This window comes from Callospermophilus lateralis, chromosome 13 (genome assembly GCF_048772815.1).
Source record: "Callospermophilus lateralis isolate mCalLat2 chromosome 13, mCalLat2.hap1, whole genome shotgun sequence".
NCBI classification, from domain to species: Eukaryota; Metazoa; Chordata; class Mammalia; order Rodentia; family Sciuridae; genus Callospermophilus; species Callospermophilus lateralis.
The window spans coordinates 50335859-50407947 of record NC_135317.1 but is presented as its reverse complement, the minus strand read 5'-3'; the positions used below and the strand labels follow the sequence as shown (position 1 = coordinate 50407947).

The 72089-nt window shown below is 39.8% G+C and overlaps 2 protein-coding genes across 5 annotated transcripts in view; both read right to left on the bottom strand.

The window, feature by feature from the left end:
* LOC143379310 (phytanoyl-CoA dioxygenase, peroxisomal-like) overlaps positions 1-12712 on the bottom strand; it is a 16588-nt gene extending 3876 nt beyond the window's left edge. For both annotated transcript variants that reach the window (XM_076831836.1, XM_076831837.1), the window contains exons 1-7: positions 12616-12712; positions 9469-9527; positions 7935-8045; positions 6238-6406; positions 4600-4681; positions 3207-3388; positions 499-648 (exon numbers count right to left, since the gene is read on the bottom strand). In XM_076831836.1, the coding sequence (XP_076687951.1) occupies positions 499-648; positions 3207-3388; positions 4600-4681; positions 6238-6406; positions 7935-8045; positions 9469-9527; positions 12616-12690 (828 nt within the window). In that variant the 5' untranslated portion in view covers positions 12691-12712. The remainder of the gene's footprint in view (positions 1-498; positions 649-3206; positions 3389-4599; positions 4682-6237; positions 6407-7934; positions 8046-9468; positions 9528-12615) is intronic.
* A 27192-nt stretch (positions 12713-39904) lies between these two features.
* Sephs1 (selenophosphate synthetase 1) lies at positions 39905-67332 on the bottom strand. 3 transcript variants are annotated; one of them, XM_076831637.2, is made up of 9 exons: positions 67081-67332; positions 63996-64270; positions 58665-58768; positions 56416-56523; positions 55122-55276; positions 51320-51410; positions 48921-49020; positions 43696-43908; positions 39905-41804 (listed from the first exon to the last, which is right to left on the bottom strand). In XM_076831637.2, the coding sequence occupies exons 2-9, from the start codon at positions 64186-64188 to the stop codon at positions 41590-41592; spliced, it is 1179 nt and encodes a 392-aa protein (XP_076687752.1). In that variant the 5' UTR covers positions 64189-64270; positions 67081-67332; the 3' UTR covers positions 39905-41589. The 3 variants fall into 3 exon arrangements, with proteins under 3 accessions (XP_076687752.1, XP_076687753.1, XP_076687754.1); XM_076831638.1 differs by lacking the exon at positions 67081-67332 and adding an exon at positions 66287-66566; XM_076831639.1 differs by lacking the exons at positions 58665-58768; positions 67081-67332 and having other exon boundaries at positions 63996-64173.
* Between the last annotated feature and the right edge of the window lie 4757 nt (positions 67333-72089).

Sequence of the window (72089 nt, the reverse complement as noted above, 5' to 3'; positions counted from 1 at the left end):
GACAAAATTATTTAATTTAAAACACTGAGAATGGAGGGGGATAAATATGTGTAGACTATTCAGAACCTTTGCTTAGGATCAATATTGTTTTCCTTAGTTAGTAAGGGTATTCTATAATAATAAGTATATTCTAAATTTGCTTCTTGTTCTAGATACCCTGAGCAATATAAATCCCAAATGTGATTATTTGAGTATTTTAGTTATTGTTTTAGCTTTAGAAAGCAGAAACTGTGCACTGCAAGGTGAGCTACTGCTCTGAAGCAATTCCACAAATAACCAAGATTAAATAGTAACAGGTTTAGGATCCTGAGGGTACCTGGCTTCTGACTGAGTAGAGAAAAAAAAGTACAAGGAAGGCAAACATACTTCCTGGCTAACAAACTGGAAAAAACAGTCCAGTTTAGTGAAAAGTCATAAATATTTTATGTGTTAATATACTAATGATTTTCTGTTTTGAACCCATTCATCTTTCAAAACTGAAGCAACATGGATGCATACTTTCCGGAATCCTTGAGTTTGATTCCGACCAGATCCATGGATGAGCAATGGGTGGAAGAAAACGGTGTCTCCCTTCTCCATCACAAGGTGCACTCGGGCATGGTCCTGGTCATAGTCCTGGATCCCATAGTAGAAAATGTTAACTCCACCCTGAAACACATGAGATAGGCAAAGTCTGGAGGAAGCACCAAAATGAACACTTTGTGTACGACTTGGCAGGTACAGGAAGGGTTCTCTGACTTCTTTTAAGAGAAAGACTTATCTAAATTAAATTATTAAATATAAAAAATGCAAAAGTCTTTCATATTTCTGGGTTTTTAAACATCATCTGCTGCAGGTACAGCGGTACACACCTGTGATCCCAGCTACTTGGGAGGCTGAGGCCAGGCATCATAAGTTCAGGGCAGACTAGCAAACTTAGCCAGACTCTGTCTCAAATTAAGATTTGTACAAAGGACTAGAGATGTAGCTCAGTGGTGGAGGGCTTGCCTAGCATATGCAAGGCCCTGGGTTTGAACCCCAGCAATGCAACAAATTAAAGTCACATATATTAAATTCATTGTTTTTTATATTAAAATCATTTTTTAAACAAAAGAACCAAATTGGAACTTCACCTACCCTTCCTAATTGAATTATAAACAATCTAGATCAGTTCTGCCTCTTGTGGTGAATGCAGGTGAACACCTTTCTCTTAGGCATTTACAGCCTCAATGTTCACATCCTTGCCCCAGCCTGATATTCTCCTCACCTAGAATTTTGTTCACATCATTCTTGTATTACTCAGGGTATCTTGAATAGGCTAATTATTCTCCCCAAACCAAGTACAGAACATGCTCAGTTTTTCTAAGTTCAAAGGACTTATGTCATATTCAGAATAAAAAGAGAGCAGTAAGTTTAAACACTGTATTTTTGATAACTATTTCCAAAAGTAGTCTTAACTCCAGGAAATGTGTATGTATGTCCTTATTATACAAATTAAAGTGAGAAGGGACTACAGTTGATGAGCCTTTATGCATCTGGGCAGAAGTGTCCCATTCCAATGGAGAATAATCATTGTCCTACTGCACAATATTGTGACTTTGACCCCGTGTCCTTCTTTCCTGGCCAAGGTGCATACTGGCCCCTGCTAAGCTAAGCAGACCTTCCACTGCCACTGCTGTGAATCTCAGCAGCATCTCAGACACCAGTCTGCTCCCATAGCCCTGGACACCATTCCCTTCTGCCCAATAAGCCTCCTTAGGATTGCACCAACCCTTGCCTGTCCCTGAACTTAACTGATGAATTTCACCATTTCCACTTTTATATCAGGATTCAGACTCAAATATTTCCACAGAACACAGTCAGTAGTGCAAGAATTGGGAGAGAAAAGCCCTTGAAGCCACAGCCTTCATTTCCTACAGAAGCACGACTCAGTCTCCTTGCCCACCACAGCTGCCCTTTCCATTCTGACCATCATCAGGGATTTCAGGATCTTCTGGTCTGGCATCAAAAAGGCTGAGATCTTCTCTCTGGTTTTGTTGCCTCTGAGCTCCTACACCTCCTGGGAATCAATTGTGCCCCAGACCTGAGATCATATTCTTGAAGAATGGATAGGACCTTGACATTCATGGGTGCAGAAGCACATAGTAGCTCCCCAGCACCAACATTTGAATGGATAAACCAACCATTGTTCAGCCATGCCACTGAACGGAAAGGAACAAGCTATTGAGACTGTCAGCTTTGTTGAACCTCAAAGTAAATATGCGGAGCAGCAGCAACCACTCCAAAAAAAAAAAAAAAATTGTATGCCACTTCATTATATCTATATGACATATTATGAAATGCAAACTAAACTATAGGAACAGAAATCAGCTGAGTGGTTGCCTGGGGAGGAGGTGGAAAATATTCTCTTCATTGTGGTGCCACGTGTGTGTATATGTGTGTGTGTGTGTGTGTGTGTGTGTGTGTGTGTGTGTGTTAATGATCAAATTATACATTGAAAATATGTACTATTTATGATACTTATACCTCAAAAACACTTTCATTACAAATAAAAACTCTTCCAGCTTCCTAAAAAAGAATGGACCCCATTCTCTCCATGTAACCTACAGGTGTGAAAGTCATTTTGAATCAGGTCCTGAAAGACCTTCTCAGGTTCTCTTCCCCTTCTACTCTCCAAAATGTGCCTCAGCCCCCAGCCCATCTGATCTGAGAATGCCTTCCATATTTCATGTTCATTAGCCAGGTTCCACTTGCCTTGACCCTGATGCCTCCAAGGAGATTTTTTGTGATAGGAAATTCTACCTTGTCCTTTAAGGCTCAGCTCAATCTCCCACCACCCCTGAGCCTCTGCTGGTCCTCACAGGGACAAGGAGACAATCCCTCCCTCCCTTCCCCTACTCTGAGAGCCTCAGTCAGCGGGCACTTCACACACACCAGAGTTGAAGGGTTGATGCCTGACCTCTGCCATCAGGCCTCGCCATCTCAGGTCCTAGGCAGCTCCTACCCAAGTCTCCACACTGGCCGGCTTTCAAGCCCATGTTGAAAGAACAAATCAAATGAATACTTTATGTGATGTCCTTGAACTCCCCCGGATCCTAATTGCAAATTTCAGGACAGTGCTTTGCTGAGAAAGGAAAGCAGTCTCATTTCTAAGCTTTTTGCACCTGATGTGAAATAACAACAGGGAAAGAGATTCTGATCCAGACTCAGTGGTCAGACAGACCTACCTCCCACTGGGGGTAGTCATGTGGCTTCAGGGGAAGTTTGTGGGTGCCTGGGAGGACAGCCAGACAGCCATTGTTCCGGTCAATGTGCTCCATGGCGGTCCAAGCACAAACAATGTGACTGCTGGGCCTGAAGGGGAAAAAGTGCAGATCCTGGTGCATGGGGTGCCGGGAAGTCTTCCTGCCTGAAATGAGACTGCTGTCAAATGGGGCTTAAACCTCACAATTCTTATCCTATGCCAGAATAAACAACACATTACCTTCCCCTGCAAAAATAATAATAATAATAATATTGTGGAAAATTATTCTCAATAGACCAGCACTAAAGTGAAATATTGAGTCAACATGGAGCCTTTTCTTCTGAGTTACTGGCCGCTGGGTGCTTAGACTCTTTTCTAGAAGTTGCATATACCCATCATCTCTGCTGTGCTTTATTTCTTCGTCACTCTGGATTTGGCACAGAGCTAGCATATGAAAGGATTTTTAAAAAATTTAAAAACCAAATGAATTAAATTAAAGAGAATGTTACTGATTCAAATTTGAGGTTCCCTTCTAAGTGGCTAATGCCACAAACAGTTTTCTTAGAGGTCTTAATTCACAGACATTAGGCATCCTCTGTATAGTTATTGACTAGTCAGAACCACTGACCATACAAACATGTTCCCCATCTTTGATTTTAGATTTTGGTTCCCCAAAAATCTCATCACACCAAGCAGGTCATCCATGGAGGGATACACTGTGCTTCAGTCCTATCAAATAAACCTCTCCCAGCTGTCAAAAGGAAGAAAAAGTAGAAAAGGATACAACCCTCTTGACTGATTTCTGCTGATTGGTACAGAAAAATCTCTGAGTGTGGTCAAAGAGTCACCTGCAGTGGAATCTCTGGGCACGGGTATTAAAATGCAGACATCTGAGATCTACTTCAGAATCAGTGTCTCCGTGAGGACTTAGAATCTAGGTTTGGCAAGCACAAGGCACCACGAGCACTTGAGTGTGACTTGTAGTAACAGCTTTCATCCTGTTAGTAAAAATGATGTCTTCAGATCAGGAGTGCAGAATCCATGTGATCCTGGCTAAGAATGATTGGTGAAGATCACAGATGTTGAATAGAGGGAGTCTATGACATAATAATAGTCATGTTTCTCAACCTACTTTTCCAGGGAGCCAGTCATCTGAAAATTTAGCAAAACCCTATAATCAACATCTGAAATCAGTATTACACTTCAAAGTTGATATAATATGAGATATTTTAAGTCTTAAACAAAAGCACCCACATTCACTCACCCAGAGTTTGACAGTTACACACATAACCAGATCTAAAACAACAACTCTACATGTTTTAATTAAAGAATCTTTTTTTTTTTCTTGATTCTCTTTAACAATAAGAGCCCTTTACCTGTATCTGGAGGTTTGTTTATCAGCATTGTGTGCATGGCCATGACATTGGGTCCAGTGAAGCACTCCACATACTTCAGAATCTGAGAAAAGGGAGAAGAAAGAAAAACAACCTCATTGGAAATCAGAAGTATAGGCAAGAGGCATAATGTGTTCACACAAGAACCAAAATGACAACAATTTAAATACCAATTGGTATTTCACAATCATGAAATATAGTGTTGAATTTCCAACACTACAAATTAAATGAAACTTTTCTGAGAAAGCATGGAGTATAATCCAATAAGTCTGGCCATTCCCTGAATCTCTTTCCTGAGGTTAATGAACAAGGCAGAATAATGGCCAGTACAGGGACCAAGATTGGCAAAAAAAAAAAAAGCAGCCCCCTATACCCATAGAGCCCTAGTCTCATGAGAAGAAAGGAAAATAGAAAATCTGAACATCATGGATGGTAGTGCTTCATCCAACACAAGTTGCCTGTGGCTTCATCTGTGACCACCTGCAGACTTCCATTCCCATCACAGCACCAGAGGTGGGAAGCACAGATGGTCCTAGGTCATTTCCCCTGGGCCTTCTCTCTTGAGTGCTAGGCAGGATATCACAGGTGATTTACCTGTGCAGTCTGTTTCAGGAGTCAAACACTCTGACAGCATCTGCTATATGGAAAGTCTCTTTCAAAACCATTTTAAACAAGTGGTTAGGAAACCACGGTACTAAAAGGTGGGAGTGAACAAACACATTTGAGGATGCAGGACCTAATTCCAGAAGAATGCACCAAGAGCAAGAGGGGCAGAGTAGAGAGACACTATTTCTTATGTTGTGCCCCTCTGATTTGCTTGAATACTTTTAGATATATCAATTACTATTAAAGAAGAATAAATTTTAAAAAATAACTAACTTAAGGCTTAGTGACTCATGGCTATTATCCCAGCAGATTGGGAGGCTGAAGCAGAAGAATCATAGATTCAAGGCCAGCCTCAGCCACAGCATGACCCTTTCTCAAAACAAAGAGTAAAAAGAGTTGAGAGTGTAGTTGAAAGAAATAGTGCCCCAGAGATCAATTCTTAGTACCACAAATAAATCAAATTAAATAAAAACTAAATTAAGTTTAAAAGCAATTCATTCAACTGACCCAATTTATGAAATATATTAAAAAGTCAATACATTTACAAATTACAGCCTCACAATTTCATTTCGATGATATTGAGTCTTAGAAGCGCTCTTTCTATTTAACGCAGAATTTCTGACTCCCCCCCCCCCCGCCGCAAAAAAAAAAAAAAAGATAATTAGCACACTTCACAGAAGTGTTTCTTAATCTTGATGCTATTGGTATCTTGGATGGGATAATTCTTGGGGAGAGAGCTCCTCTGTGCATCATGGGATCTCAGGCCCCATTATCAGCATCCTTGGTCCCTACTCACTAGAAGCCACTAGTGCACCCACTATGCGGTTACAATCACCAGGAAAGTCTTGAGACATTGTCAATATCCACTGGGAGGCAAAATCACCTCCAGCTGAGACCTACCACTCTAGTGTTCCATATGTAGGAAGGGGTTATATTCAGCACAACCAGGGGATCTTGGGGCAGACTTGCAAGCTGTCTATGAAGGAGAAACCAAATCAAGAGCAAGTCTCTAACCTCTGGGAGAGTGCAGTATCTAAAGAGCTCCTTATCTTCCTGGTAATCTTGAATCCTTGCAATTGTTTTCTCACTTGATATATCCTCTGATTCCACAGAGGACACATCTCTTATTATTATGAGTCCTGCTGGTTTTGACTCCTCGCTGCAGATGTTTTCAAATGCAACCCTAGAAAATTAAATTTACAAATAACATCATGACCTCTGCTCCACACCTCTGGTTGGCCCTGACCTGTGCAAAGATTTACAGATTCAGGAACAGTTTCTCTCTGCTAAGTCAGTCCTCAGGCCTAGTAGAGGGAGGAGAAAATGGCCAACTCGGAAGTCCTGGCCTCCTGGCCTCCTGCAAGAATTAAAAAAGCAAAGGGGGCTGGGAATATAGCTCAGTTGGTAAAGTGCTTGCCTCACATGCACAAGCCCCTAGGTTCAATCCTCAGCACCACCAAAAAAAAAAAAAAACAAAAAACGAGAATATTGCTTTGCTTAACATACAAGTGGTGACATAGTTTTCTGATACCATTGTAATAATACAGGCTGAATATCCCTTATCTCAAATACTTAGAACTAACATCAGGTATTTTTGGATCTTAGAATATTGACATATGCAAAATGAGCTGATTGTGGTGGAGCATGCTGTAATCCCAGAGACTCAGGAGGTGAGGCTAAAAAAGGATAGTAAATTTAAAGCCAGCCTATTCAATTTAGCAAGACTCTGTCTCAAAATAAAATGAACAAAGGGATGGGGATGGAACTTCCTGGATTCAAGTCCAAGCACTAAAAATAATAATAATCTTAATAACAAAATTTAATAATGAGATATCTGGAAGATGACACCTATGTGTCATCACAAAATGACTCTGTGTCTCCTCTATACCTCATACACACAGTTTGAAGATAATTTTATACAATATTTTTAGTGTGTCTGTGTTGTGACCTTGACCATCATATGAGCCAGGTGTGGAATTTTACCCCTTGTGACATCATCTCGGTGCTCAATGGTTTGGATACTGATTTTCTGATAAGTGATGCTTGGCCTTTAATAGCAAATACTCTACTCCTGTAGCACCTACCTGATACCACATATTATTCCTTTTCTCTCCTAACAACAATGCTAAGAGACCAGTGTTATTACTATGACCATTTTACAGAGGAGTACACACATGTATAGAAAACTATCGTGACGATGTGGGACACGCCATGTTAAGCTGAGATTAAGGCCAGAAAGTCTGCCTCCAGATCCCATGCTCCTAAACATATCCCAACAAACCACATCACTCAAAAGTATCTGAACATGCAGAGGCTAATCTAACTTGTAATCCCATTGCATACATATAATACATAATTTATAAATTTGTATGTATGAATTACAATGATACATAATGTTGGGATTTCATGTGATATATTCACACCTGCACAGAGCATCAGTTGGTCAGTTTCATTCCCCAGCACCTCTCCTCTCCCTCCCTTCCTCCATCCCATGGACATCTTTCTTGTATCTACTGATCTCCCTTCTGTTTCCTTGAGACCTCTTTTTACTTGTGTCTCTCTAGTTTCCACACAGTAGAGAAAACAATGACCCCTCTGTGTCGGCCTTACTGTGCTTAACATGATGTTCTACAATTCTATGCATTTTCCTGAAAATGACACAATTACCATAACGCATATTTTTTGTAAAATAAGCAAGAGTATTGCTGCACCTAAAGCGTTGAATATCAGCATCAGACACTAGATTTTTAATAACAAGAAATCCATTTTCTTCATAAAATTTTCTCTGATCCAGGCTCAGCACATTATTATCCCAAGTATACCTACAGGAGAAAAAGGCACCAAATCAGTCCAAATTTTAAATTACAACCCAACATTATGTACCAAAAACCCCCCAAAAATGTTCATATTCTTTGATCCAATACTTCTAATTGTAGAACTTTAACAAAATAATCTTAAAATATTTGAAAAACTTCAGGTCCAAAACATTAAAAATGCTCACAAAATGTACATTAATTGAAGAAAAATTAACTAATGATATTATATCCACTTGATGCATTAAAATTAAAGGACAAAAGAGTATTGACAATACACGCACAGCACATTATAATAAAATATGATTACAATGATATAAACACAACACTATTTGTGAAAAGGAGACTATTGAGAAATACATCAAAAAAAGATTTTGCCAGTAATTGCATTTCAATAATGGAATTATAAATGATTGTTTAAAAATTCCCTCTATTTCTCTAATTTTGAATTTTTCCTAGAATGTATATGATTTTTTCAGTTGGGGAACTAATTCAATAAATTTTATGCTTCAATTTAATCAATATATTCTCAGAAGTCATTAAAGTAACAAAAACCAAATGAGAGTACAACAAACAAGCAAACACAAATCACTCCTCTCTTAAGATGAAATTTGGCTATAACAATATTTATAAAAGTCAAGGTCTTCCCCTTAGAGACGATTTAAGATGATGAACCTGGATGGACACAGTGGTTCAGGCCTGTTATCTCAGTGATTCAGGAGACTGAGGGAGGAGGATGACAAGTTCTAAACCAGCCGCAGCAACTTAGCGCTGTCGAGGCTCTAAGCGTCTTACACAGACCCTGTCCCAAAATAAAAAATAAAAAGGACTGGGGATATAGCTCAGTACTAAACCACCATGGGTTTAATCTACAGTGTTATAACAACAACAACAACAATAATAATAAACCTGGCAGGTGTAGCAGTACATACTTATAATTCCAGCTAGTCAAGAAGCTGAGGCAGAAAGATCGCCTGAACTCTGGAGTGCAAAACAACATAGGCAACATAGCAAGATCCAAAACTCAAAATAAATAAATAAATAAATAAATAAATTATAAAGGAAAAGAAGAGGAAGAAGCTGAAGAAAAAAGAGAAAATGTAATATATATATATATATATATACCAAAAAATTAGCTAATATTTCAGTTTAATCAAACTACAAACCAATTTAGTTGTGATAACTTATGGTTGCATTTTCAAAACTCAGATTATACATTTTCTGGTATTTTTCCTTCTTTTTAAGAATAAATATTGAAAATTAAAGTCAAAGTCTTCAAAAATATCCACAATTCTACTAACTAGAACAAATCCTGGAAATAGAGAATGTGTATAATAAATTTTAACCAGGCAACATGTTATATTGTATATTGTATCCAAGTTACCAGTGGATACATATAGTAGAGTTACCAGTTAAAAATATTTCTACTTACTGGAATTGCTGAGGATGAAAATTTGCAGGGGTAATCTTCCCTGATGTGCTGTGAGCTACCTAGGGTGTGAATTAAGGCAAAAAAATAAAAAATAAAAAAATAAAATTTGGGAGTCAAACTTGTCTAGAAACAACCATTTTCTCTGGGGAGGTTCTCACAGGAAAGGAGTTCCCTAAACAGGCAGCAGGTGCTCAGGTTTCCCACATCACCCTGACAGGTACACACTGCTGCTTTAAGTCCTTTCATTTATATCACTTTGTCTCATTGTCACAATAATCTCAGGAGGTGGCAGATATATCAGGGGCTTTATAGTCATTCCTGCTGTTGCACTAGGAAACCTGGGCTTGGAGAGCTCAGTAACTGGCCAAGGTCACCCAGAGGGGAATGGCTGAGCCAGGACAGAACTCACACTCTGCTTCAAGGCTTCAGTCTGTCTTAATCCATGTGATTTGCATCACCTAACCACTAAACAAATACAAACCCAAAGGTTCAAACCTGGAAGTAAAGACAAAACATGGTTATTCACAAAAAGTATTTAATTGAGTTGGGCTTCAGTTCAAAATATTAGAAAGTTTGGGTGGTCATTCATTGCGGGGACAGGAGTCCATAAAATAAACAATGACTCCAATTTGAGTGTGAACCCCATAGTATAATTTTAAAATATCTGTAAGGACTAGAAGTTATTTTTATAAATTATTTTTTATAAATTATTTTTTATAATTTTTTCCATTCTATAACTACAGATTATTGACACAGCATCTCATGGTTTCTATTATTTTCTCATTGTTTCTTTAGCTAAAACAGTTCCTTTCAAAGTGTCACTTTTCATAAACAGGTTATCATTTCTTAAATGAAGTCGCTAAGGAATGTGGAGACAGTATCATAGTCCAGGAGGGATGCAAGCCAAGAGTCAGAATGATGAGTTCCTGTCTGTTCTATCAGAGGCAGAAGGATTAACGCCCGGGGACAACCACCCTCAGCAATTTGTCATTGCCAAGATATTCAGTTTTCAGACTCTAGCCAATGTTCTTGGTGCCTCTCCACTATTCCTCCAGCATGTTGTTTTGTTATTATTGTTCTTGGGGAAATTTTAATAAAGTGGAAATGTTTATAATCTAAAGTTAGGTGAAAACAATGGATGCAAAAACCTCATACAGTATATTCCTGGTTTTGTAATACATATGCAAATGATGGAAAACACTAAAAAGTTTACCAATGAATTGTCACTGGTAGAATAATGAGTTATATGTCTTTAATTTCCCACTTTCTTCATATCTTCTTTAAAAAATAAATATGACATTTTATACATCAAAAATGATGAGTGCTTATTCCAAAATTCACCTTCCTAAGAAACAATGAAGGCTGGAGAAAAACTGTCACAAAACTTCCAGAAGTCTAAGACTAAAGGAAATTCACTGCAAATCTTAGCCAGTGCTATCCAAGATTATAGCCATCAGGCTCCTCTGCCTATTTAAGTTGAAATTAATTCAATGTCAAATGCTGTCCCTGATTTGCGCTGGTCCCATTTCAATGGCTCAATAGCCACATGTCCAGTCATAGAATATTCCATCATTGCAGAAAGCCATGTTAAACAGTGCTCCTATAGAAAACAGCCATGAAAAAAGAATCTCTAAATTCAGGGAGGGAAAACAAAGCATTGAGAAACTGAACAAAGAAACCCTAATTAAACTTCTAAATATCCCAGTGTATTGGTGACTCTCAAAATCTAGGCTGCATCACAAATGTCAAGATAAAGGACACCTAAGGGCATCATCCTAGATTCTGACTCAGCAACTTTGGAGTTGAGTTGAGCCATAGAATTTGCATTCCCCACCCTCCTGGGATGAAACCCAGGGCCCTGCAGTACTAGGCAAGCCCTCTGCCACTGAGCTAAACAAACTGACCTACACCTGCCCAGCAGAAGTCCTTTTCTAACCACTTCTTCTGACAAGTTCCCAGGGGATGCAGATGACACTGTTCCATGGACCACACTAGGACAAACACTGGTTTAGTTAAATGATCTTGGTCCAGATTTTTAATCTCTCCTAGACTCTGTTACTCACTTGTAAAATGAGCTGACATCCTCACCTGGGGTCTCTTTATCATTCTATGGACAAAGTTTAAGCATTTCAGTGTTCTCCCACATGGCTGCTTGGAAACCCAGTGGGAAGAGCAACACTGAAAATCCAAGAAACAGCTGTGATAATCAACCTTAGGAGAGATGTCAGGATGTTAACATAAAGCAGAAGAGAGGCTACTGGCCTAAGGAAAAACTCCATGCAGTTCCAACAGAGCTTCCAAAAGTGCGCCCTGAATGGGCAGGCAAAAGCAGTCCAAGAAGCCGATTTGATGGGCAGGTCTATTCATAGTACCCTATTTCTGGGTCTGCTCCTCCCCTCCAAGCCTGGCACACACATTCCTTCTGGGATTCACTTCTGAAGACAAGGAGTAGGCAGGCACAGGGTTCTAAATCCTTTCCTTAGATACCAGCATAGGACTCTTCCAGGGTCCTCAAGCCACCTGAGGCTGCCACAGAGCACAGAGCTCCCCTAGGAAGCTCCCAAGCAGAGGCTGGGACAAGGATCCACCTCCGCGCTGCTGTGTCCACCCCTTCAGAGGACTGGCATCCCCTCTTGAGAGGAGGACAGATGCCTGGCCCCTAGGCCCCTCCCAAGCAGCTCTGTGCTCCTGTTTAATGTGACTGCCCTCGGGCAGTTCTTGGTCTCCAGGCATTCCTAGAGCTCTTGCACACCGCGTCCAAAAAAAATAACAAGGCAGATGACTATGGCAAGACCTCCCAACCTCCCCTCTTCACGAAGCAACAAACAGTAGGCCCTAAGAAGTACCAGAAAGGTGGAGCCACACGCGATAGCAGCCACTGAGACCAGGACAGTCACGTACCCAATACCCGGGAAAGATGCCTTTGGGGTCGTGGGGGGCTACCAGCGCCTAGAGATCCAACCCCGCTCCCAGGTCTCCTTTTGAGATGTAACTTTTCGGGGGATAGTAGCGCGGAGGGGCGCGCAGGGCAAGAGAAGGGGCAGTCCTGAGACCGGGAGGCCACCACAGCAGCCCGCATCAACCTCCAAGGCCGAGGCTGCTGTGCCCCAACTGGGTGGCGCGAGTCCACCTCACCCCAAAGGATACCACGGCCCGGACCGAGGAACCGCCGAGGTGCTCCAGAATCCTCCGCAGGCGAGCAGCAGCGCGCGGCTGCTCCATGGCGGCGGCTAGTAAGGCCACTGTCACACTTCATTCCCGGGCAGCCCCTCCTCCCGGAGATAAAGGAACAAGTTGGCGCCCCCCCCCCCCACCGCGCCGCCCAGAGCTCCGCCTCCCGGGCCGGGCCCGACAGCTGGGGGTGACGGAGACGCCCTAGGCCACCTGTTCAGCGCGGGGCGGGGTGGGGACCCTGCCACCCGCGCACCTTCTTCTCACCTGGCCAGTTTCTGATCCGCTGGGGACCCTCCCTGCTTCACCTGAGCAACACTCTTAACTTCAGAGCTTCAGTCTATCTACAGCCAACCTCGTGATTGTTCTTGCCACTGCTAAACCAGTAAAATTCAAATGTTTATCCCTAAATAGTCCTTAGTGCTGTTCAAAAGAGACTTAATTTAGTGCAAGTCCAGCCCAAAATACTAGTTTGGCTTGTTCTTTTTACTTTTACGTGTATGAAATGAACGTCTCCCAGAAAAGTCTGATACTGTCTAGCAGAATTTAAATTTTCTTACAGGATTAAAAATAAGATCTTTTAAAGTAGAATCTCTCTGTAAGATCTCTTTGTCATGTCTTGTTGTAAGATCTACAGATGATTGACATTGCATCTGCCCTCTTTGTTCTCCACATTTTTTCATTGTTTCTTTACCATGGAGTTACTTAAAGAATGTTGTTCCTGTTTTCTGTTTGTTTGTTTGTTTGTTTTTGTGGTGCTGGGGATTGAACCCAGGGTCTTGTGCATGGAGGCAAGCACTCTACCAACTGAGCTCTATCCCCAGCCCCAGAATGTTGTTCTTTGTAAACTTGTTATCATTTCTTTAATGGAATCTTTATATAATTTGGTACAGTGCCTTTGTGCACTATGACCATCAGCCCATCAGATACTTCCTGTCTATCCAGAGGGTGTTCAGATGGTTCCCAAAGGGACAGTGGCATGCATATTCTGTGTGGTGACCTACAGCATCCTGGATGGTCCAAAGTTATCAAACTCAGTCTGTTGGGGGAAGGGGCATTCCTGTACTATCATTGTCTCAAGCAAATAAAATAAGAATAGCTTCTTGGATTAGAGGATAAAATGTGTGAATTCTACAAAATGAAGAATTGCCTTGATTGATAATTTGTCTATTGCTCATCAGCCTCCCGGTCCTGGAGTCCACTACTTAAAAACAAATACTCGGCTGGGCACAGTGGTGCAAGCCTGTAACCCCAGCGGCTTCTCTGCTTCTCAGGAGGCTGAGGCAGGAGGATCGGGGGTTCAAAGCCAGCCTCAGCAAAAGTGAGGTGCTGAGCAACTCAGTGAGACCCTGTCTCCAAATAAAATACAAAATAGGGTTGAGAATGTGGCTCAGTGGTCAAGTGCTCCTGAGTTCAGGCTTTAGTACCCAAAATAAATAAATAAATATATACATATATTTTATAACAGATGTGTATCAATTAGGAAAGCACATGAAACATTGGCTAAAGCCCCTCATCAATAAGCATTACTGGGCTGGAGTTGTGGCTCAACAGTAGAGCATTGGTCTAGCACATGTGAGGCCCTGGGTTTGATCCACAGCACCACATAAAAATAAATAAATAAAATAAAGGTATTGTGTCCATCTACAACTAAAAATAAAAAATAAAAACAATAAGCATTACTGGCCTTTCATCTGTGCTCCTTGTACATTATGCCTCCCATAAAATTCCAGATGCAAATTTACCAAAAGCAACTCTGGCTCCAGAATTGTTCTCTGGAGTCTGACTGAATTGCCTAATGGAAATATTCTTTATCAAGAAAAAAGGTCTATTGAAGTCTCAGACCTTCATATTTGCTCCTATGCCTTCAAAAAAATCCATGACCTTCGTTTCAAATTAAATCAGGAGTTAATTAAACATGTGAAGACAAGAAACTTCAGAAATCTTTGCTTGGTTATCTCATGCAAGTGTACCTTCAGTTAAGCACTGGAGAATTTAATCAGCTCTTTCTATAATTTCTTCTTCAATATTTTCTTGACTGGTGCCATTCATGTCAATGTAGTGGCAATTGGCATTGGAGATATGGCAGGGGATTATCTGTGCAGAGTGAACAACTGATATTTTTATGTGGTGCTGAGGATCGGACCCAGTGCCCTGCGCATGCCAGGTGAGTGCACTACCATGCTTTATTTTAAAAATAAAATAAAGATGTTGTGTCCACCGAAAACTAAAAAATAAATATTAAAAAAAATTCTCTCTCTCTAAAAAAAAAAAAAAAGACATAGACTGTCAGATTGGATTTTAAAAAGAGATCCAACAATATGCTGCCTTCAAGAGATTCATCCCATAGAAAAAGACATCCACAGACTGAAGGTGAAAGGATGGGAAAAAAACATATCACTCACTCACCTGGGCCATGTAAACAAGAAGGGGTTTCCCTCTTAACATCAGATAAAGGGAGCTTCAAACCAAAGTTAGTCAGAAGAGATAAATAAGGACATTTCATACTGCTTTAGGGAACCATACATCAACAAGACATAACAATCATAAATATCTATGGCCCAAACAATGGAGCATCTATGTATATCAAACAAACCCTTCTCAATTTCAAGAAGCAAATAGATCACAAAACAATAATACTGGGTGACTTTAATTCACACTCTCACCACTGGATATATCTTCCAAACAAAAAATAAACAAAGAAACTATAGAACTCAATAATACAATCAATGATTTAGACTTAACAGACATATATGGAATATTTCATCCATCATTGAGCAAACACACTTTCTTCTCAGCAGCACAGGGATCCTTCTCTAAAATAGATCATATATTATGCCACAAAGCAACTCTCAGCAACATAAAAAAATAGAGATACTACCCTGTATTCTATCATATCATAATGGAATAAACTAGAAATCAATGATAAAATACAAAGTAGAAGCTACTCCAACACCTGGAGACTAAATAATATGATATTGAGTGAACAATGGATAGCAGAAGATGTCAGAGAGAAGATAAGAAAAATTCTTATTAGAGGTAAATGAGAACACTGATACAACCCCTCAAAATATCTGGAAAACTATGAAGGCAGTGCTAAGAGGAAAGTTCATTGCATTGAGCTCATTCATTAAAAGAATAAAAAATTAACAAATAAATGACCTAACATTACATCCCAAAGCCCTCAAAAAAAGAAGAATAAACCAACACTAAAAGTAGTAGAAACAGGAAATAATTAAAATCAGAGCTGAAATCAATGAAATTAAAACAAAATGAACAATTCAAAAACTTGACAAAATGAAAACTTGGCTCTTTAAAAAAATAAATAAAATTGATAAACCCTTAGCCATGCTAATGAAGAGAAAGAAAAAAATCCAATTACTAAAATTCATGATGAAAAAGGAAATATCAGGATGGACACTATTGAAATACAGAAGATAATTAGAAACTATTTTGAAAATTTATACTCCAATAAAACAGAAAATATCGATGATACCAACAAATTTCTAGAAACATATGATCTATCCAAACTGAATCAGGAGGACATACACAATTTAAACAGATCAATTTCAGCAAAGAAATAGAAGACACCATCAAAAGCCTACCAACCAAAAAAAGCCCAGGACCAGATGGATTCTCAGCTGAGTTCTACAACACCTTCAAAGAAGAACTAATACCTATCCTCCTCAATTTAATCCATGAAATAGAAAAGGAGAGAACCCTTCCAAACTCAATTCTATGAGGCTAGCATCACTCTGATACCAACCAGAAAAAGACACATCAAGGAAAGAAAACTTCAGACCAATATCCCTGATGAACATAGACGCAAAATTCTCAATAAAATCTTGGCCAATCACATACAAAAATCTATCAAAAAGATAGTGCACCACGATCAAGTGGGGTTCATCCCAGGGATGCAAGTTTGGTTCAACATATGGAAAGTAATAAATATAATGCATCACATCACTAGATTTAAAGTCAAAAATCATGATTATCTCAATAGGTGCTGAAAAAGCATTAGATAAAATACAGCAATTCTTCATGTTCAAAACATTAGAAAAACTGGGAATAGCAGGATCATACCTCAACACTACAAAAGCTATCTATGCTAAGCTTAAGACCAACATCAATCTAAATGGAGAAAAATTGGAAACCTTCCCTCTAAAAACCAGAACAAGATAGGGATGCCCCCTTTAACCACTTCTATTAATATAGTTCTTAAAATTCAAGCCAGAGCAATCAAACAAAAGAAATTAAAGGGAAGGCTGGGGATGTGGCTCAAATGGTAGCGCACTCACTTAACATGCGTCAGGCACTGGGTTCGATTCTCAGCACCACATAAATGTGAAATAAAGATATTGTGTCCACCTAAAACTAAAGAAATAAACATTAAAAAAAAGAAATTAAAGGGATATGCTTAGGAAAAGAAGAACTCAAACTATCACTGTTTGTTGACGACATGATTTTATATTTAGAAGATTCAGAAAATTCCAACAGAAAACTTCTAGAATAAATGAATTCAGCAAAGTAGCAGGATATAAAATCAATACCAATAAATCAATTGCATTTCTATACTGAAGTGATTAATCCACTGAAAGAGAAATTAAGAAAACTACCCCATTCAAAATAGCCTCAAAAATATAAAATACTTGGGAATCAACTTAACAAAAGAGGTGAAAGACCTCCACAATGAAAACTACAGAACACTAAAGAAGGTAATTGAAGGAGACCATAGAAAATAAAAAGATCTCCTATGCTCTTGGATAGGCAGAATTAATATTGTCAAAATACTACCAAAATTCTTATACAGATTTAATGCAATTCCTATTAAAATTCCAATTACATTCTTCATAGAACTAGAAAAGGGGCGTTTTTTTCTCATGCTGCCTGTTACTAATCCCAAGGAACTTCCCTGCCACACCCAGGATCCTGGGCTCAGGGACTTGGTTGGGACACTCTATGACCAAAGGTTGAGCCTGGACCTGAGCCACATGCTTAACTTCATAACCTCAATCTATTAATAGCCACCCAGTGACTATTCTTTCCACAACTAAGCCAGTAAAATTCAAATGTTTATCCATAAAGGTTGTTTGTGTGTTGTTCAAAAGAGTTTTAGTGAGTCCAGCACAAAATATTACATTTTGACTGCTCTATGTTTTTTTAAGTGTATGAAAAAATTGACCATGAAAAGTCTAATGAAGTCTAGGATAATTTAAAATTTCTTACAGAACTAAGCTGGACTCAGTGGCTCACACCTGTATCCCAGCAACTGGGGGGCTAAGACAGGGTTCAAATCCAGCCTCAACAAATGTGAGGCCCTAAACAACTCAGTAAAACCCTGTCTCTAAATAAAATACAAAATAGGGCTGAGGATGTGGCTCAATGGTTGAGTGCTCCTGAGTTCAATCCCCAGCACCCGCACCCCCCCAAAAAAAATTCTTATAGAACTAAAAGTTATTTTGTAAGATCTCTTTGTAACACCTCTTGTAAGATCTATAGATGATCAACATTTAATGTGCTTTCTTTTTTCCCCTCATTTTTTCATTATTTCTTAAGCAAGGAGTTACTTCCAGAATGTTTCTTCTTATAATCATGTTATCATCTGTGCTATTAATGAAATTTCCCTTAGAAATACATTCTTAGATGGTGTTGGGTTTTTTTGGCTCATAATAGTTATATATACATTCAGATTCATCTTGACATAATTATAAATGCATAAAATAATCTGCTTTAATTAAGTAACCAGTACTTACCTTTATCCTTCCTCTCCTCCCTCCCCCTATTTCCTTTCCACTCCTCTACTGATTTTTCTATTTATTTACCTTTTTTTTTTTTTTTTGGTAAGATTTAAGTCTTGTGGTTATACAGAAAGGTGAGATTCACTGTAATATTTTCTTTTATTTTGATGGAATTTTCCCCTTCTTCCCCATCCCCTTTATCTCTCCCCCTCTCTTTCATTTGAGACTACCTTTTAGGTATTTCATAAAACATTCCACCTTTGACTTTCTGAGTCATTTAGCATTATAGTGTCCAGTACCGACTCAAATAGAGACTCTGTGTAATTTGGAGAGAGTGCCATAGTGCAGGAGACAAGCCCTCAGAGGGAACATCAGTCACTAGATCATGGTCTGCCCTTTGGCCTTCACCTTTGGGTTCTTTATGCCTTTCCCATGACATTCTTCACCTGTTGTCCCAGAATCCAGAGTCACAGAAGGACCCAGTGTCACAGGAGAGTAGGGAGCTCAAGCTCCAAACCTCAGGAGCTGGTCCACATGGAGGATAATCTAAAGTCAGACAGGAAAAGCCAAGCAAGAGAATTTTCTTGTAGGACTGAGAGCACAGTAGGGCTCTGCAGAGAGCTGAGAGAGAGAGTGGGTGGACTCCAGCAGAGAAGGGCAAAGGAACCAGTGCTGCTCCCAACTTGAATGCTCTTTGCTGTTGACCAGGAGAAGTGGGTTCCTCCTCCTGCAGTCTTTACCAGTCAGATGCTGGTCTGCCCCTTCCCACCTGCTGGAGGAGTTTTTGACCCTAGTGGGTCCTCTCTGGAACTGTCATGGTGACCATCCTATTCAGGGGGCTGCATCCACAAGTCAATCCTATCTTAATGCAGGTGCTGGGGTCAGTGAGGGCAGACTTCATCTTAGTGCATCTGTGCTTTTAATGAAATTTCCCTTCTGAAATACATTGAGAATCCTATGGCCACAAATACTAACTTTACAATGACCTCAGTAGACCCTGCCAGGAGTTAGCCCAGTTGAGCTCCTTCTTTTTTTTTTTTTTTTTTTTCAAGAAAGAGTGAGAGAGGGAGAGAAAGAGAGAATTTTTTAACATTTATTTTTTTTTTTAGTACTTGGCAGACACAACATCTTTGTTTGTATGTGGTGCTGAGGATCGAACCCGGGCTGCACGCATGCCAGGCGAGCGCGCTACCACTTGAGCCACATCCCCAGCCCCTGAGCTCCTTCTTGACAGTATTTCTTACTAGACTCACTTTGTTTCCATTTGCTTATTCTCAGGATTTGTACACCTATAGTTCTAAAAGTTACCTGATTGCTCATGAAAGGCAATTCAGAGAAACCCAGTGACCCACTGTGTTATGGCTCACATGTCTCTGCTCATTACTAACTACTACCTGGCACTTGGATCTGCAGATTCCCCTACTAGAGTCAATCTCATCTGCCTGAGCTGATATCCTGGATATTAAGAGACAGACAGATTAGGATGGTGGGAACATGAGATTAAGAGAATAATTCTATAAAATGAGCTCACTTTGCTGACCCCCACATGCTCTCTTTTCCAAGAAATAATTAACCTGCAACCCTGCTTGGCTAAAGTGGATAGGATATGTCCCATTCCTCAGCAAACTACCTGTTAACTGCAAGAGAAATTTGGGCCCAAAATAATGTTAAGAGGTAAGAGGAGCCCAAGTTGCCCTGAAGCGGGAGATGTTCATGACCATGTCCTAAAACTCTGAGATAAGGATAGTTCCTCATAACCATAAAATACATAAGAATATATGGAAAAACCCAATTAGGACCCTCCAGCATGGGCCAAAGTGACATAGAGTTGTCATGACAATAGGTACTTGAAAGTCTAATGTCATCTTGCTGTCAGTAAAGAGGACCTCCTGGAGGAGGACTTTCTGGAAACTTCTGTGGGATCCCCAATAATACTGAAGTGCAGGGGAGGACCCACTCTCTCCCTTATGGTTTTGCCCTTTCCTATCCCTTCAATAAAAGAATTCCTGAGCAATATGCTTGAAACCTGGCAGGAATCAGGATTTGAAGGGGGGTCTTCACATTGCCTCAGTTTCCTGGAAGGCTCCAGGTCTGTAACGCCAAAGGAACCTGACTTTGAACTAGTCAACCAAGGTCACAGAGGTTTCTCAGGAGACAGGCTTATGTGTGACTTTAAACTGAAGTCTCTGTCCTCTGGGGGACTCAGGAGTGTGCACCTTTTTGCTACAAGGAAAGCATTTATCCCACTGGGCCACTCATCCCCCTACTGCCCTCACCTGGTAAAACGTGGGGACTGCTGGAAGGAGAAAATAAAACAAAAATGTGAATTCAGTTCCCCTCTACCTGAATTAGAGCTATAAGACCTTTACTCTGAGAGTAATGGGCTTTTCTAATCAGTGGAGAAATGTTAATGGGGTTGCTACTTGCTAGTAATGTAACTCAGTGTGGGGGTGCATGTGTGAGCCTCTGGACGCAATCCCCAGGGACATGTGGTATGGGAATGAAGCTCCCTATACCTGCAGGGGAAGCTGGGGTCTTTTTCCTTGACATGATTGGAGATCAAACTCAGAGTCTCATGCAAGTGCTCTACCTCTGAGCCCCTGCTCTTTTATAATTTGAGCCAGGGCTCACCAAACTGCTAAGGTTGGTCTCCAACATGGTAATTCCCCTGCCTCAGCCTCCTGAGTAGCAGAGATAACAGGCATGAGCCACCAGTATACACCTGCATTTTTAATGATCCTTTAAAATGTCCAGAATTTAATACTATGTAAAAATTCCTGCCTTCTCTGCCATAAGGCATCTCTACAAAGGATTTGTTTAAATTATCGATAGTAATCATAAAGGAAGGCAATCCCTGAATGCTTCCAGTTGTCATCTGCCTTTTTAAAATTAGAGGGATACTGGCTTTTAAATTTCTCATTCAAGATCACATAGAGAAGCCATCCATTGTGGTGCACATCTGAAATCCCAGCCACTCGGTAGGCTAAAGCAGGAGGATTGCCAAGTTAGAAGCCAATCTCAGCAATATAGCAAGACCTGGTCTCAAAATAAAAAATAAAATGGCTGGTGACATGGCTCGATGGTAGACTTCACTTTGGTTCAGTCCCAGTACCAAAAATCACCATTATCATTCTCCCATGGGGAGGAAAGGAATAGGGGTGTATGGTGTGAGTGCGTGCAGCTCAGTGGGTAGTGCAGAGGTTACATGTTAAAGGCCCTGTCCCAGCATCAGGAAAAAGAAAAATCCCATGGGAAATTAAAACAATAATTTCTCTTTAGGTTAAGAAGTTAATTCACTCACAATAGCCCCAAAATAAATAAATAAATAAATAAGAAAAATACTTGGGAATCAACAAAAGAGGTGAAAGAGCTCTACAATGAAAACTACAGAACACTAAAGAAAGAAATTGAAGAAGACCTTAGAAGATGGAGCGATCTCCCATGCTCTTGGATAGGCAGATGGCCACACTGCCCAAAGCACTATACAGATTCAATGCAATTCCAATTGAAATCCCAACATCACTCCTTATGGAAATAGAAAAAGCAATCATGAAATTCATTTGGAAAAATAAGAGACTCAGAATAGCCAAAGCAATCCTTAGCAAGAAGAGTGAAGCAGGAGGCATCACAATACCGGGTCTCAAACAATACTACAAAGCTAGAGTAACAAAAACAGCATGGTATTGACACCAAAATAGACTTGTAGACCAATAGTACAGAATAGAAGACACAGAGACAAATCCACATAAATACAGTTACCTCATACTAGACAAAAGTGCCAAAAACACACATTGGAGAAAAGATAGCCTCTTCAACAAATGGTGCTGGGAAGACTGGAAGTCCATATGCAGCAAAATGAAGTTAAGCCCCTATCTCTCACCATGCACAAAACTCAACTCAAAGTGGATCAAGGAACTAGGAATAAAACCAGAGACCCTGTGCCTAATAGAAGAAAAAGTAGACCCAAATCTTCATCGTGTCCAATTAGGCCCCAACTTCCTTTATAAGACTCCTAAAGCACAAGAAATAAAATCAAGAATCAATAAATGGGATGGATTCAAACTAAAAAGCTTCTTCTCAGCAAAAGAAACAATCAGTGAGGTGAATAGAGAGCCTACAGAATGGGAGCAAATTTTTACCACACACATATCAGATAGGGCACTAATCTCCAGGATATATGAAGAGCTCAAAAAACTTAACCAAACAAAACCCCAAACAATCCAATCAATAAATGGGCTAAGGAACTGAACAGATATTTCTCAAAAGAAGATATACATTTGACCAACAAATATGAAAAAAATGTTCAACATCTCTAGTAATTAGTGAAATACAATTCAAAACTAAGATTTCATCTCACATCAGTCAGAATGGCAGTTATTAAGAATACAAGCAACAATAAGTGTTGGCGAGGATTGGGGGAAAGGCACATTCTTAAATTGCTGGTTGGACTGTAAATTGGTGCAACCACTCTGGAAAGCAGTATAGAGATTCCTTAGAAAACTTGGAATGAAACCACCATTCAATCCAGCTATCCCACTCCTCGGTTTTACACAAAGGACTTAAAATCAGCATACTGCAGTGATGCCACCACATCAATGTTTATAGCAGCACTATTCACAATAGCTAAATTGTGGAAGCAACCTAGGTGCCCTGCAATAGATGAATGGGATAAAGAAACTCTGGTATATATACACAATAGAATATTATTCAGCATTAAAAGAGGATGAAATCATGGCATTTGCAGGTAAATGGATGGACTTAGAGAATATCATGCTAAGTGAAGTAAGCCAATCCCAAAAAAAACAAAGGTGAAATATTTTCTCTGATATGTAGATGTTGATCCCTAATAGGTATATGTGTAGGAGAAGCATGGGAGGAACTTTGGATAGGGTAAATGGGAGGGAGGGGAAGGAATGGGGTATAGAGTAGGAAAGATAGTGGAATGAGATGGACATCATTACCCTAGGTACATGTAGACATGAATGGTGTGACTCTACTTGTGTACAACCAGAGAAATGAAAAATCATGCTCCATTTGTGTACTATGAATCTAAATGCATTCTGCATTAGAACAAATAGATTAATTGATTAATTAAAAAATATGTCTTAAAAGAGAATAACCACTTCTTTCCCCTTTAGAATTTAATATTTATTATTTTCTTATTAAAGTTAGGATTTTGAAGATTACTTCACAACTAGCTTTTTATTTCCTTTTTAAGCAATGTGTTTGACTTACCCAAATACTGAAAGTAACCTGGGAAGACAAGTTTTGAAACACTGTTTTCAAAATTATCTAATAAATAGTTTCTTGCAAATATCTAAGGATAAATTTTAAATAGTTAACATCCATTTTTGACTAGTTAAGATAAAATAGTACAAATTTTTTAAATCTTGGATTAAAGTGTTCAAATGCTGTGCAAAGTTAAAAACATTTCCTGCTGGGCATGGTGGTGCACAACTGTAATCTCAGTGGCTTGGTGCCACAGTCTGGCTGGGCACAAATCAAGAGCCACTGAAGCAGTAACAAACTTTATTTCTGAACTCCACCAGCACACTCCACACACGCTCTCTCCCCGGGAATTCTCCCACGAACCACACACGGCATTCTCCCGGGACACACACTCCAACAGGAAAATCCCTCCTCTGGAAATCCCTCCTACCGCACTTCCCCAACCAATGGGAACTCTCCAGGAGTCCCGCAAGAGCTCCAAAGTAGCAGGCCAAGGCGGACAGCAGGGGTCCAATATCCAATTGAATGCAGATCTTAACATAATCATATCATCTCAATGGTTTGCTGGCATCACCTTTCAACCAAAAATGCCATGCGTCATTCCTACTTGGCTATGGCTCTCAGCAGCTTGGGCATTAAGGCAGGGGGGAATGCAAGTTCAAAGCCAGCCTTAGCAACTTAGTGAGGCTCTGAGCAACTTACTGAGACCTTGTCTCTAAAAACAAACAAACAAACAAAAAAGGTGAAGATGTGGCTCAGTGGTTAAGTGCCCCTGAGTTCAATCCCTGGTACAAAAAAAAAAAAAAAAGAAAGAAATTTTTCTTATATGAATAAGAAATTGCCTGTAATCAGCTCTAGATTTAAAAATTCTGAGAACAGATATGACTAGAGCCCAGATAATTTGGTCACAAGGTTTTCTGTGTGTGTGTGTGTGTGTGTGTGTGTGTGTGTGTGTATGTTTTAGTTGTCAATGAGTTTTTATTTTATTTATTTATGTGCGGTGCTGAGAATCAAATCCAGTGCCTTACACATGCTAGGCAAGCACTCTACCACTGCACTATGATCTCAGCTCTGGTCACAGTTTTAAAATTCATTTATTTCATTCTTTCACCAATAGAAGCAAGCTCTTGCCAACTGCTTGCATCTCTGTCTATACTCAATCATCTCTTCCATACCTGAAGAGCTGTTGGATGCTCCTAGAGAAAGCCAGCTGTCCCTTTGTGTGTTCACTCTGGCGCCCTGTCTTGCCTGTTCTAGAACCTTCTTGCAGCAATCCTTCATCTTGTCTGGACCTTCTCTTCCCCACAACATAGTCATGCTGTATATTACACCCACTCCCTTATAAAAGACCCCTTTCATCAATGTCCAGTTATCACTCACAAAATCGATAGAAAATTATCTGTCCTTCAGCAACAAATCTAGGAAGAACTGTATACATTCAAAGTCTCCAATTTCTCTCCCTTCATTTTCTTGAAAACCCAGCCAATCTCCTACCCTCATCCCTTTGTGGGAACTGTCCTTGTCAACTTTACCAGGGACCACCTTGTGAGCATCCAGTAGTCAAACCTCATTCCACAGCTTCCTGAACTGTTAGCAGTGGTGAAGTCAGAAACACTCCCTGATCCCGGTCACCTGCCCATCTGGCTTCTCTCTCATTCCCCTCAGCTCTGAAGTCAATCCTTTCACATCTTTTGTTTTTCTATAAACACCATTTTTCTTAGTTTCATGACTTTAGGCTTCTTGTATATACTGATGATTCCCAAATTTGTATCCCTAGCCTGGACTCTGCTTAACTCCCAACTCTGTCCCAGGGCTTTCTTCACCTTATCACTAGATGTCTGCAGACAGCTCAAAGTGGAATTTCTTGCACCCCACTCCCCTCCCTGTGCCCCAGCCAAAAGATGTGTCCACATCCTACTTCCCAGCCCAGGTCCACCTACTTGGAAAAGGCGGTTTTGCAGAGGTGATTAAGTTCAGGATTCCAGATGTGCTTAGCCTGGGCGCATCAGTGTTAGGTCTCTAGACAGGCTCAAAACCTAATGAAAAATCTTTCTGAGTGACTGTGACATGCTCCTTGTCCCACTCTCATCCTGCGAAGAACCACTGATCTTTGGTATGTAGTAGTGAAAGAAGGAAGGGAAGAAGGAAATAAAGGGAAAAAAAACCATAGACACACTCACACTTTTCATTCACTTCCATTCCTTTAGATTTGAATTGTAATTTCAGAATCTGTCCCATAAATATCATGATCTTTTCTTTTTTTTTTAAAGATAGAGTGAGAGAGGGAGAGAGAGAGAGAATTTTTCAATATTTATTTTTTAGTTATTGGCAGACACAACATCTTTGTTTTGTATGTGGTGCTGAGGATTGAACTCGGGTCGCACGCATGCAAGGCGAGCGCGCTACCGCTTGAGCCACATCCCCAACCTCATGATCTTTTCTTATAAAAATAATTTAAGAAAAGTAAGATAGAGGTATTTCTGAGGGCACAAATATAATTAAACTGTATGTTGTGTCTATAACACAGGCTTCCTATAAATCATTTTCCAACAAAGAGATACAAGCTTATTTTCTCCAAGCCTCTCTCTGATGTAAAAGCCATTATGTAAATAAGTCTAAAGAATGAGATGATATGTGATACAAAGAGATTGAATCTTCCAGCATGAACTAGAAGACTAAAAACATGTATGTATAAATCTGGGAAAAGGTAAGAGAATAAACTTATCATTTATGAAATTATTTGGATTGAGAAATATCAAAGGACCAGGGTAAATTACCTAGCATGAAATGAAGATAAATCAACTGACAAATCTTTTCACAATTATTGAGTACATAATTTGTGTAGAGCTGTCTTCAAAGTACAAGGAAAAACAGAAAGAGGTACAAGCAATGATCTATGTTAGCAACAGGTTCACAAAGTAGTTGGATAAAAAGACCGTGCATGACAGGACCTAATGACATGAGCTAGAGGAATCTCTGAACTGAGAAGCATGTGGAAGAAGATAGAGAGCCGACAGGCTGGGCAGCTCATGCCTGTAACTCCAGCTACTCGGGAGGCTGAGGTGGGAAGATTTCAAGTTTGACACCAGCCTGGGCAATTTAGTAAGACCATGTCTCAAAATAAAAATTTAAAAAATGACTGGGCATGGTGGAGCACAGCTGTAATCCCAGTGATTTAGGATGTTGAGGCAGGACAATCACAAATTCAAGCCAGCCTCAGCAACTTAGCAAGGCCCTAGATAATTTAGCAAAATTAATATTTATTAATGTATATATTTATATATTAATGTATACATTATATATTAATTATACATTTAATATATATTAATATATAATATATAAAGTAATATAATATATATTAATATATACAAATTTAAAGGGCTGGGCATGTGGCTCAGTGGTAAAACGCCCCTGGGTTCAATTCCCATACCAAAAAATAAAAAAACAAAAACAGTAAAGGAAGGGAGGGATTAAGGGTTACAAGAGGGCTAGAGGCTAGAATTAGAGGAACAGCTTGGAAAAACGGGGAACAAACCTATAAGTGTCACTGGGAAATTTTGTACTTCCATGATCTTTCATGTATATTTTCATCTTGGCATCAGCCATATTAATTTACATTATTTATTCATATAAATGATACAAATGTATGTATACATATTAATTGCCTTGCATATTTATAGCCGGGTACAGTGGTGCATGCTTATAATCCAGTGACTCTGGAGGCTGAGGCAGGAGAATTACAAATTCCAGGCCAGCCTCAATAAATCAGCAAGATCCTATCTCAAAATAAAAAATAAAAAGGGATAGAGATGTAGAGATGTAGCTAAGTGGTAGAATGCCCCTAGGTATAATCTTCTGTAACTAACACACACACACACTCACACATACACAAATGCATATGTACTGTAGAGAAATTGAAGAAGTATAGAAGGACTTTTCGTGTGTGTGATACCAAAGATTGAACCCAGGGGCTCTTAACCCAACATCCCCAGCTCTTTTTTTTATATTTCACTTAGAGACCAGATCTAAGATGTTTTGGGACCTCCCTGAGTTGCTGAGGCTGGCTTTGAACTTGTGATGATTCTGCCTTAGCCTTCTGAGCCGCTGGGAAAACAGGTGTGTATCACTGCACCCAGCTAGAAGGAATTTTTTAAATCTAAAATTTACTTGTTTATTTGCCCTGTGAAGAAAACCATTGTTAAAATTCAGTATTTTTTTCATTCATATTTAGTTGGAATATTATCTATATATTATAAAACTGTTATCATGCTGAATGCACTACATTTCATGTCTTTTTTTCACATTATATTATAGCATAAGCATTTTATCATCAACACATACTCTTTAAAAATCATGATTTCCTGAAATATAATTATAGATAATTTTAAAGACTTTTATTGTATTTTTCAATTGACAGTAAGAATATGTTGTCCCTAATAATGTATGTTATCTAGAAAAACAAAAACAAAGTCATTCATAGTTTGACTACCCAAGGATATCTGAGAATTTTCCTTCTATTCTGTGTATATCATGTACATTTTTTAATTATAAAATTGGGATTATACTGCATATAAAACCTGTTTTTCTAACTTAGTATAATATTGTAAATATTTTCCTGTTATTAAAAGTCATAAATACCTAGTTTCATGGCTTCACAGAATTCTATCATGTGGATTTACCAAAACTCATTGAGTCTGTCTTCTATTATTATATTAACAATTTTAAATCACAACTTGATGAGTACATGGACAGTTAGATACCCTCTTTACTATTTCCTTAGGATAAATTCTTTGATGTAGAATTGCTAGTCAAAGGCTGTTAAACATCTGAATTGTTCAACTATCCTCCACATGTTCTTATAAATGAGCACTGATAAGAAAACCCTGGGCCTTATTCATTTTAAGATCCTTGCCAATTAGGTAAACACAAAATAAAAAGATTTTTATTTTGTGTTTACCTAATTGTTGTTATTATAATTTGCTTGTCTAATGAGATTGTTTTTTTTTTATTTTAGCACCAAGCATGTATATTTATTTATTTTTTATTTTTTTATTAGTTGTTCAAAACATTACAAAGTTCTTGACATATCATATTTCATACATTTGATTCAAGCAGATTATGAACTCCCATTTTTACCCTATATACATAATGCAGATTCACATCGGTTACACATCTACTTTTTTACCTACTGCCATACTAGTGTATGTTGTATTCTGCTGCCTTTCCTAACCTCTACTATCCCCCCTCCCCTCCCCTTCCCTCCCCTCCCATCCCCTCCCTTCCTGTCTTCTCTCCCTAGCCCATCTACTGTAATTCATTTCTCTCTTGTTTTTTCCCCCTTTCCCCTCACTTCCTCTTATATGTAATTTTGTGTAACAATGAGGGTCTCCTTCCTTTACCATGCAATTTCCCTTCTCTCTCTCTTTCCCTCCCCCCTCTCATCCCTGTTTAGTAGTGATCTTCTCATGCTCTTCCTCTCTATTCTGTTCTTAGTTACTCTCCTTATATCAAAGAAGACATTTGGCATTTATTTTTTAGGGATTGGCTAGCTTCACTTAGCATAATCTGCTCTACTGCCATCCATTTCCCTGCAAATTCCATGATTTTGTCATTTTTTAGTGCAGAGTAATACTCCATTGTGTATAAATGCCACATTTTTTTTTTATCCATTCATCTAATGAAGGGCATCTAGGTTGGTTCCACAGTCTAACTATTGTGAATTGTGCTGCTATGAACATCGATGTGGCAGTGTCCCTATAGCACGCTCTTTTAAGGTCTTTAGGGAATAGTCCGAGAAGGGGAATAGCTGGGTCAAATGGTGGTTCCATTCCCAGCTTTCCCAGGAATCTCCATACTGCTTTCCAAATTGGCTGCACCAATTTGCACTCCCACCAGCAATGTACAAGTGTACCCTTTTCCCCACATCCTCGCCAGCACTTGTTGTTTGACTTCATAATGGCTGCCAATCTCACTGGAGTGAGATGGTATCTTAGGGTGGTTTTGATTTGCATTTCTCTGACTGTTAGAGATGGTGAGCATCTTTTCATGTACTTGTTGATTAATTGTATGTCCTCCTCTGAGAAGTGTCTGTTCAGGTCCTTGGCCCATTTGTTGATTGGGTTATTTGTTATCTTATTGTTTAATTTTTTGAGTTCTTTGTATACTCTGGATATTAGGGCTCTATCTAAAGTGTGAGGAGTAAAAATTTGTTCCCATGATGTAGGCTCCCTATTTACCTCTCTTATTGTTTCTCTTGCTGAGAAAAAACTTTTTAGTTTAAGTAAGTCCCATTTGTTGACTCTTGTTATTAACTCTTGTGCTATGGGTGTCCTATTGAGAAATTTGGAGCCCAACCCCACAGTCTGTAGGTCGGAGCCAACTTTTTCTTCTATCAGACGCAGAGTCTCTGATTTGATATCAAGGTCCTTGATCCATTTTGAGTTAACTTTTGTGCATGGCAAGAGAAAGGGATTCAGTTTCATTTTGTTGCATATGGATTTCCAGTTTTCCCAGCACCATTTGTTGAAGATGCTATCCTTTCTCCATTGCATGCTTTTAGCCCCTTTATCAAATATAAGATAGTTGTAACTTTGTGGATTAGTCTCTGTGTCCTCTATTCTGTACCATTGGTCCACCCGCCTGTTTTGGAACCTGTACCATACTGTTTTTGTTACTATTGCTCTGTAGTATAATTTGAATGCCTTCAATTTTTCTCCATTCAGAATGATGCTAGCCTGAGGCTTAGCATAGATAGCTTTTACAATGTCGAGGAAAGTTCCTGTTATCCCTAGTTTTTCTAATGTTTTGAACATAAAGGGATGCTGTACTTTGTCGAATGCTTTTTCTGCGTCTATCGAGATGATCATATGGTTCTTATCTTTAAGTCTATTGATGTGGTGAATAACATTTGTTGATTTCCATATATTGAACCATCCTTGCATCCCAGGGATGAATCCTACTTGATCATGGTGCACAATTTTTTTGATGTGTTTTTGTATCCGATTCGCCAGAATTTTATTGAGGAATTTTGCATCTAGGTTCATTAGAGATATTGGTCTGTAGTTTTCTTTCTTTGAGGTGTCTTTGTCTGGTTTCGGAATCAGGGTAATATTGGCCTCATAGAATGAATTTGGAAGGGCTCCCTCTTTTTCTATTTCCTGAAATAACTTTAAAAGTATTGGTTTTAATTCTTCTTTAAAGGTTTTGTAAAACTCCGCTGTATACCCATCTGGTCCTGGGCTTTTCTTGGTTGGTAGTCCCTTGATTGCTTCTTCTATGTCATCCATTGAAATTGGTCTGTTCAAATTATGTGTATCCTCCTGATTCAGTCTGGGAAAATCATATGACTTAAGAAATTTATCAATGTCTTCACTATCTTCTATTTTATTGGAGTATAGGGTTTCAAAATAATTTCTAATTGTCTTCTGTAGTTCTGTAGCATCTGTTGTGATATTTCCTTTTTCATCCCGTATGTTAGTAATTTGAGTTCTCTCTCTTCTTCTCTTCGTTAGCATGGCTAACGGTCTGTTGATCTTATTTATTTTTTCAAAGAACCAACTTTTAGTTTTGTCAATTTTTTCAATAGTTTCTTTTGTTTCAATTTCGTTGATTTCCGCTCTGATTTTAATTATTTCTTGCCTTCTGCTATATTTGCTGTTGTTTTGTTCTTCCTTTTCTAGGGCTTTGAGATAAAGTGTGAGCTCATTTATTTGTTGTTTTTTTCTTTTTTTGAGGAATGACCTCCAGGCAATGAATTTCCCTCTTAAAACTGCTTTCATGGGCTGGAGATGTGGCTCAAGCGGTAGCGCACTTGCCTGGCATGCGTGCGGCCCGGGTTCGATCCTCAGCACCACATACAGACAAAGATGTTGTGTCCGCCAAATACTAGAAAATAAATGTTGAAATTCTCTCTCTCTCTCCCTCTTTCTCACTCTCTCTCACTCCTTCTTTAAAAAAAAAAAAAAAAAAACTGCTTTCATTGTGTCCCATAGATTCCAATATGTTGTGTCTCTATTTTCATTTGTCTCTAAGAATTTTTTGATTTCCTCCTTTATGTCTTCTGTAACCCATTGATCATTCAGTAACATGAATGATCAATGAGATGTATGATTTTTCCTTCCTTCTTTTATCGTTGATTTCCAGTTTCATTCCATTATGATCAGATAGAATGCATGGTATTATCTCCACCCCTGTATATTTACTGAGGGTTGCCCTATGGCATAATATATGGTCTATTTTTGAGAAGGATCCATGTGCTACTGAGAAAAAAGTATATCCACTTGATGATGGTTGATATATTCTATATATGTCAGTTAAGTCTAGGTTATTGATTGTTATATTGAGTTCTATTGTTTCTTTATTCAACTTTTGTTTGGAGGATCTGTCCAATGGTGAGAGAGGAGTGTTGAAGTCACCCACAGTTATTGTGTTGTGGTCTATTTGATTCTTGAACTTGAGGAGAGTTTGTTTTATGAATGTCGCAGCACCATTATTTGGTGCATGAATATTGATAATTGTTATGTCTTGTTGGTGAATGGTTCCTTTTAACAGTATATAATGTCCTTCCTTATCCCTTTTGATTAACTTAATCTTGAAGTCAATTTTATTCGATATGAGGATGGCCACCCCTGCTTGTTTACGAGGACCGTGTGCGTGGTATGTTTTTTCCCAACCTTTCACCTTCAGCCTGTGTATGTCTTTTCCAATCAAATGTGTCTCCTGGAGGCAGCATATTGTTGGATTTGTTTTTTTAATTCATGTTACCAGCCTATGTCGCTTTATTGGTGAGTTTAAGCCATTTACGTTTAGAGTTATTATTGATATATGATTTGTATTTCCAGCCATGTTTGATTATTTATCTTTTTTTTTATTTGGTTTGTTTCTCCATGATTAGCTTTCCCCCTGCTCTCTGGCTCACTGAGGTACTTCCCACTGTTGGTTTTGGTTACTATTTTTCATTTCTTCCTCGTGTAGTGTTTTGCTCAAGATGCTTTGCAATGCTGGTTTTCTGGCTGCAAATTCTTTTAACTTTTGTTTATCATGAAAGATTTTTATTTCATTGTCATACCTGAAGCTTAATTTTGCTGGGTACAAAATTCTTGGTTGGCATCCATTGTCTTTCAGAGTTTGAAATATGTTGTTCCAGGATCTTCTTGCTTTCAGCGTCTGTGATGAAAAATCCGTTGTTAACCTTATTGGTTTACCCCTGAATGTAATCTACCTCCTTTCTCTTGAAGCTTTTAATATTTTCTCTTTGTTCTGTATATTGGATATCTTCATAACAATGTGTCTTGGCGTTGGTCTACTGTGATTTTGTATGCTCGGTGTCCTGTATGCATCTACAATTTGTACATTCATTTCCTTTTTTATGTCTGGAAAGTTTTCTATAATTATTTCATTCAACAGGTTGTCCATTCCCTTGGTTTGAACCTCTATGCCTTCCTCTATCCCGATGACTCTTAAGTTTGGTTTTTTTTATGTTATCCCATATCTCTTGGATGTTTTTCTCTTGATTTTTCACCAGCCTTCCTGAGTTGGTGAGACTCTTTTCAAGATGATATATTTTGTCATCATTATCTGACATTCTGGCTTCTACTTGCTCCACTCTGTTGGTGATACTCTTAATTGAGTTTTTAACTTGGGTTTTAGTTTCCTTCATTTCTAAAATTATTGTTTGATTTTTTTTATAATCTCTATCTCCTGATAAAGATGCTTATTTGCTTCTTTTATTTGCTTGTGTATTTCATTTTCAATGAGTTCTTTCATTGTTTGAATTTGCAGTCTCATATCCTCTCTAAGATTCGATTCCATCTGTCTAAGGTATTCTTTGAGTTCTTTATTTGGCCATTTTTCTGATGTCTCTGGGTCCTCCTGTATATTTAGGCTGTCCTGCATTGTTTGTACTCCTTTTCTTCCTTGCTTTTTCATGCTGCTTATGTTACTTCTTGCTCTGTTTGACTGCTAAGTTACTGTTTACTCCCATAAATTTATTTGGTTTTATGTGTCTCTGGGGTCTCTCTTTTGTGATGGGAGACTATGACTAGAGATGATGAGTTTTGTTGCACTTTAATGTAGATTCATTCGTTTCCTAAACTGTGTACGGATTCTGATGGCATATAGCGGTCTGAGGTTTGGTCTTGGGACTTATATTTAGGTCGAATGATGTGATGGTATTGAGGTTAGAATCTCTTGGCAACCTTGGAAGGTTACTCTACTGACGAGAGATATTAACAGGAGAATGGTCTGGAGTATTTGGGGGAAGTTAAGGTCTTGGTAACACTATATAACGCCTCGGAACATTGACCTATACATATTTAGTAAATTACACATAAACAGCGTCGTATTGCTTGGGAGGAAAAGTGTTAGAAGGGAAGAGAAGAAGTCACTAAAGAGAATGAGGGTAAACAGATAGAATTCAAGGAAAGGGGAAAAAGGAAATTGATAAGAAATGAAAAGACAAAAGAAAAAAAATAGAGAATAAAAAAGAAAAAAATTTTTAAAATAATCAAAAAAGTGATAGTAAAAAATAAATACATGATACAAAAAATATTTTTAAAAATTAAAAAAGAAAAAAAATTAAAATTTAAAATTTAAAAAAAATTTTAAAAATGCAGTCTTAGAGTTCGATTAACTTCTCTTCCAGTAGGTGGAGCTGTGCCCACCGGGCCAAGCTTCTCCTCTCAGTGCACGGGAACCAATCACTGTGCAACAGCTCCTCCTCCCAGACTGGGCGGGTCTCCACTCCTGAGTGTCTCCAGCCGTTTCTTGTGTCTAGTCACCCCGCCACTGGCCCCGTTCACAGGTGACACTCACCACAGTACTGGCTACACGCCAGGTCTGCTGCTCACGGGAGCCCTATCTTCTTGAACAACTGGGCACACTCTCCCTGCTTGCCAGTCCCTCAGCCCCTAAGGTAGTGGAGATTGGGGCTGAGAGCCCTCGGTGTATTTTGCTTGCCCTCCGGTAGCCATGCCTCCAGGAGCTGGTGCAAGAGACCTCAGTTGTGTGCGCTGGTGGGAGTGGTAGCCCGGGGGTCCCGCGCCACGGGTCCTGCGCCACTCCTGGATCCCTCGGTCTGACTATCGCGCTCACGGGGGAGCTGGGAGGGGCCCCCAATAACTGATCCTCGGGCGATGGAAATCCTTCCTCTAGGTTTTGAAGCACCCCAATTTTGCTGGAAATTCCTAACAAGCTAGCTTTTAGCCACTCTAACTCATCATTCTCCCGCACAGTGACGCAGTACACGGGGGTGATGCACTCCCTTCGCCGCCATCTTCCCCTAAGCCAGATTGAATGTTTTTAACTATAAATTCATCATTTGTGTACCAGTGAATTGCCTATTGATTTCTGCATTAGGCAGGGTAGGTTAAGCAATGCTGTAATAACAGGAGAATCCTGCCTGAAATCTTAATCACTCAATGAAATAAAGGTTTACTTCTCAACTACTCTTTTGAACAGTGATTCAGGCATCCAAGAGTCCATTTTGTGACACTACCACCTTAAACCTGCAGCCTCTGATGGCAGCAGTGAAACAAAAATGAGAATATAGGAGGCCCTTGACAGAATTGAGACTAGAGCAAATGCCCCCACCTCTAAAAAAAATGAGAATCAAGTTAAAGAGTTTAAAAAAAAATGAGATTCTGGAAGTTGGAGAATCAGAGACAAATACTATGAACTGGTGGATTGAAAGACCCTTAGATGGTATATCATGTACAAAATCTCCCTGCTGTTTTACAACACAAGTATTTAGGATAGGGTGTTCTGAATTATTAGTCACCAACAGCCAATTTATCCTTGCACAATAGAAAAACAGATTCTGCCACAACCTGCCCATTGGCCCAGGTTTGCTTTTTAGCACATGTCTGGCAGCTAGTGCCAGATAGATCATCCTCTCCGCTAGTTCCCACTTGATGTTGCTAAATAAGCAGTTCTTGTTAATAGATTTGAAAAGCCCTGAGAGCCAACAGTTTTACTTCATGGCTGCAAAAATCTCTGCCTTGGTGAAGCTCCACTATAGGTATGGGAATCTGTAGTACATAGAATAATGGTCCTTCCCAAAGGTGTCCATGTCCCAATCCCTGGAATCTGTAGCTCTGTTACTTTACAAGGCAAAGAGCTTTTACAAATGTGATTAAGATTAAGGACCTTGAGGGCTGGGGATGTGGCTCAAGTAGCAGTGCGCTTGCCTGGCATGCGCGTGGCCCTGGGTTCGATCCTTAGCACCACATACAAATAAAGATGTTGTGTCCGCCAAAAAACAAAAATAAATATTAAATCTCTCTCTCTCTCTCTCTCTCTCTCTCTCTCTCTCTCTCTCTCTCTCTCTCTCTCTTCTCTAAAAAAAAAAAAAAAAAAAAAAAAGATTAAGGACCTTAATGTCATCATCTATCTTTTGGAAAGCCTCTCCCAGTTGTGGGCAAAGAGATAGATGTGTAATCAGATTCAGAGAGAGAATAAAACTCTTGGCTGTGAGGATGGTGGACCAAAGCCAGGAGAAAAGTAGTCTGAATAGGATCTGGAAAAGGAGCCAGGCACGCTGGTGTACTCCTGAATTCCAGTGGCCCCTAAAGCAGGAGGACTGAGAGTTCAAAGCCAGCCTCAACAATTTGGTGAGGCCTTAAGCAACTCAGTGAAAACTTATTCCCAAAATATTTTTTAAAGGGCTGGGGATATGGCTCAGTGGTTAAGCGACCCTGGGTTCAATCCCCTGTACAAAAAAAAAAAAAACTGGAAAAGAAATGGATTCTCCTCGAGCCTACAAGAGGAACACAGCCCTGCCAAGCCTTGATTTTAGTCAAGTAAGACTGCTCAGATACAGAACTGTAACATAAAGGAATATGTGATTTATTTTTTAAAAAATTTTTTTTTGGTTGTAGTTGGACACAATGCCTTTATTTTATTTATTTTTATGTGGTGCTGAGGATCGAACCAGTGCCTCGCATATGCTAGATGAACGCTGTACCGCTGATCCACAACCCCAGCCCCTGAATACAAGGTTTTAATTCACCAAGTTTTTGTTCTATTTCAATAGCATCAATAAAATATGAATACAGGCCTCTATTCTCAGCCCCCTACCTATGTATTAAATACCCCTTACTTTCAGAGCAGTAGTGGTTATAGGATATATGGATGTATACTTATGGTTTGGATCTAGAATATTCCCCAAAGACTCATATTTGTTTTGGTCCCCAATGCAGCAATGTTCAGAGGTGGAGCCTTTAGGAGAGTGATTGAGGGCTCATATCTCATCAACGAATTAATCCATTGATGAATTTGTAATTTAATGGCATTATTGGGAGTTGGTGGAAACTGTAGAAGGTGAGACCTAGTTTGAGGAAGTACCTAACTTGAGGCATGCTGTAGAAGAGTATATATTTTTCTTGACCACTTCTCTCTCCCTCTGCTTCCCAGTTCCCATGAGGTGAGCTGCTTTCCTCCACCACACCCTTTCACCAAGATGTTCAGCCTTGCCTCAGGCCCAAAGCAACAGGACTGGCAGACCTTGGACTGAAATCTCAAATTGAACCACAAGGTCTCCACTCCAACTGTTTTTCTCAGGTATTTTGTCCCAGAGAAAAAAAGCTGACTAACACAGGGGTGTATTGGTTTCACATTTCAATCACTTTGCCTGTTCTTGAATAACTTTGAAGAACTTCCAAGACTAGAGAATGGGAGGATTTAGTGACAATTCAGTAGCTTTGTTACTCAAGTTTTCTTTCTTTCTTTCTTTCTTTTTTTTTTTTTAAATACTGGGGAGTGAACCCAGAGGCACTTAAACCACTGAGTCACATGCCCAGCCATTTTTATTTTTTATTTTGAAATAGGATCTTGATAAATTGCTTAGGGCCTTGCTAAGTTGCTAAGGCTGGCCTTGAACTTGCAATCCTCCTGCCTCAGCCTCCCAAACCACTGGGATTAGAGGCCTGTGCCACCATCTCTGGCAATTTTCTGGCTTTTTAAAAACATTTTTTTTTCATAACTCACATTTCTATCTCATAACCTGGCAGGAAGCTATGCTCCATGAACTTGGCATTTAACAGAAATCCGTTCTGGCACATTGCCATGGAAAGGACAAATGAAGAATTACTTTTCAGTAGGGTATGGAAGTACAACATTTAGATTTTCAACATTTCAGTGATTAGCATTTGACAAAACATCGGATGAGAAAACTAGAAGCAATTGGATACTTCTTCAAAAATCTATATTTTTATGACTGAATATCCTACCCCATACAGTAGAATGTCAGGATAGGGTTAAAATGAATGAGGACATTCCTTTCATTTAATGATAGGCAATTATCTCCAGGACATAAGTGAAAGGAAACAAATTACACAGCAGTACATATAGTACATTGGGGAGGGGGTGTTTTTTTTTGCAGTGCTGGGAATCAAACCCAAGCAAGCCCTCACATTTGTACACACTGCCACTGAGGCACACCTCCAGCCTCTATGCCAATTTCTTAAGAGCTCTAGCCCTCATTTGGTACTTATTTTAGTTTGCTCACCTCAACTTTTTTTTTTTTTTTTAACATTCTGAAAATGATTTTATTCTTCCCTTAAAGCTATAAGGGAGCAGCAGCGCACACCTGTGATTCCAGCTGCTCAGGAGGCTGAAGCAGACGGATCTCAAGTTCAAGGCAAGCTGGGCAATGTATTAAGACCCTATCTCAAAAGTAAAATTTAAAAAAGGGATGGGAAATAGCTCAGCATCAAAACACTCCCGGGTTCACTCCCAAGTATGGCAAAACGAAAATAAAGCCTATAAGAACTATCATGGGGCTGGGCACAGTGGTGCATGCCTGTAATCCCAGTAGCTTGGGAGGTTGAGGCAGGAAGATTGGGAGCTCAAAGCCAGCCTCAGCAACAGTGAGGAGCTAGGCAACTCAGTGAGGCTCTGTCTCTAAATAAAATACAAAATAGGGCTGGGGGTGTGGCTCAGTGGTCAAGTGTCCCTGAGTTCAATTCCTGGTACCAAAAAAAAAAAAAAATTTATACAAAAGGCAAAATGATATTCCTGAATTCCATTTTACCAGAACTTGGTGTATTTTGTGATCCTTGGCATGTTTAATGGTTGCCAATTCATACATGGATCCTTAAAGAGAAAAGGTAGAAATGACTGCTGAAAGTTGTCAATGCAACTGCCTGGATGAAAAGGTGGGCCAGATGTGGAAAAGTAGCTCAAGGTGTGTATATGTGCGTACACAACCCAGTTAAGTATCCCAAGCATCTAGTTTCATATTTGTCCAATTATTCTGATGTCTACAATATAAAACTAAGACTTAGGACTCAAATTAAAATTCTTCAAAGGCAATGCTAAATTCAGACTGAAATTGGCTGGTTCATACATCTATAATTAGAACCACTTAGGACATACATTTATACAGCACAAGGCATGCAGAATTGGAAGACTACCATATACCGTTATTTTAAACTTCTAAGCCAAAAAGTATACTACTAAAATTTTCTTAGAAGCACAATAAATGTTTCGACACAGCTTGTACAAACAATCCACTATAATTTGATTCTTTTGCAAACAACTCCTGATGCCCAGAAGGAATTGACTGCACCAGGTTTCAGCTGCTTTGGGATATATTCACTAATCCTGTGCATTCTGACAGTTGTATTTTGGGGTTGCTACTACATCATAGGATTTACAGAAAATAAATTAGTACACCGAGACAAACACAATTCAATGTTAAGTTTTAAAGTGCTACCAGGTTGAATAACTTAATTGCTCACTGGATTTTGAAATGTTCTACACTGACTTTGCCGAAAACTCAAATACTCAGTGACAATCATCTGACTCAAGGTGACTGTCATTCATTCCGCCTTGCTGGGCCATAGCTCAGACACGGGAATAAATTTTAAAAAAAATTCCTGGAAAATCATATGGTAAATCCAAGCTCACCCTCTTCCTTATTCTTATTCTGTGAGTCTGGGGGAAAGGGCAGGAATGTTCCTTTTGACAACCCCCTAAAATTCAGGAGTATCTGGGTCACTCTCTGAAAAATACCACTTAAGTTCTTGCTCCTGGGATCTATGAATCACATAGACATCTCAGGCATTTTTCTCTTTATGAATATGAATCTTTAAAGAGCTGAAGGGCATAATCTAGTTCAGCTTACTTCCTCTTCTTGGGCCTGCCACCAAGGGCAGCATCAGCACTGAGTCCTAATCTATCTATACCAAAGGTAGATCAGATTTACATCACCTGTGTGTGTGTGTGTGTGTGTATATATATATATATATATATATATATATATGTAAAAAAAAAAAACAAAAACAAAAACAGCTCAACAGTGTCTTTTGTACTCAGAGGTTTCCAACACATTTTATTTTGCAGACCACTGGCGTGCAGCTTGAGGACCGACATCTATATAAATTCCTATAAAACGTCCAGTATTGCCAGTCTGTGGCAGCCTCCTCTGCACTGCCTGCCACCAAGGGCCTCAGTCTCAGGTGCACACATGAGGGGGGCCTGCAGACCCTGGCTTCCAGGTAGCTTTGCGTGGAGAGTTCCTTTGGCGAGGATCGACAGGTTGAGTGCGGGTGCAGTGCCGGCGAGCAGGAAGCCTTCAAAGCCTTGCAGAGGACTGGCACCCTCGATGGTTCTCCTCTGTCGAAGACTCGGGAAGATGCAGCGCCCTTGTGCTTAACGACTGGAACCCTCCCGACTGCTTAGTAGGTTAAAATATAAGGAAGCCTCTGCTTTAAGTAACACAGATAACACCTCTTTAGATTGCCTATTTGTTCTAGAACTACAAAATTTAATTCAAGAAAATATAGGTCCCATGAAAGACTTAAAAGTTTTATAAAACTAAAATCTAGTTTTCCCCGATAAATTGTACTTTAGGCAAAACCCTCCCAACGCTTCTAAAATAATACTAAAAGGGGCATCTGATTATACAAGAGCAATTTAAAAAATTAAATATTTATTTGAATAACAAGTTTTAAGTTCGAGCTGCAATGTTGGCAATGCAGATTTTTAACAGATCACAAAAAGCGTGCACAAAAAAGTACTAGCGCAAAGGACAAAACAATGCTAGGAATTAGGCTAGAGTTGCTGATTTTAAGGAAACAAAAGGCCTGAAATCACTATACAAAATATAAAATGTATTAAACACTACCATCCACACAACAGCCTTTATTATTGATTATATTTAAAAATTATTTGCGTAGTTAATTATATATTGAATTGTAAATGAGTATTATACATGAACTCCCTATTGGAAGGCAATTCCTTGTTGCACTATAGAACATCTAATTACATTGCAAAAAGTATTCTTTTTTGCTATATCAGTAAAGAAAAGTTAACGATATTACTGTAAATATCAGGAAGGCTACAAAAAGAAATAACATTTCTTTTTTGTCTTCAAAGTGCTTTCCATGCAGACTGAAGCACTTGCCTTGTGAAACTGAATGCACTATTGGAGAATGTCCTGGGTCAAAGAGATGCTCTTGAATTATTAGTCTCAGCTTTACAAATCAAAGATGCAAAGGAATCATGCAACCTTCTTACTACCAGGAGACCATCTTGTCACTTACCAAATCTAACCTTCCAGAATACCATCCAAGATACAAAAAAAGACCAGACTGATATGATAAATACACATATAATGAAAAGACACAACTGCTATGTGACACTACTCTTGGTAATGTCTGTGCTGTGTGAAAGCACCTTTAGAAAGAGCCTATGCGGCAAGAGATACGTGTCTAAAGATTCAAAATGAATCAACAGTATTGGATAACAATATAATTCTCAACTCAGAAGCTGCCTCAAGATTAGGTGCATCTTCAGTTAATGTAACAGGAAAAGAAGGCCATGGATTTCATTTTATTAATTGTATCCACTCACAATCGACCTAAGGTCACCAGATGTGTAGACACAATGAGATTTTTGTTGTTGCTTATAGTCTTTAATTGAAGTGATGATAAAGGAAATAGATCTATTTAAAAACAAAACCAAATAGCTATTTCTGTCTACATTAGGAGGTGGCACCAGGTGTGGGATTCACATTTTGAGTGGCCACTTGTGGTGCAACTTCGATAATCCGGGGCTTGTCTATTATTCTGGCGGTACGGTTGCCCTTCTCTACAATCCCAATAATCCATGCTTGGTGACCTTCGCCATACTTGGGGGACTTTATCTCTGCACAGAACCGAGCAGCCTGCTCACGTGGTAAACATATTAGAAGGCCTCCTGGCAAAGGAAAAGAAAAGAATTATCATTACTGTGATATTACAAGCTGAAGCAGTTTCTCTGCCTCTATTAAAAACTTTCTACACAAGATCTAAATTCAGCCAACAACTTAACCAACTTGCTCTTTCCATTAAACCAAAAGGCTTGCCCTATCCCATAGACTAAACAATTCCCTGGTATACACCTAGACAACAATAAACTTTAAACTGTGACGATGACCAATCTGCAAACCATTTAATGCTGTGTGTACTAAGGTGCTGGGGCCTCAGAAACATGTGGTAGCTATTTTTTTTTTAACATTACATTGAAAGAAATATTTACAAATGAATAGAAATGCTCATTTTCAATTTGGATTCCTCATCTCACCAAAACCACTCGTTTGTATTTTAAGACTCATGAAAGAGTTAATGCCTCAAAGAATCTAGGTTCTAGTTCCAACTCATTGTCTTCAAAACAGAAATAGCAATAACACATTAAAATAAATCTTCACTATTTCTAGTAACTAGGCCAGAAAAAAAAATTGCTTCTAAGTAAAAATTAACACAGGAACAATTTGTATAGTGTACTTTTACTTAAAAAGTAAAAACTCATTCTGAATAAAAGAAATAAATTTAAGTAATTAGTATTATTCACTAACTCATTCAATATTCCCTCAGTGCCCACTAGGTGGCAGACTGTTCCAACCAGATAACCAACAGGGGGAAATCTCTGCCTGCTTTGAGACAAAACTTTTTTCTTTCAAGCAGGAAGCTGAAGGGTCCTTATCAAAATCCGTAGGGGGCCTGATGAAGTCCTGAAATTCCAAGCCACTTCAAAGGGGCTACAGTGGGCAGAGCTTTGTGGTCTCCACCTTTGCCTATACCAGAATCTTCAAGAGTACTAGGACCACTCCAGCTGACATCAGGTATTCTGGGGGTCAGGTCTAGACAACTGACCATTTTTAAATTCTCAGGATAGAAAACTAGAGTTATACAGAAAAGGAAAGAGAAATAAGAGAGAATCTGATAAGAGTCAAGATAAAGCACAAAGGGAGAAATGGGGGAGAGAACTTTGAAAACAATACACTACTTTTTTGGGGGGAGGGGGGGTTTTCCAGGGATTGAACCCAAAGTCACTTAATCATTGAGCCACATACTCGGCCCTTTTTATTTTGAGACAGGGTCTTATAATAAAAAGGTTGCTTGCAGCCTCACTAAGTTGTTGAGGCTGGCTTCAAACCTGTGATCCTCCTATCTCAGCCTCTCAAGCTGCTGAGATTACAGGCATGTAATAATACAGCCATGACACCTGGCTCTATTTTTCTTTTATCTTCTTTTGGTACCAGAGATTGAACTCAGGGGTATTCGACCACTTAGCCACCTACCCAGCTCTATTTTGTATTTTATTTTAGAGACAGGGTCTCACTGAGTTGCTCAGCACCTCACCATTGCTGAGGCTGGCTTTGAACTCGAGATTCTCCTGTCTCAATCTTCTGAGCCTCTAGGATTACAGGCATGCACCACTAAGCCTAGCTCTATTTCACTCTTAAAAGAACAATTTTAGACATTTTTTCAAGAAAAAAATTATAGTCAGTTCAATGTCTTCTATAGGTATTAGTTTATTTCAAATACTAAGCTTCCAATGACATTTGGGTAATGACTTATCTTTCCCACATTCTCCCACTCCCATACCACTGCTATATTCCTATATCCAAAAGAAGAAGAAAAGAACACTCAAAATATGGCTCTTGGTCACACATGGTAGGTACTGGAAACCCACACAGAGGTGGCCAGAAATAATTAGGACTACCCTCACAAAGTGGAGATACACTCACACACTAGGCCACTGCTTTCTCATGGAACATTCTGTTGGCTTAAGTCCAACCTTCAGACTTTGACCCAGGATCCCATACCTGATGTCTCTGGGCAGGTTCCATGCATGAGACCAAACATGTTCCCACAGGCCTTGCTCACAGCAGCCATCTTGGCCAGCACAGGGAGGTTGTGAATCACAAACGACACTTCATTCCTCTGTTGCTTGGCCAGGTTCTGAGCATGGCCCAAGATCCCAAAGCCTGTGATGTCAGTGGCTGCGTGGGCATTGAACGTGTGCATAAGTCCTGCAGCTTAGAGAGCCAAAGGAAAAAAGTACCTTAGTTGAAGAACTCAAAATCACAAACTAGTGAAAACTCATTTGTCAGGGAGATGGCATACAGAAATAATGAAAAAAGATAGTATTACAAAATGAGCAAAATCAATGAAATTCTGATTTTCTTTCTTCCTTTCCTTCCTCTTTTTATGGTGCTGGGGATGGAATCCAGGGCCTCACACAAGCCAATCAAATACTCTACCACAGAGCTATACCCCCAGTCCTGATCTATTTCAATCTAAACTGCCTGGAACCTGTCAGCAGTTTCAAACAAGAGCTATTTCCAATATGCTGACAAAAACTATACAGAGGAATTATTCAACAGCAGGTAATTTAGATCTCCTCCTAAAAACAAAGAGGACTTTCAAAGACTATTTGACTTAAAATCAATCAAAGTACTCTTGCTAGAGATCAATTATCTGAAAGTTCTTTTACTTTTCAATTGAAAAGAGTATCAATAGGGGCTGGGGTTGTGGCTCATTGGTAGTGTGCTTGTCTAGCATGTGTGATGCACTGGGTTCAATTCTCAGCACCACATACAAATAAATAAAGGTTCATCAACAACTAAAAAATATTAATAAAAAAGAATATTAATAGACTATATTTTGGAGTGTGGGGGTAAGTTTAGGGAGTTCCCACATGCCCCTCCCCCAGTTTTGCCAAATGAACATTTTGCATCTACAGCACAATGAGTCAAATTAGTACTTAACTATCAATGAAAATCCGTAACTCACATGAGGGTTGAGTGTGCTAATTCTACACATTAACAAATGTATAACAACAGCCATCCAACATTACAGTATCATGCTCTAAAAATCTTGTGCTGTGCCTAGTAACCCTCTCTCCCCCAAACCCCTGGCAGTCAATGATCATTTTACTGTCTTTACAGTTTTTCCTTTTCTAGAAGGTGCTATAGATGCATCTTACTGTAGAAGCTTTTCAGAGTGGCTTCTTCCACAATAGCACCTTTCTTTTTAATATCAATGATATTCTATCATCTGGATATGCCAGTTGTTTATTGTTGATCTACTGAGGGACATCCTTTTAAGTTTTGGCAATTATGAAATCATGAATAAAGCCGCTGTAAACATTTACATGCAGGTTATTGTGTCAATTTAAGTCTTCAGGAGGGTAAATTCACAAAAGTACAATTGTTGAATCACATGGTAATAATGCCCATTGTTCCATCTTTGTCAGCATTTGTTGTTGTCAGCCTACTGGATTTTAGCCATTCTAATAGGTGTAGAGTAGTAACTCTTAGTTTTTACTTTGCAATTCCCTAACAAAATGTAAGGCTGTGTAGCTTTTTATGTTTATATGCTATCTATGTATCTTCTTTGGTGATGTGTATGTTATGGGGTTTGCCCCCCCTTTTTTTAACTGAACTGTTTTTCTTTAAGAAAAAAAAAACTGGATGATTGACTTGAAAGAGTTCTTCATTTATTCTGGCCACCAGACGTTTATCAGATACATTTTGCAGATTTTTCTCCCAATCTGAGGTTTATCTTTTCATCTTCTTGTCTTTCTCACAGAACAGTAGATTTTTATACTAATGAAGTCCAACTTACCCAATTTTTCTTTCACAGAAAATATTTTTGTGTTTTATCTAAAAAGTCATCTCCAAATTCAATGCCAACTAAATTTTCTATTTATCTTCCTGGAGTTTTACTGTTTTGTTTTATATTTAGGTCTACATCCATTTGAAGTTTAACTTTTATGAAGCATGTAAAGTCTATGTCTAGATTTATGTTCTGCATGTGAATGTCCACTTGTTCTGGAACCATTTGTTGAAAAACATTTTTCCTAATGAATTGCCTTTGTGTCTCTGACAGAGGTCAGTAGTTTGACTATGGCTGTGTCAATCTATTTTTCTATTTCTCTCTAAGGATCTATAACTTGTTTCTTACAAGTAAAGGGGGGAAAGTATGAAAAATTTATATTTCAAAATAAATTGTTCACAAATAGGCAAAAGGTTGCTAAGTGCAGTGTCATATCCCTGTAATCCCATTGACGTGGAAGGCTAAGGCAAGAGGATTCTAAGTTCAAGGCCAACCTGAGCAACTTAGCAAAGTATTATCTCAAAATGCAAAATAAAAAGGATAGGGGATGTAAGCTTAGTTGTAGAGCATCCAGTACCATCACCCCCCCCCCCAAAAAAAAAGGCAAAATGTAATCCCTATCTGGTAGAATATTATTTGGCCATTAAAAACTACATATACTAAGTAACAATAAATGTTGACAAGGATTTGGGGAAAAAAAGGTATACTCATATGTTGTTGGTGGGACTGCAAATTTTTTTATTTGGTACAAGCACTCTGGAAAACAGTATGGAAATTCCTCAGAAAACTTGGAATGGAACCACCATTTGACTCAGTTATCCCACACCTCAGTATATACCCAAAGGACTTAAAATCAGCAATACCATAGTTACACAGCCACATCAATGTTTATAGCAGCTCAATTCACAACAGCTCAACTATGTATGGAACCAACCTAGGTACCCTTCAACAGATGAATAGATAAGAAAATATGGTACATGTACACAATGGAATATCACTCAGCCATAAAAAAAGAATGAAAAATTATGGCATTTGCCAGTAAATAGATGGAACTGGGGATTATCATGCTCAGTGAAATAAGCCAAATCCCAAAAACCAAAGATCGATGTTCTCTCTGATGTGTGGATGCTAACACACAATAAAGGGAGAGGGGATAAAAGTTTATTGGATTAGACAAAGGGCAATGAAGGGAAGGGGGGGATGGGAATAGGAAAGACAGTAGAATGAATCAGACATAACTTTCCTATGTTCATATGTGAATACACAATCAGTGAAACTTTACATCAGGTACAACCACAAGAATGGGATCCTAATTAGAATGAGTTATACTCTATATATGTATGCATGGTATGTCAAAATACACTCTACTGTCATGTATATCTAAAAAGAAAAAAAAACATGTATATGAGGATATATAATATGGGAAAAACAATCTTAAAATGTTAAGCAGACTCCAGATACATAATTTACGATACACACTAGTTTAAAAAAACAGCAGGAAACCAAAAAAAGTTCTGCAAGAATACATAAAAAATACTAATGAGCTATTTTGGGGTGGTGGAACTACAGATAATTTTCTTTTCTACTGTTTTCCATCTTCTAATACTTTTTCTAAAATAAACATGTAATTCTTCTATAGTAGGATAAGTGAGGAGAGAGAGACGTTGAAAAGAAAAAAGTTACATATAGGTACACCACTGAAAACTGATATATAATACTTTGGAAAACAATTTGACACTATCTAGAAAAGCTGAGACCAAAGAAGTTCTAGCAGTAATGCCCAGGTCCACTGACAGCAGATCAAATAAGGCAGCATGCAGTGAAATGTTTAAAGTAAGTACAAAGGCAGATGCTAAAGTAAATCTTTTTAATTAACTTCAAAATCAAGAGTATCAGATTCGATCTCTTAAGATCTCCTGGGGACAAGAAAAGGAGGAACAATGGAATGAGCCTGACCAAACTTTCCTGTGTACATATATGAATATGCCACAGTATATTTCACCTTTATGTATATCCACAATAGATTAATAAAAAACAAGACAAAAAAAAAAACCCTATAAGTAAACAGAAGAAAGATAAACAGACTAGAAAAAAGGGAATAAGGGTACGAGGATGAGACACAAATGGAAATAGGGACCAAATTGGAACAAATTATACTCTGTGTCTGTTTAATTTTGTCAAAATGAAAGCCAATATTATATATAACTAAAATGATTTTTAAAAAAAACTTTTTTAAAATTAAAAAATATTGAAGAGAAATACAGTTAAAAAAAAAAAAAGAAAAGAAATTTTTAAAAATATCCTGGTCATGGGGCTGGGATTGTGGCTCAGCAAAAGAGTGCTAGCCTAGCATGCTGAAGTCCCTGGGTTCGATCCTCAGCACCACATAAAAATAAATAAAATAAAGGTATTGTGTCCAACCATAAAAATTAAGGAAAAAAAAAAATTCTGGTCAGGCTGGAGGATGTAGCTCAGTATCAAGTGCTTGCCTAGCATGAGCAAGGCCCTGGGTTCAATCCCCGGTACCACACACAGAATTTTTTGCTGGGCAAAGTGGTGCATACCTATCAACTCCAGCAACTCAGGAAGCTGAGCCCCTAAGCAACTTAGCAAGACCCCTTTTCAAAATAAAAAATAAAAAGGGGTGGGGATGTAGCTCAGTGATAAAGTACCCCTGAGTTTAATCCCCAACATTTCATTCAAACAAGAACAAAAACAAACAAACAAACAAAAACAAAGAATTCATGACTTATGCATTCCGTATATTTGAATCAATATCATTTTGGGAAAGTTTAAAAATAAAAGGGAAAATACCAAGAAATCAGACAACCCATCCAATGTACAGAATGCTCCTTGACTGCTGATGGGGTTATGCAATAATCCATTGTACCCAGAAAACATCTTAAGTTGAAAAAGCATTTAATACACACAATCTACCAAACACCATAGGTTGGCAATACAGTAGACTATAGTATATTGGCTGTTTACCTTTGTGATAAACAGCTGATTAGGAGCCATGGCTGCCACGCAGCATTTCAATCATATTGCCTATCTCTGGCACCAGAAAAGACCAATTATTCAAAATTCAAATTGTGGTTTCTACTGAATATTTCTCACCCTACCACCATTGTAAAGATGAAAAATTTTAAGTGGAACCATTAGTAGGGGACATGTGTTTGGATTTCCATGAGTAAATTCACATAAGCCAAATCAGGTACCAAGAGAAGATGGCCTGTAGTCAACAGTCACATCTGGCCAGCCACAAGTGGGGTTTTCTTTTGTGTTAAAAAGCTGTGTGCATGTATGTGTGATAGGGGAAATCAATGAGCAACTGAGACTCTATGTGGCTTTCAAAGCCTAAAATATCTACTACCTTGGCCTTTTCAGAATGTCTGCCAACCCCTACCACAGAACCCTTCCCTGCCCATACCTGTCCTGTTGAGCCGTGCCATATTCATCATTGCCTCTTGGTATGCCAACTCTACGTCTTCTTGAGTGACTACTAGCTTAATTTTATTCCATTTTTCAGGCTAACAATGGAAACATAAGTTAAGGAGAAAAGAGGGGGAAAATATGATTAATCTTTACTTCTTACCACTGACACAAAGAACACCATTTTGCTTAGTCATCTTCTGAGTTTTATTTATCTGACTTTGTACCAAATATTAAGTATCCATCAGTCCCATCGTCATAATTTCTTTTCTATCCTCATTCTACATTTTTGTAATCAATATTGCATCTTATTGGCTATGTAAACCTGGCAATATACACAGCTACACTGAGATGGCAACAGGTGTGTGAGCACAGGCTGAAGCTTGCTCCTCTTTAGGAGGGTGAAAATCACATTATCAATAGCTTTGAATGTCCTCTGGTTCTCCTCTCATCTCTCCTATTATGTCCACAGCTTTCTTTTTTCATATTATAATTATATTTTTATTGATTTTAATTGAAGCCTGGAGTGAAGCTTTTCTTTTGGAGACTGGGTCTATGTTCCCCAAACTGGCCTTGAGTTTGCAATCCTGTCCCCTCAGCATCCTGGGATTATGGACACATGCCTCTGCCTAGGAGTGAGAGGAGTAAAGCTATCTCAATGAAGAGAAGAATTGGAAACAACATTAAGTGCATGCACACTCAGGTCAGTCATGGGTAATTAAAGGACATCATAATGAGGACAAAGAGGTCTGCCTTTATTCCCCTCAGCCTGATTTTTGAAGAATCCAGCACTATGATGCTGGGTTCATGACATATTGTCATATGGCTCATTAACTACCCCCATTTATGCAACTACTTATTTGTTTTATTACAGAATAAAGAAAACCCAGTTACCTACCACCTAATAACTAAACATCAGCAATATCTTCTACCTACCCTCACTCCATTGTTCCCTCTCTCCCAAGAAGTAGCAATTATCCTGGATTTTGTACTTTCCCAACATTCAAAACATAGTTTTCTCATAATGCCTAAATAGCACTCTTTGGTTGCTTCTGTTCTTTATAAAAAGTATATAGTAGGGCTGTGATTGTGACTCAATGATAGAGGTAGAACACTTGCCAAGCACATGTAAAGCACTAAGTTTGATCCTCAGTACCATATAAAAATAAATAAATAAAATGAAGATATAAAAAAATACAATAACATTTTTTAAAAAAAGCATATTGTGCTGTTGATGTGTCTTTGGTACTTGCTTTCTTCAATTCTGAGCATTTAAAAAAACTGGTTAAAAAAAAACAAAGGCAATGCTGACCTGAGGTGGAGACACCAACCCCCTTGCCTTGCCTGCTTCAGCTCCCTTGCTCAACTGTGTAGTCCTGGGAGGTTGTCCTGGCCAGCATCTGTAAAGTACCCCTGCAATGCCCTTCCTATCTAGTTTACATCCCTGGGTGAGGAGGGAAAAATAACTGAGAAGGTGCAAACTTAGAGAATCTCTTACTCTGCTACATCTGCTACAACTAAGATATATACCCAAGGTTGATGAATGAGAGAATATACCACAATCTTATTAATTTCTGAGTTGTTATGGAAGAGAAAAAACAAAGTCAGGTATGATTATAGGAGAAATACCTTTCTATTCTAGATGCATTCTCCATGAGAGAATTACACATCAAAATGTTCATAATTACTAGGGTTGGGGTTGTGGCTCAGTGGTAGAGTGCTTGCTTAGCATGTGTGAGGCACTGGGTTTGATCCTCAGCACCACATAAAAATAAATAAATAAAATAAAGGTATTGTGTCTACCTACAACTAAAAAAGTATTTTAAAAAAATGTTCTTAATTACTAATCAATTTAAAAGACAACTACCAAACAGAAACTCAACCCCCAAGACTAAAAGTTTGTCCCTAACTGGCCTTATTTATACCCCAAATACCACTTTCCACAAATTCTCCCCACAGTGTTATTACTATCATCAACATAATCATTTTGTTATGCTGGGACTAAGCCCAATGCCTCATGCATGCCGACAAGAAATCTACCACTGAACTACACCCCCAGCCCCGTATTACTTTTTAGTGATGTTTAAGATGTGAAAATCAAAGCTAACTCAGCACCAAAAATACATGATGCTAATCCCTGGCCTCCCAAATTCTTTACAGAAAACCTCTGAAGCCCTAAGCTGGGGTTACTTACTTCAAAAGCTACTTGAAATTTTCATTTGATACAAGAATATGGGCAATTCTGAGGATATCTTTTAAGGACCTGATTGATTAAATTAAATTCTATGGTACTAAAAACTAAAGGTTTCATTTTCTAAACCCTCCAACAAAAATCACTACAACTCTGAAAACTTATTGTGCTCCGTCCCCATCACGCACAAGCAGCAGTTTACTCACAATATCCAGCCACTGGTGCACAGCAACAGCAACTTGTGTCCCCAGAGGTTTTGTCAACACAAGCACATCCCCCGGCACTGCATTATCTGGCCTGAAGAAAAGAAAAATAGCACATTCTTGTAAAACTAACCAAGGAGATCAATTCATTAAAACAGGAGAAGGAAAATTCTGTTTAAAAAAAAAAAAAAAAGTACTTGCTTTTGCACTTACTTAAATTTAAATTTAAGCCAACTGTTACCATGTACTAGGTGATATAGCCTTACAACCTTCTACTGAAGCTATTACTGCAACAAAATATTAAAAGGAAAATGAAAACATCCACAGACTTAAACACATCGGTCAATTATCTATAGATTTTTTAAAAAAATGTAACAGGCACAGTGCCACGCACCTGTAATCCCAGTGGCTGAGAGGCTAAGGCAGAAGCATTGGAAGTTTGAGGCCAATCTGGGTAATTTAGTTAAGACCCTGTCTCAAAATAATATTAAAACAAAAAGGGCTAGGAATACAGTTCAGAGGTGGAACACCCCTGGGTTTGATCCCAGTAGCATACACACACAGTATGCAAAGAAGCAGATCATTTAGTCTTCCAAGTTTCCATCAGGCCATTTCCCTTAGCCCATATATGAGTGGGTGTAATTCACAGATGTACCAGAGTTCCAAATCATTTGAGGCAACAAGACTTCTCAAAGATGGCTTGTTCGTGATCACTTATATGGTAGAGACTCAGGTAGGATTTTTTAGATTATGGGATTTGGCTGGAATTTGAGTCTGGTGTTTTGGTGATTTCTGCAACCAGGTTCCCAAACTCAGTGACCAATAATAAGTTTCCTATCTGGCACTCAAGGGTCAGGGTTGACCCTGCTTTAAAGAAAGAAAGCAAATTCTAAAAGGGCAGCCCTGAAAAGGAAAAGATTGATCCTCCAAAGAAAACAACTATTATATTTGTATCCTCACTACCAGGATGTGCATCCACCACTCAGCCCTTTCTTGTCTCAGCTCAAGGAGCTGTCCACATAACCTTTCTAGCCCATCACTGGGCTACTAAAATGATATAAAAGCAAATCAGAGCAAAAGACTTCAGAACGCATATCACACTCTCTAAATCAACCTATAAGATTTGTATTCATTGTCAACTTTGAGCAATATAAAACTTGGACATTGTACAGGAATTTCATTTCCCAAAAACTAGACCTTCAGATAAAAGTATCCTTCAATTCTGGTCCACTCACACCTGAGGCTAGTAAATTATTCCACTTTAACAGTTATGTGCAAGCAACAAATTTATATCAAGTGTGACAAACTATGGTGTTACTCTTAAGTTTATGGGCAATACGACAGAATGTAATCATATGTACAAGTTCTTTTAGCTTTTTTAAAAAAGTAAATATACATGCTACTGGCAAAATATTCCATAATTTTTCTCCCCATTCAATTCTTTACTAAAAAGCTGAAATGAGTGAGACAAAGATCCTTTAGTATCTAAGTGGAAAGCCTGAAAACTACTAACATACGCTATATGTTGGGAAAATGAAGCATTGGTGGTATGTAAAATGCACAATCCTTAATGCAGAAGCTATCTGATAGTAAAAATAACAAGGAGCTTCCATCAATTAAAAAAAAATGGACAAAAGATCTGATTGTGAAAAATGTTCACCCCTGGTTAACTGGGTATAGTGGCACATGTCTGTAATCCCAGTGACTCAGGAAGCTGAGACAGGAGGATCGCAAGTTCAAGTCCAGTCTCAGCAATTCAGGGAGGTTCTAAGCAACTCAGACCCTGTCTCAAAGAATAAAAAAATCAAAAGGACCGGGAATATAGTAGTAAAGCACTCCTGTGTTAAATCCCCAGTACCAAAAAAAAAGGTTAAAATCACCAAGCACCAAGCAGATTGGGCTGGGGATGTGGCTCAAGCAGTAGTGTGCTCGCCTGGCATGCCCGTGGTGCTGGGTTCAATCCTCAGCACTACATACAAATAAAGATGTTATGTCCGCCGAAAACTAAAATAAATAAATAAATATTTAAAAAAAAAAACCACCAAGCAGATCAGTGAAGACCAAGTTTGTTAACCTCACTGAGTTTTCAGAATGTGGGGAAACTGATCCACTAAATTCACTGCTATGGAGCATAAACTAGTAGATCATCTATGAAGGGCAAGCTAAATGGAGATATCAGAATCATCAGCACATGTCACCTGCTCTAGTGATTCTACTGAGAAATTTTTTCAGTAGATTCCCCTGTCAGTAGATTCCCCTGAGTAACATGATCTGTTACCTCTAAGGTCCCTCACTAGAGTATTATTTGTAATGTCAAAATGACTGAATATCATCTAAGTGTCAACAACAGATTGGTTTAACAATATACAAGACTGGGCTGGGGATGTGGCTCAAGCGGTAGCGCGCTCGCCTGGCATGCGTGTGGCCCGGGTTCAATCCTCAGCACCACATACAAAAGATGTTGTGTCCGCCAATAACTAAAATAAATATTAAAAAATTCTCTCTCAAAAAAAAAAAAATCTTAAAAAAAAAAAAAAAAAAACCCAATATACAAGACTAATAAAAAGGATGCCTTGCAGGCAGGAATCAATCTGGTGATCCAGCCATAGGTGAAACCATTTGCACTGTGGATTCTTTTTCATACCTTTTTGAATTCTGAACCTGCTCAACACAGTACCTATCAGTACCTATTCAAGAAAGAAAGAAATGGAGTTAACAATGCCTTCAAAAACAGGGCAGAATGGCTTTTCTTAACAAGACATTAAATACGGAAAGTGACAACCTGTGTTGAGTTACATTTCCAAAGAATATAGAGAAAGGACCAAAAAAACATATGAAAAGATACTTTGATTAAGAAATGCAAATTAAAAGCACAATAGGCTACTACTTCACACACAGTAGATACAATAAACAGATTTTGGAAGGGATGTGGAGAGACTTATGTCCAACCAAAAAACCCGCATGAGTATTTATAGCATCATTCATAACAGATAACCCAAAGGTCCACCAACCAAAAAAATGGGTAATAAAACATGTGTGTCCAAATGACGGGTTACTCAGCCATAAAAAAGTAGGTAGTAAGGATTTATGCTACAACTTTTTTTTTTTTTTTTTTTTTTTTTTGGTGTGCTGGGGAATCGAATCCAGGGCTTTGTGCATGGGAGGCAAGCATGCTACCAACTGAGCTATATCTCCACCCCTATGCTACAACTTGGAAACATTACAATGAGTGAATGAAGCCAGATACAAAATGTCATACACTGCATGATTCCATTTATATAAAATGTTCAAAACACTTAAATCATTATAGACAAAAAGTAGAGTGTTTGCCAGAGGATGGCGGGGAGGAGGGAACTGGAAGGGATTGCTAATATGTATAGGGTTGCTTCTGGAATTGGATAGTAATGATGATTATATAACCCCATCCTCACAAAAATCAATGAATTATATACATTAGAATGATGAATCATGTGACATTTTGTTATGTGAATTATAATTCAATTTAAATATAGAAAATGTTCAAAAACAGGATCAAAGAAGTACTACATGCTACAAAATGGATAGACCTTAAAATGTTAATTATATGAAGTAAAATAAGCCAAGAAGGGATAGGAATGGGGATTGACAACCAAGGGGCTTCTTGTTGGGATGATAAAAATTTTCTACAATTGACTGGTGATGGCTGTACTTTATCAATAGACACAAATCCACCTAATTGTATACTTTTGGGGTGAACTGTATGATATGTGAATGATTTATATAAAAGTGAAACAGATCAGGTGACATGAAACAAAAATCAACTTACATGATAAATTCATTGGGCTGGCAGACAGTTGTAGCAACTCCTCCCAGAACAATCCAGGGGTTTAATACTGTTTGGCCACCAGTTACAGACGTTCCTGCTTCCTCGGCTGCATCTTTAAAACCCTGTATAATTAGGGGCATCACTTTATCCCTTTCCTAGGGTTTAAAAGGACAAAAAGGAAAAGTCAATTCTCTTCAACTCAGAAAAGAGCTTCTATACTTATAAAAAGGATCACAGGATCCTAAATCCTGAAAGCTAACAATAAGGCAGGGTGTAACAAAAATAGGGAGTATTTCACATTGTAACCGTTTTTATCAAATGCTGGAAGTTGTTATGGGCTACAATGTTAAGGTAACTCAGTCAAGAGAGGAGGAGAGATGTATGGGACTGGTCCACAGACTGGGATCCAAGACTGATGACCATCAGACCCTCTCTCAAAATAAAAAATTAAAAGGCCTGGGGATGTAGCTCAGTGGCAGAGTGATTGGGTTCAATCCCCAACACTGCAAAACAAAACAAAACCAACCTAGCTCCCTCTGCATATCCACCTTACCTTTGGGGAGGCTTACATTAACCAAAGAGTGTGAAGACTGGTGAGGGCCAAGATGGGAATGCACACCCACAAGGCCCTTGCTGACACCACTAGGTATAACTGATCAAAGCACACATTGCTAGGGCAGAAGAGAGGGCCTACTAAAAACGCAAGATTTCCATAAAGTAAGGCAAGCTGATTTGGGGGGAACACAGGGGTGGAGAGTCAATAAAACCAAGTATCTGTCAAAAGTAACCAAGAGGAATTCATTTCTGGTTCAAGGAACAAGTACCAAAGACAAAGTATCTCCAGGAAATGACACAGAAGTGTGACTGCATGAACACGTGATGTCCCCAACCTGTATCACGGTCTACTTCAGTGACACCTTGCCACCAACACAAGGTTACTGGCCCTCAAAGTGTCAAGAGTCCTGGACCTATATATAAGGCAGTGCCTGATCCCACAGGTCTGGCACTTAGGTACTATTACTATGGCTATACTTTATTAAAACACACATACATAAAACTTCTAAGTTTCAATCTACCTGGAAGAGAAGGAGATAGCAGGGTGGTAGAAATAAAAAGATAAATAAACCAGATGCTCTCATTTTAATTTACTACTAACCACCCCAAATTAGAGAGCTGGAAGGCCTATTAGAAGCCACATGGCCTCCTCACTTTCCAGATGGGAAACAAGTCAGAAAAGTCTCACAACTAAGACCACAAAGACCAGCAAGCAGACACAGAAGGACCTCCTACTTACCCTGTCAGTCATTTTATTACTGACTCCAAGGAGCATCAGCATATTGTCACATTCTGTGACCCCCATTGCATAGAGGTCACTGAGGACATTGGCACATGCTATCCTGCCCTGGGAAGAGAGGGGAGATGTGAGAAGCACAAACAGGGAGTTTCCAACTGCAGAAATGAAGACCTAGCCTATGGTTTGGCCTCCAAGGAGAACTCAAGAGACTCTCCAGGAAGAGCAATTACCAGGATGTGGTCCTCAACTTCTAAATTTGCAAACTAGTTACCTTTCTTTTGGTATGTCTTTCTCAGACATTCCTAATAACACATTTCCCCTTCTGTGTAGAAGAAAGATTTACATGTTCTTTTTTTTGTTTTTCCCCCCAATATCATCATCCTGAAAATCAGAACCCTGATTTATCTAGATAAAGGAGGGTGTGGGGGGATGTCAGGAAGACAAATAAGATTAGAACCAATAGTCTAGGGAGTAAAAGAGTCTGAAAACAATGGCACTAAGAAAAACTTGGAAACATCCACTTATCTTAATTAAATAGATTCTACAAAAATGTTGACATTACTGGTTATAAAAAGAAAAGAAGATGGTTTTATGTACTTGGATTAAAAAATTTTTGTAGCCTCAAGACTATAAGAAATAAACAGGAAAACCATCTTGTTTGAGAAACAAACAAAAAAAAAATAGAAGAAATAAGAAATATACAGGCCTAAAGCAAGACTTTTTTCTAAAGAAAAAGAAGTATTTCCCAGTAAACTATACTGTTTTATTAGGAACTTGAAATTGTTTAATAGGAATGTAACAATAAAGTTTTTTTTTTTTTTTTTAACTGCCATTGGGGATTTTTTAAATGTAAGCTGCCATTATATAAATTACTCTTTTTTCAGACAGTAACGAGAAAATGAAGTTTTTCCTCTGATAAAAGGATAATCAAACTCTAAGGTAGTATTATAAGTTTCAATGGCTGTTTAATTGTTTTATATTTTCTTATAAATTCCTGATAGATTAACAACCTTCTGCAGATCCACTAACATCAGGCCAACAGGTAGTATACAACTTGGAGACACCAATCACTGGTCCGAGTGGTAGTGACTTACTGGGAGCTCACAAATGCTTTTTTAAAAATATTTTTTAGTTGTGGTTGGACACAATACCTTTATTTTACTTTTATGTGGTGCTGAGGATTGAACCCAGTGCCTCACATGTGCTGGGTGAGCAAACGCTCTACCACTGAGCCACAACCCCAGCCCCTCACAAATGCTTTTAAGAGATTAGGTATAAAGAGAATAAATTCTGGCTTTAACCTCTCTGCCACCTGCTCAGGTGGGACACATAGGTGTGGCTCACCTGCCCAGCCTCTCAGGAGTATTGGTCTAGAGGAGGGAACAGATGGAGGTGCAGAAAGAACACTGGTTCCTAATAACCTGTTTACTTGTTACAGGAATCCTAGCACTGAATACCCATTATTTTGCTACCTCACAGTCTAAATTCCTTTTATGCAGATTAATCCCAGTGTCCTCACCATATAGGAAGGACATCTGGCATTTTATAATAAGTGGGATATCCCCATCTCTTCATTGGCCTCTCTTGGTTGGTAGGGAAGTAGGGTTAAAGGCTGGGTAGGTCAATGTGGTCATAAGCATGCAATAGAAAAATGGAAAATATATCTGTGTGATACACGACCAGTAGCTAGGAACCTCAATTCAATGGTCAGATATATATCATACACAGTGTCATAAACACTGTAGTGGGTAGGTACGCAGATGACTGATGGGAAGTAACCAATGCTGACGTTTATCAGAATAAATGTTCAAGAAGTCAAATTACAATGAGACACTAAGCTCCTTTATTTCTGGAAGGAAACCTTTGAGATTAGTCCTATTAGAGTTCAGTAACATAGAATGGTGAAGTTTATAAACGTCAAAGAAACAGAATATAAGGAAAGAAAACAAAAAACTATATCAGTCCTACAAACGACTAAAACAATAGGTGTTCTTATGCACAAACATACACTCAGGTACAAAAGCGAGAGCGGGACTTCCCTGCTCTACTTACTTTATGACAGTGCCAAGCATGAGCACAGAATGGGCCCAACTGCTGTAACTATAGGAGTCACAGCAGGGATGGGTAGTGTACTCTGGATATAGCAAGAACAAAAACCCCCAAATCACAGACAGACAAAACTACAGCTACAACCACAAACCAAATGCATATGTAATTCCAGTGATAAAAACACATTAGGTTAAACTTACCATCATGTAAGGGTCATCTACAATAGGATAAATGTAATCTGTGGTTTGAACCAAGGAAAGACCACCATGCCTCAAAGGAATGACGCAAGTATCCATTCCAATGCCTGGGAAGATGGAAGTCATCAGCATCCAAAAATAAAAGGGGAAAGTCATTTTATTTCATATGATCAGCATTATGAACAGGAAGATTTCTGTATAAAACATTTATGGAAATTCTGCATTGCAAATGAGGCCATGTGTTTCCTATCAGAACCATAACATGAAACTTAACTAGATTAAGAAAGAAAATATGAATAAAAGTCATCAAAACCCAATTTCAATATGGGATGATTTTTAATCCTTAATGTTTGAATAAAAATTCTTTTTATTACTGTATTTTTATTGCATTACTATATCATATTACCGGTACCATTCAGGAATTCTTTAAAGATGAAAATAGTACATATGAATTTGTATTTTTTTATCTATAAATACTTTGAGTGTATTTTTAGATATTATTCTATTTTTCTAGTGGGGTATTTATGTATTTCACATACAGAAAATGCTACCATTACTTTTTTATTTTAATGAAAAATGAAAATGAGAAAGAACAAAGCCAGAATAAAAATTCAAAATTTTCTACTAACACCTCTGTAATTCATTTTATAGGTTCCCCAAAGAAATTTTTAAAAGATCTTAAAATTCCATATTAGTCCCTTCTGAAAAACTTAAAATCATCACATTTACTAGCTTACAATATAAACTTTCTGTCCACTGTAAAGAAAATTTCTCAGTGGGGCATTGTGACTTAAGCCTATAATTCCAGCTACATGGGAGGCTTAGCTCAGTGGTAGAGTACTTGGGCTCTGGGTTCAATCTCCAGCATTGCCCCCCACCCAAATCACTCAATATGGGTATGAGCAATACTTCAGGTTATTAAAAATTATTCCTCAATATTAAAGGTAGTAGGGACCACCGATGGGCTAATTAAAAAGAATTCTCTTTTTCTGAAAACAGTTTTGATGCCACTACAGTAGTCTACATTTCTTTGAAAATTACCTGTAATGTACACATTTTACAAATTCGGACTGGCATTCTCAAATAAGCTGAATACAGAGTGTTTTCCTATACCCCCCTCTCAAAAGGACGCCCTTCCACGCTCTTAGGAAATATTTCACTTTGGCAGTCCAATAGCCAAAGTCAGGAAAAAAAATCAGGATGAAGTACAAAAATAAGAAAATAGAGTCTACCCTATAAATATGGAATTCCAAATGAAATAAAATCATCTCAATCACATTGAAAGGACTTTTCATATTTTGCAGCAGCAAAACTGTTTTAAACCATCTCATATCACGACAGCAACAGATCCAATAACAGTTGACTGCTGCTGCCCTTTCTCTTTTCTAGAGTTGGTCCACTATAACTAAAGCAAAAATAAAATTAACCTTTAAAAAAAAGCCAGATTGTGAAAACAGGCTTTTTACTATATTTTACTATACTTGATGGCAAAGTAGAAATTTTTAAAGAGATTAGTAAGGAATGGAGAATATAATTTCAGAATGTCAAGTCTCACAAACTGGAGACAACATAGTACACCTGACTTGTGCTCAGTTTTTATCAACTGGGTAAGAAAGTATGAAAATTCACCTCAATGGCACAAATGCACAGACACAAATTTCACCTAACAGTGCTCTTTCGAAGGTAAGTGCACTCAGCAAGAACTGCAACTATCTCCCTAAATAACAATTCTAACAACAGGCTGTTCTGAGTGTACTATTATTCACTTTGGAAAATAGTGAGATAGTTTCCTCTGGGTTTCTATTTAAACTACAAGACTACTGAAAGAGATACTAAATAGTTGTTGAATGTTACACACACACTTGAGGATTGAAACTAGGGGCACTGTACCACTGAGCTACATCCCCAGCCCTTTTTTCTAAGTTTGTATAGGGTCTAAGTTGCTTAAGTCCTTGTTAAATTGATGAGAATGATTCAGTCTTAAATTTGTATTAAATAAACTGGGAATGGTGGACAATGACTATAACCCTGGTGACTCGCTGAGGCAGAAGATCACAAGTTCAAGGCCAGCCTCAGCTACTAAGTGAGATCCTGTCTCTAAATAAAAAATAAGAAGGGGTATGGATGCAGCTCAGATTATAGAGTACTCCACATCCCAAAATGAACTAAATACATTTGATTTGTAAAGCACTTTATTTCTATACTTAGCCAGTTCTTTCAACAGAGTAGCTAATGACTCTGAGCATCTTCCTGGGCTAAAAAGAAACTGCCATTATCCACATTTTCCCTTTCACAACTGTGACACTACTGCAATGAGGACCAGTGCTGTCCCATGTGGTAGCCACTAGCTACTTGAGGTTGTTAAGCACTCGAAACATGGCTAGTCCAAATTGAGATGTGACATAAGTGTAAAATAGACACCAGACTTTAAATAATTTTTTAAAAACTCATTAGTAATGTTTTATATGCATTCAAAATAAATTTTTTATATACTGGGGTAAATCACCTCCAAAATTTTAAGGAAGGGAAAGGCATAAGCCTGAGACAGAACATAGGCTTTGAAAAACTAAGGTTTCTAATTGAAAGAGAGGAAAAGGGAAATGAACAAAGGAAAATGCCATGAAATAAGAAAAAACTTAAACACTAGACTGGGAAGCTTATGTTGAATTATTAGCAGGTGATGGGGAATTCTCAGATTAAAACTCTCCATCAAAATAAATAAAAATCCAACTCATCATATACCACCAACAGTGTTAAGTATGTACCAGCTTCTAACACACACTCAGGCTAACATTTCTTTAATTGGGATACATCTAGTAAACATGTGCACCTTTTTTTTTTTTCTTTTAAGTTACTGACGGACCTTTATTTTACTTATTTATATGTGGTACTGAGATTCGAACCCAGAGCCTCACACATGCTAGGCAAGCGCTCTACTACTGAGCCAAAATCGCAGCCCCAAGTGAATGCACCTTTAAGCTGTTTTGATTCATTCTTCAATTAACACTACCTTAGAATCTAGGAATTATGATATTCAATTAAAAGTAGAAACATAATCACATATAAATATGCATCTGTACATATATATACACACATATACACATCTAATACACATATCATACATGTGGATACAGACACAGGTAAAGAAACAGAAAATTTCTGGCATTCACAACTATTTCAATAAGTATTGTTGTCTCATATTATAGACTGGAAATTGAGTAACATTAGTGACTGGTACAAAATTAGCAGGTTAAGTATGACTCTGATTCCAAGGAAAAGTTCTGGCATGAAGGTACACCACTTCTATAGGTTTTACTACCCTGCTTCTTTCAGCATCCATTTGCTTGTCATCTGGGGATCTGTATACCCCCAGGGTTTGCCATGAATGCAAATTTAGGGGAAGTGTTTTTTCTGAGAAAATTCAGTTTCTTTTGCTTCTCAAAAACCATATGTGACCAGACAAATGGTCTTTGTGTTCTTCCATCTACTTTTTCCTGCCTTTTCATTGGTTCCTTCTGTCACTGATGAAAACTGAAGCCAAAGCAGATCCACTCCCTACTTCCAACCCATTTGGTTTTAGAAACCAGAAGGCAAGCAACAGGAAGAGACAGAGTTCAGATCCTGACCCAACTCTGTCCCACAGAATGGGCACACCTTTCCAAGCCTCACAAACTACTGGAAGAACAGTATCCAGGCCCCATAAAAGCATTCTGGGACAACGCAGGCCCAAGATCTCAAACAAGATCAACAAGATGATGCTATGAATAGCAATTACTACTTTACTTTTTTTAAAAAAACATATATTTATTTTTTAGTTGTAGGTGGACACACAATATCTTTATTTTTTACATGGTGCTGAGGATCTAACCCAGTTCCTCACACATGCTGGGCGAGCACTCTACCACTAAGCCACAACCCCAGCCCTACTACATTACTTTACCCATAGGAGTTCTCTTTTTTTTTTTCTTCCCCTCCTTTTTTTTGCAGCCCTGGAACCCAGGGCCTTTTGCATGCTAAGCAAGCACTCTACCCCTGAGCCACATCTCCAGCCCTATTTCATTTGTTTTTGACCACTGAGTGGCTTATTTTTCGATACTATTTTCAAGAGCTTCCTCAATGTACTCTCACTTCCTGACAAGTCAGTCAACATTAAATCCAACTCATCCATGTTGATATTCCTCCACAGCTAGAGGAGAGAAACTGTTGTCAAACTGAGCTTCTGGGAGTCCTGTAGGCCATGGGGGAGGGGATGAGGAGTACTTTTTTCCTCACTCCCAACCAAAGCAACTCTGTCTCCCCTACCCACCCCAGCACTGGGGATTGAACCCAGGAGGGCTCTACCACTGAGCCAAATCCCCAGGCCTTTATATTTTTACTTTGAGACAGGGATTTGCTAGGCTGCTGAGGCTAGCCTTGAACTTGTGATCCTCCACAGGAGTACAGCACCAGGCCCAGTGCAACCCTTTTATTTCCTTTATGTATTGTGGAATAAAGAAGTAATTCAAGCTCAAAACCAAGATGGTAAGATAGAATTTTCTAACAAAATAGTGAGCAAAAACAAATGAAATAAAATCTTATGTAAGAAAGATCAAGTCACCCTAACTACAGAATATCCACACCCCCAGAACACAATCCACTCACAGGGCAAAATGGTAAGTCTTTCATCATGCACTTAATGAACCATACAAACAACTCTAATGAACAATTTCCCAGAGCCTAAAATGTCTCTCGAACTCTATGTTTGGGAAAAAGGAAACCATAAGCACCAGGAATTTAGAAAAGAAAAAACCACTGCCCTCAACTCCAGATGGCACCCTGAGGTCAAGTAGGATTTCATCCTGTCTTCTGAGTTTGGAGCAGTCCTGTGTGTCCTACTCTCAGCTTTTCAATTGTTGCTTACTGTATAGGATCCCAAGTTCCTCCCAGGCCCAGTCATTACTCTCAAAGTATTATACATTATGCATACAGTATAACCTTCCCTAGGGCAATCAAGAGGATGCATGAATTTCAGGGATCATTTTAAGAAAAAAGCATAAATAAATTTCTGCTTAATCCTCGGCTAACCAAAAAATTCAATTTAACATAAAAAAATGCTTTTACTGTACTATACTGGTGTCAATCGCATATTCCATAGTTTAATAACTGTTATAGATCCGTGTCTTGATGCTTTTCAAGTACTTCCTCTAAACTAGGGACTACACTGTCACCACTGGATTGCTCTTTGAATTCTACAGACTTTTTTTTTTTTTTAAAAAGGCAACATGGGAGGACAGAAGTTTGGTTTTGGACTCATTGACTGGACTGTAAAGTATGGAAGAACAATGGTTTACATACCAAGCCTTGGCATAACGGCTCCCAAAAACTGTTCATCTTCTTGGAAGTGGTTCTCTTGTAAAGACTCCAGTAACTTCTGCAGGACATCTTGGGGCACTTTGCAGCCTGTGCCCTTCAGTTCAGTAAACCTGGTTAACCGGAAGCTCTTATCCAATTCATAACTTTCCGGGTTAAAGGACTCCCGCGTAGACATGGTTCTGGGGCCCACACTCCTCACAGGTTAGCCCCTCCCCTCCCTCTCTCTTGTTTGGCTGGGTTTTTTACTTCTGATCCACCTAGGTATCACCAAAACACAAAAACCATCATTAAAAGAATTCAGACATGTACTTGCCAACCATAAAGTGAACACATTAGGGAAATTCAATATATGTGACAGGGGCTGAAACCACTAAGACCATAAGGAAACAGCCACAATACCTTCTTCAAAATGGTAATGCATAAGCTAGAATACATCTTTTGAAAAAAGAGCCTATATGTGGGTTGAGCATGTAGCTCAGTGGTAGAGTCAATGCTTGGCAAGGGCAAAGCCCTGGGTTCACTTTCCAGAACAAACAAGAAAAGGACCCATGCCATCCCAGTTATCTATGCAAGATCTGAAGTGTGGTTATAATGTTGGCTCTGAAAATAGTAAGGAAGATCTTTCCTGAAGAAGGCAGTCTGGCCAGCAAGCTCATATGGCACTGAGCCTCCTTGAACAATAACCCCAAAAGTTTCTTCTAGGGTGCAATATTATGGGAACCAAACTGCCAGCCACTTCCTTTGTAGATATGAAAGCTGCTATGGTGACTTTTCTAGAAAACCTTTTGATCTTTTGGTATCTGATAGAAAAACAAAACACCTATTGGAAACTGGAAAAGGACATTTATACAAATGCATTTGATGAAATTCTTCAAGATACTAAATTCTAATTTTAGAAAACCATGTTTCCTTCCCAGCCATAAGAATACAACACAATACAAAACTAATGAGGAGGCCTTCCTAACAGGAGGCCTCCCTAATGGACTTTAACTTTAAAAACTTGAATGGCTGTTTAACACAGTAAAGTCGGTGTTCTTCAAGAGCACTTGGAAAGTTCTCTGATGTTTTAATGCAGTGCTATTTCCTAGAAAGCAAACATCCCGCCCAACAAACTAGAACACACATCATTGACAAAATATGCTACTGCTCATTACCATTTCATTTCAGAAGTAAAACAATAAATTAAAACCTACCTAATCACTAGCATTTACAGTACCCAGTACCATCATAAGTTGCTGGAACAAGTCTTCTAAGTTAGAAGCCTTCTGTGCTCCCAAGGTTAAAAACCTCCAGATTGATACTTTATTGGGCATAGAATGAATTACAGACACCCCAAGTTTTAGGGTCAGTTTCCCCTATAAAATCTATGATTAAGAACATAAATCCCATTTATAGAGTTTTGCATCCCCTGGGAAGCACATCGTTCATTTAAAATAAATTTACAAAGCCCGAGTTTGGGCAGTAATCCAAAGCATCCTTACAAAAACATGTTTGGGATGAGCAATGACTTTAGTGGGAAAGCTACAAATGCATCGGGACAAACCTTCCAACACCATTCCAAGAAACCAACCTGCCCCCAAAGAGAAAGCGAGCGAAGCAAGTAACAGTGATGGGAATTTTGAAGCCATTTTAGAGTTTGGAAAGTCTTAATACCACTTCAACTAAGAAGGGTTTGAACAAAAACTGCAAAGTTCTAGCCCTCCGCAAAATGCCTTATATTTAACACCACCTGATCCCCACGGGGGGGGGGGGAATCCAACTCCCCGAAGCATCCAATTATTTTCCTACCTCCCATCCCTATATCCCGCCCCACCTCCGAAAGATGGGGAGGAGAATTTGGGGATTCCTTTTTAATTTCCAATTTCCCACACTTTTAGAAGGGGAAAAAAAGTTAGAAACACCTTACACCAAGAAGAAGCTCAGTAGTTTTAAAATTCCAAGTGGAATGAGAAATACAAGCCACCACAATCACATTCCAACCTTAAAAAACAGCTAAACTTATATTTTTGCAGGGGAGGAGAAAAGAGGAGGGACGGCGGGGCAGCGAGTGAAGTAAAGATTAGAAAGGGGGGGTAAATTTGCATAATAAGAGAGTCGACCGCGACCAAGGAGCCACGTGTTTACACCTTTAAAACAATGACATGAATATTTAAAGATAACGTTTAACCCTTTGCTTCCTGGGCACGTTTTCATTTTTGATCCGAGCGCGGGACGCAGGGCCGGGGAGCGCGGTCAGCGCGGTGGGCAGGGCGCGCGGCCCGGCGGGTACCTACCTACCCCCAGGCCCCGCACGTGCAGAGGGGTGGACACCGCGGCGTGCGCGCAGGGCCCGGGCGCTCTCCATGAGGCCCGTGGCGCAGGCGGCCCGGGCGCGAAGGACGGCACTCGGGAACACCTTAAGTCTCAGGCTGCCGCCTTTAAAGGCACAGCAGGCCCGGGCCCCGCTCTTTGTGCGGCGCCGCGCTGCGGGCTGGCGGCCGGGCGGGGGCTGCGCGGAGCTGCCGACTGGGCCATGCTCACTCAGGCAGTCCCGCGGCGTCGAGGGCGGCGGGAAGCGCGCGCGGCCCACAGCGCTGAAAGGGCGCGAGGCGCGCGCGGCCCACAGGCCCGGCCCGGCGCCCAGGTCCGGCAGCGCCCGCGGGGCCTGCAGGCGCGGGCCGGGTGGGGGCGGGGAGGGCCGGAGGCGCGGCGCCCGGGACACCGAGCTGGCTCTCTCGCCGCGCGCGCACGGGTCCCCACCGCCGCCGCACAAAAATGTCGGCGGGCGAAAAAATTAACCCCTGCGTGGCCGCCCTCCCCCTCCACTCCTCCCCGCCTCCTCCCTCCCTCCTTCCCCGGCCCCGCGCGGCGGCGGCGGCGGCGCGGGCGGTGCTTCTTTTTTAAAGCGGCCCCACCAAGCCCTGGCTCTGCCCCTCTCCAGGCAGGGCTGGAAGGGCCGGCCGTGCACGGCTCCCCGGCGGTCCCGGGCGGCCCGGAGGGGGATTTGCAACGGCCGCCGCGGGCCTGCGGACCGATATTCCCCTTTAAGCCTGCTGTCTCGCCCCCCCTCGCCAGGCCCGCCGCTTACCGGCTCGCTTTGCGCCCTCCGCCTCCTCCCGAAAACGGGCCGCGGCCGCTCCCACAATGCACCGGGCGCGCCGGGCTCCCTTAAGCGTCGCCTGAATAAAAATGCTGCTCCCGGCGGCGGAGGCCCGGCCCGCGCCTGGGCGCCGCGGGGGTCGGCCTGACTGCGCGCGGCCCTGCGGGAACCGGGCCGCCGCGCTCCCGCCGGCTGGGCCGCAAAGGTTCCTTGAGGCCGGCCACCTCTTTTTAAGAGGCGGCGGGCCGCGGCCGGAGCGGCTCCGTGGCTGCGTGCGGCCCTGGAAGGGGGCGGGGGCGCTGTGCAGGCCCGAGCGCGGCAATGATTGGTCTCGGGGGAGGGGTGGGGGGTTGCAAACCCGAGGAGCGGTGGCATCCGTTGCATGATGCAAAAAGGATTGATTTCAAAAGTTGCGAGTTGCATTGGCAGCAGCCTGGGGCGTCGTGTCCACCTCCTTTTCCCGAACCACTGGAAAAGCCAGGAGTGATTTCCTCAACCTGGCCGGGCTCGACCGGGCTGCACCAGCGGGACGCAATACCTGCTCCTCAAACGCTGCGGTTGGAGTGTGCTGGAAGACAATGACCATGGAAACAATTTGCAGAAAAAAGCCGCCTCTGCTCCAGTGAAAGATTTGAAAACATAAACGGCGCGTTTGAGTCTCATTGACTCCCATCATCTCCTCCACCTATTGTTTACCCCGGAGTTCATTGGAGCCTCAGTGAAATATGCAAATTCCCTGCAAAGTTTCTTGAACATTTTAATATGCTTGGTAGGAAGTTTGGGGGGAAAAGCTTAAGGTTCCCCAGGTACATCATTTTCTTATTCACATGTCCCTGGAAACATGGCAGCCTACTCCTGTGTGTGCTTGAAGGGACGTCAGTGAGACAGCTTCACCTCATGAAATTGAAAAAACCTTTCAGGTTTTCGACTTTCTAATGCATTTGGATGTAAACAAAGTAAAATTTGTCGGTGCAATGTCTTTTAGGGCTTCCCTTAAAACTTTGCAGGGTAGAGCAATGCCATACCAAAGTTTTGGGAGTCGGTCAGCATTTTCCGAATTATTTTGGAGCAATGGAACAAGGCTTTATGGGTGCCTTCAGGTTTTCACATTACAGAGTTGTCCTTTTTCTTCTTGAAATGCTTGCGAGCTACCTAAGGTTTTAATCTACGTGTGGATGCAGAAGTGATGCCACTTCCAAGACTGGGTGGATGCAAGCTCCTCCTGTTTTTGTCTTTTTCTCCTTAACCTGTAAGGTTTCAGAAGAGCATGATAGTATTTTCGATTCTTTAACGTGCAATTAGACTTTTGTAAGATCATCAGGACTCCCGCGGTTGACAAACCCGGATTTGTCTGGGAACTTCCTGGAAAGACAACCTGCACACAATCACCAGGTACCACTCTTCGGAGTCCAGAATCAGGGAAAAAGGATAAAAATAGTTTTATCCCTCCACACCTTTTTAAAATTGATTGTGTTTTTGGCAATGTGATTTTTTTTTTTTTTTTTTGAAAGTGAAAATTTCATGATTAGAGAAAATTTGGTGGGGTAGGGGTTAGGTGAAAGTGACATAGGACCCTATGCGAAGATTTGTGTGTCATGCCAAGGAGTAGTTTTTAGCTCTGTAACAGTGTTGGGGGATGCCCTCTCCCAGAGGGGAAACCAGAGCCATGTTCCTGGTTGAGAGGTCTTTGTACTAGGTTAAGCCTGCAGATGTACTTGAACTGAAAGTAGGGGGAATGCAGATAGGGAAAGGAGCTGATGTGACTTAATGTGTGCGAAGAAGAGGAAGAAGACCCCAGGTTTCTAGCTTGGGACAGAATGGATAGCAGTGTTTCTGATATTGAAACTCTTAGAGGGCAAGCAAGATTTGGGGTGAGTTCAGCTTTGGAAATGTTAGATTCCAAGCTCACAGGGTATTCGAAGTAATTGGAAAACAGACTCTCAGTTTGAGAAGCAAATCTGAGTTCCATGTAAATGGTGTCTGATGCCTCTGGGAGAGGTGGGATTAATCCAGAGGAAGGGTTCAGGGAAAAAAAGGAGGAAGACACTGGACTGAGCTCTGCAGAACTTGGAAACAGAATGGCTGGGCGTTTTGCCAAGACTGGAGAGAGCAAGTATCCCTAGAACCACCCCTTATTGCAGCCACCAGGGTTGGAACTCATAAGCAGCTCTCAAATAGTTCTGGAGATGAAATCCAGAGTCTCACACATGCCAGACAAGCGCTGTATCTGTGAGCTACACCTTGGTCCTGAAATGGTTCTCTTGAACCCAGGCTGCAGATTCTTGATTGAGTCAGAAACCATGATTCATCTGGGGCCCAGATAATCTAGCAGACTTCTTGTCCCTTTTCCTTTCTAACTAGATGGAGCTCCTCCCACATGTATGGCTTTGCTTGAAGTCAGCCTTTTTCCTGCCAACCTGTCAAAGAGTTCTCTGTCCAGAGGGCTCATCAGAACTTTATTTCAGGGGGCAAACTCCTTTGGGTTCTCAGGTTCTGCTGGCTCTCTGTTTCCCATGGGTGGCATTATCCTACTGAGGCTTATTTGAAATACCAATTTACCAGCTGCATTTGAAAAGTTACATCTAGCATCTGTAATGAGTTGAATTATGTCCCTCAAAAGATATGTTGAAGACCCACCAAGCCTATGAATGTGGCCTTATTTACAAATAGGAGTCTTTGTAGATGTAATCAAGTTAAAATGAAATGAAGGCTGAATTAGAGTGGATCCTAAATCTACTCTATCCTAATACAATCACACCTGTAATCCTTTGTACTTAAGAGGTTGAAGCAGGAGAATCAAATTCCAGGCTGGCACGCGCAACTTAGTGATACCCTATCTCAAAAAATAAAAAGAGCTGGGGATATAACTTAGTGGTAGAACACCTATAGAATCCTCAGTTTTAAAAAAAGAGAGCATGGCAAGAAAAGGGAGAATTGAAGATGTTGACACAGGAAGGCATGTGAAGACACTGGCAGAGGATGAAGTGGTATAGCCAGGAGGCAAGGCACCTCAAGGATTGCCAGAAAATACCAAAAGCTGGAAGAGGCACAGAAGGATTCTTCCCTTGAGTCTGCAGAAGGAATGCAGCCCCACTGACACCTTGAGGTTTCCAGCCTCAAGAAGGATGAGAGAACAAATGTCTATTGCTCTAAGGTCCCCAGTTGTGGTACTTTGTTGTAGCAGCCCCAGGACCCAAATCCAGCAGCTCTGAGGAACACTCCCAGGCTGGCTCTTTCTTTCTTTCTTCCTTCCTTTCTTTCTTTCTTAATTAATTAATTAATTTTTTATATATGTATGACAGCAGAATGTATTACTATTCATATTACACAATGGTTGTGCTTTTGAACCCTGAATTCTGGAGTCCTCAAAACAGCTCTGGTTATTTGACTTCTCTGTTGGTCTGCCTTTCTCATTCATTCATGACTCTTGCTATGCAGCTTTCCCACCACTTGCTGATCTTATATTGTTACACACCCAGTTCAGGGGTCTGATGCAATCCTACTGTCAAGTCACAAATCAGGGGGTGGACCTGGTGATACTCTGGAAACTTCCCTGGGGTCCCCAATATAACTGGGGGACGAGGGGATAGGGACCTCCGAGAGGAGCCACTCCCTCCCTTTTTCCCTTTTTCTGGAGGGCTGATGATGTGGCTCAGTGGTAGAGTGCCTAGCATGTACTAGGCCCTAGATTCAACCCCCAGAACAACAACAATAACAACAAAAAATCCTCAAGACGGTCATTCCCAAAGTTCATTATTTTCCCTGAGGCCTGTTCCACATTCCAGTGCCTTCAAGAACAGGTGGATAGCTGTCTGTCTGTCCAAGGGCAGTGCCTGTCTATACCCCAGCTTCTACCTCTCCAACAGTTGCTCACCTTTTTTGAGGACCTACTCAGCACTCCCTGTTCCAGAGGTTTTACAGGTGTTCTCAGAATTATCCTGGAAGAAGGTTCCATTACACATTTTGTTTCCTGGGGGAAGAAACTAGGACTCGGTTGATTATATAACTTGCCCAAGGTCACTATCTTAGTTTGGGTTCCCCCAAGGCAGATCTTTGAATAAGAATTAGGAGGAAGGGAGTTAATTTGGGAAGTGGTCCCAGGAAACCAGAATGTTAAAGCGTCTCTTATCACCGGGAGCAACTGGGACTCAGCCCTGTTGTGCTCCTTGAAAAACTATAGGGAGCAATTCCCACCCCCATATCAGGGGGCAAGGAGGGGGAATAAAGACCCACTCAAGGATGTCTATGTCCTAGTCCCCTGAACTGCGGATATATTATGTCATTCCCAGATGGAATGAAACGTGTTAATCAGTTGAGTTTAAATGAGGGCAATTATCCTGAATTATCTTGGTGAACCCAAGAGTAATCCACACCTCCTTAAGAATGGAAGTGGGGACCGAAAGAGAGGACCTGAGAGACGGCAGCATGAGAAGGCTTAACCATCATTGCCAGCTGTGAAGATGGAAGAAGGGGCTAAGCATCTAGGAAAGCAAGTAGCCTTTAGAAGCAGTGGAGGGCAAGGGAACCGATTCTCCTCCCCTGTCCCCAGGAGGGACTCTGACCTTAGCCCAGTGAAATCCATGTCAGATCTATGATTCACAGGACTGTCAGCTAACAATTCAAGCCAGGGACTTAGTGCTAATTTGTCACAGCAACAACAGAAAACTAACCCACTCCCTTAAATTTGTGCCGCTGGCAGGCAGAGAGGCTAAAGCATTTATGAGCTCACTTCCACCCTCCCTTGGTTAAGGTTGCCCTGGGACATTAGCTCCCATCCTGCCCCTTCACTGGACTGGAAAAGACTTGGAACTTTGGAGTCACAGAGCAGCCTGGAGAACCAGGCAGACAATCAAGATGGGTGTTGTCAGGGGGCTGCACACTGTCCCCTGCAGCTTCGGATAGGCAGAGGTGAGCCAGGCATCTATGGTGTGGGCAGGTCTACCACAGTGCCTAGCTGTCAGCAGTGAGGCCAGGATTTGAACTTGAGCAGTTTTAAG

Excerpts from the sequence above, each read along its gene's own strand:
- Sephs1 (XM_076831637.2), bottom strand. The coding sequence starts at position 64,188 with ATGTCTACGCGGGAGTCCTTTAACCCGGAAAGTTATGAATTGGATAAG. Across the intron at positions 51,411-55,121 it reads CAGCCCAATGAATTTATCAT|GCCAGATAATGCAGTGCCGG; the intron begins GTAAGTTGATTT and ends TCTTTTCTTCAG. Across the intron at positions 41,805-43,695 it reads AACCTGCCCAGAGACATCAG|GAGGCCTTCTAATATGTTTA; the intron begins GTATGGGATCCT and ends TTCCTTTGCCAG.